We start from the raw sequence: 54384 nt of genomic DNA on the forward strand, positions 1-54384 counted from the left end.
AGATATTGAGATGCGGTTTGCGCCATCGTTTTTCTCGGCTCATTTTACGTTAGGAAAAGTGCTTAAAAGCCCAAAATTCGATAGTCGATTTTTCGCGAAAAAAAATTGCGACTCAAACGATAAATTTTTTTAATTTTTTTTAATTTTTAGCCATAACTCGCAAACTATTTGTCCTATAGATTTCAAATTTGGCCAGTAGATAGATTTTAAGCTCCTCTTTCGACTGATGTATAATTCAGTGCTATTAAACGTCATTTTCATTTTGAAAACATTGATTGAAAATCACCCTAAAATGATGTTTTCAAAACAGTTTTTTTCCAATACCTCATTTATTTATTAAGCAAACTCAACAAACTTGGGTCTCATTTTACGCAGAATTTCACGCTGAATCCAAAAATATGATCATTTTTTAAAATTTGTCAATAAATAACCGAGTTATGGCCGTTTGAAATTTTGGGTTGTCGCCAGAGGGTCAAATTTTCGAAGGTTCGAAACAATTCATGCTCGATATCTCGGAAACTATTCCAGATATTGGAATGCGGTTTGCGGCATCGTTTTTCTCGCGATTTTTTACATAAGAAATCGTTTTCAGATTTTCCAATAGTCGAAATTTGCAAATTTTCGCGAAAATTCATGATTAAAACTATACCAAATTTCTCATATCGATATCTCGCTTATTTTTTAGAGTAAACTTGAGTTATTATATATCAGTGAACGCAGAATTTTACGCAGATTCCAAATCTGGGATTTAAATTCAGATACGACAACAAATAACTGAGTTATGGCCGATCAAAGTTTCGGATAGTTGATTTTCATTTTTTCTCATTTTTCCCAATTTTCAAAGTTAAATATCTCGGAAACTATTAGAGATATTGAGATGCGGTTTGCGCCATCGTTTTTCTCGGCTCATTTTACGTTAGGAAAAGTGCTTAAAAGCCCAAAATTCGATAGTCGATTTTTCGCGAAAAAAAATTGCGACTCAAACGATAAATTTTTTTAATTTTTTTTAATTTTTAGCCATAACTCGCAAACTATTTGTCCTATAGATTTCAAATTTGGCCAGTAGATAGATTTTAAGCTCCTCTTTCGACTGATGTATAATTCAGTGCTATTAAACGTCATTTTCATTTTGAAAACATTGATTGAAAATCACCCTAAAATGATGTTTTCAAAACAGTTTTTTTCCAATACCTCATTTATTTATTAAGCAAACTCAACAAACTTGGGTCTCATTTTACGCAGAATTTCACGCTGAATCCAAAAATATGATCATTTTTTAAAATTTGTCAATAAATAACCGAGTTATGGCCGTTTGAAATTTTGGGTTGTCGCCAGAGGGTCAAATTTTCGAAGGTTCGAAACAATTCATGCTCGATATCTCGGAAACTATTCCAGATATTGGAATGCGGTTTGCGGCATCGTTTTTCTCGCGATTTTTTACATAAGAAATCGTTTTCAGATTTTCCAATAGTCGAAATTTGCAAATTTTCGCGAAAATTCATGATTAAAACTATACCTACCAAATTTCTCATATCGATATCTCGCTTATTTTTTAGAGTAAACTTGAGTTATTATATATCAGTGAACGCAGAATTTTACGCAGATTCCAAATCTGGGATTTAAATTCAGATACGACTGCAAATAACTGAATTATTCGATTGTTATCCCACTTGTTTACAGGTGGTCGTTGGGTGGTCGTTTTTCATATTTTTTTCTAAGTCCTGACTTTGGAATTGGAACCTACCACCTAGTGCGTTTAATTGAGGAGAAAAAAAGAAGCTTAACTTCAGTTTTTGGTCGGGCGGAAATTCGATTTTTTTTGTGACCTTGAACATTTTAAAATTAACAATTTTATTAAAATCATGTACTCTTTGGTTAGAGAAAAAAAAACTCGTTACATTTCGATAATTTTTTTTTAATAAAATTTTACCCTTTATGCATCCAAGTTGCATTTTACCTCAAACTGTAATGAAAAAAAATATTTTTTTTTTCCGTTTTAATTGAAATGTTCAGTCTTTTGTCCTCACCAACTTTCAAGTTTCTATCTCAAAAAATATAAAAAGGGTAGTTTTTTAGAAATTAACATTTTGCACATCAAACGTCGCAGATTGAGTTTTAGATTCTAAATTTACATAAATAGTTTGGTATTTTATTAATAGTTTAGATTTTATTAAAGATTGAAAAAAAAATTGTTCATTTTGAAGGGTCATGTCATGTAAATGTAAATGTTTTTAGATGAATCGATAGATCTTTTTAAGGCGCAACTTTTTCGTCATAGATGCAAAATACGACAAACCTACCGTTTCGGAGATATTTGCGGTAAAAATTTATTATGAAAAGTGCTTTACCTCCAACGTCCTGCGCTGGCGCTTAGTACTGCAAAGCTAAGACATACGTCGAATCTCAGAGCTATCTTCAGACACCACATTTTCATTTTTTCTCATTTTTCCCAATTTTCAAAGGTTAATATCTCGGAAACTATTAGAGATATTGAGATGCGGTTTGCGCCATCGTTTTTCTCGGCTCATTTTACGTTAGGAAAAGTGCTTAAAAGCCCAAAATTCGAGTCGATTTTTCGCGAAAAAAAATTGCGACTCAAACGATGAAAATTTTTCATTTTTTTTAATTTTTAGCCATAACTCGCAAACTATTTGTCCTATAGATCTCAAATTTTGCCAGTAGATAGATTTCGAGCTCCTCTTTCGACTGATGTGTAATTCAATACTATTAAACGTCGTTTTCATTTAGAAAATATTGATTGAATATCACCCTAAAAAGATGTTTTTAAAACAGTTTCTGGCCAATACCTCGTTTATTTATTAAGCAAACTCAACGAATTTCAGTCTCATTTTACGCAGAATTTTACGCTGAATTCGAAAACATCATAATTTTTTAATTTTTGTTAACAAATAACCGAGTTATGGCCTAGCAGTGTTTACAGGAAAGCTTTTTATTGATAATGGAACTTTTATCAATTGATTATAAAGTGAAAATAATTGCAGATGAACTTGAATTTCATAGATTAAAAGTAGGATTGTTTGAATTAAATCAATAATAACTTGTGAGACGAATTTCCAGTGACTGTCAACTGTCAGATTAACGTCACTGCAGGACTACAGACAGGACGCGATCGCCACCCTCTAAAATTCCAATGTAAACAGAGAACTCCTTTAAATTAGTTTATAATTAGTTTCAAAGTGAGTAAACACGGTAATGTTGCGTTTTCGCCCCCTGAAAGTGACAGTTGACATTTTCGACAGCGGTTCGGCTAGAGACGGCACACACTGTTGCCAAATCGTTTGAATTTTAGATTTTAAGGATATAACTGTATAATGGGTTGCCTAAAAATTATTTCTTTAGCAAGAACGGAGTGTGACTTCATGCCTAATAATGTAATAATTAAATGATATTTTCTACGAAACCTTTGTTATTCCCCCTGGTCTTATAATAATTAAAAGTTGGAGATGCTGAAAAGATTATGTGAATATGTGCATTTAGGATTTAGGAGAAACGCACCTGACGCATAATATTCATTTCACTGAAACCATCAGGTACTTTTGCATAAATAGAAAATGAGAAGAAAATGTTAACTGTTAATGAAATAATAAAAAAATATTGAAATGCAAATAAGCTCACTTTAAAAATTTGTTTCATTATATTTGATTAACAGGGATAAGAATAAATAACACTGCGGAACAAGATTTTGGAATTCTAAAAACTGTTGTGTAGTCTCCTCAAGTTTATGTTTTATGTTAACCGCAAGTTATGCCTTTTCAAAAATACCATCTTTTTAATTTAATTTTTAAATTAAGTAGTTTATGACTTTATGGGCTGTTTTACAGAAAATATAAATCTTTAATTTTTTATTAAATACTTATCATCACGTTAAAGTGACATGTGATTATTTTTCCGCCAATCATATGTCATCAATCGTCAAATTAGTTGCAAGATTAATTTAATTTCATAAAATTATTGTGTAAATTGGCCATACAAATGTTAAACGTTTTGTTTTTAAAACGAAAGTGATTACACCGCTCAAACATAATTAACTTAAAATTACTATAAAATTTCGCACCAAAGTTGGCGGTAAGTAATGTTTCATTTTTTGAAAACAAACAAGAATGACAACATTTTGGGAACAGGAAGAGGGACCGAAATTAAGAATTCAGATTGCTCTCACGAACAGCGGGATTCCTAACGTTATTTCTGCGAAAGCACGACAAGAACAACAAGCGGGAAATTTACAGTTAGTTTACCCTTTAAAATAGACACTTTGAGTGATTCTTGCAGAACGGTACAGCGACAATTTTACGCTTTATAAAAAAGGGTGCCAACAGACACAAACTTCAATAACGCATATGTCCAAATCCTCAAGTTTGGGACACATTGAAGAGTTTCAAGAATCCCAATTAGCAACGCCCTATTTATACCAAATGTCCCATCACGCGGTCTTTAAGAAAGGACCAGGGGGTCCACAAATCACTATTCAAATACCATGGAAACTACTTATCCTAGCAATGAAGTCGTCGGAAAGCTCAGCTAATAATTGGCTTTCTAAAACACTCATGCAAAAATTAAATTACTCAAGATATTCCAAAGAAAATAAATATCTATACAGCAAGCAGAACATGAAAAAATGAAAAACATTTTTCAAAAATATGTTCAAATTCAGACGTGATGTAGTAAAAGGACCCAGGGCGCTATTCTACATAGGTACTTTCATTTCTTCAGAACTAAACTTTGTTGACTAGTATTATTATTTATTAGAACCAAAAAACTGTGTTCATCCAAAAGATACAACCTCAAAAGTAAATAAATTACACTGATCAACACAATTTTTGTCACACGATTTCTGTAATGAGATTTATCGATTATATATTCATCTCACCTCAAAACAAAAACATTCATTTCATTTCTGTCACCCTGTTGTTTTGTGACAGTCACATATAAATGATCCGGCATCACTTATGGTCATTCTTACAATCATCTTTAACTTCAAAAATAAAAATTTGCAATTTTGAATACGTTCATGGTTGATCAAGCTTTACAATCTGAGGCAAAAAATTGTTTTTCATGACGGTTCGTTTGCCTAAGAATTCCTTTTTAGTCCTTTTTACCGGAAATACTTGCAAATTCAATTTCTCACAATTAGTTTTTATTTTAAGTCTAATGCAAATTGGGTTTAAAATTTGAGAAAATAACGCTGTTTTATCAAGTTAGTTTTCAAAATTGTGATGGAACAGTTGCAAACGTTTACACAAAATTTTCATAAGTCACTTCATTAATAATTATGAAATTTAATTTTGCTTAACGCTAGCGTGTTTCACATCGTTAATTAACATTGAAAAGGCGTCTAAGTAAGACTTTTGTTACAATCTAAAGTGAACTAAAGAATAGTTGACATTTGTGACATAAGATGTTGACAGTTTGGTATAAACGTAGTTTCGTAGTTTCCAAATTTGATGAATTTGAAAATAAACTTGATAAAACATAATTTCTTCCTCAGACTTTAAACACAATTATATAATAATAATATTTTTAGACATTTGCGAACTTGTGGACTAAACTTTTTTGTGAAAAAAATATCTCGAATTTATTTTATTTAAATAAAATTTTATAAATACATTGCACTGTCCCGCAAAAATAACGCCAAAATCGACTTACTCATTTTAATTTTTATTGACGATTTGCGCCAACTTAACAGGACTTTAATTTGAAAGAGTGTTTATAGGATAATCCAAAAATGCAAATTAAACTGATGCAACAGCATTTTGCAATCCTTTTAGTTTCATTTCCTGATTTAAGACAAATGTGAAAAAAAATTGCCAAGTAAGAAGTCAGAAATTTAATTGGCTGTAAGCTACGAAGAATACTGATTTATTATCAGTATTCGAGGAGGTAAAACACCATCAAGGCTAACTGTAAAACTTGAGGTAAAAATCACAGCGATCCACACTTTTGTTTTTGTAATTCTTGCAAGAAGTGTAAATTTTTAAAAGAGTTTTGATTTTAAATTGTCCAAATTGCTTTAATAAACTTGTATCAGGAACCAGATTAAGAAAAAGAACATATTTACAAAAAAAAATAAATTTTCAAATTTTGCGTTAATTTTTCCGGCGCTGTGTATAAATGATTTTGCACCAATACTTTTTAAAACTATTTCTACTTATAATTAAGGTTGTATATGCGTAAAGGGGTAGAATCCTCCCCCACTCTAGAGAAACTTCATATTATACTTTTGAAATGTTCACTCTCTGATCTTGTTACTCTATTTTGTTCCTTGCATTAGATCGCATCCTAAAATTTTTGAGTTTATTTTAGTTTTTTGTAATAGTTATATAATGTTTTGCAGTTAGTTTTTAATAGTGTTAGTTTTTTTCTTGGTAGTAGTGTTTTCGAATAGTTTTTATAGCGATAGTGTTAATATTAGAATAGTTTTAGAAATCTAGTGTATTTTAATTTTAGTTATTACATCTATTTACCTTTAATATATTTAGTGCACTTTTCTTATTATTATTTTCTTCTTTCCTATTACTTACTTTTCTCTTATTATTTCCTTTTATTATCTCTCTTTTTTGTTGGATTTTTTTAAACAAAGTTAAAATGGCTGGTAAGTTATTTGATTATATATTTGACTACATTTATTTTATTTTCGACATTTTTTAGCTGGAAGAAGATTTGCTCCACAGAATATTGTGGATCCAGCAGAATTTTTAACGGAGGACCAAATTTTAAGGGAAGATCCCGATTTTGGTACGTTTGCGTTTGAAGGGAATTTGGAGGCCATCCAGTGGCTTGCACGGAGAAGGCTTTTAAAAAACACCTCCATATGTCCAACATGCCTAATCCAAATGTCATTTGTACAAAAACAAAAGACCAAAGATGGCTTCCAGTGGAAATGCAGACGATGTGGCAAATCCGGAAGCATCAGAGCTGACTCTTTTTTTTCTTATAGTCATTTATCTTTCGTACAAATTTTAAAAATGTTGTACGGTTGGTCACAAGACTATTTGCAAAAGCAAATTGCTCATGAGGCGAGGATCGGAAGAGGGGCCACACATTCGCGGGTGGATTGGTGCAATTTCTTCCGGGAAATTTGTGAACAGCACCTGGAAGAAAACCCGGAAGAAATTGGAGGATTAACAGAGGAAGGATTTTCTAAGGTAAATAGATATAATACTTATGCACATAGTACAAAAGTTTCATAATTATACAATAATCTCACATATTCCGTTTACAGGTCGTTGAAATAGACGAATCCAAATTTTTTCATCGTAAATACCACCGAGGCCAGTGGCGGGAAGGGCACTGGGTTTTCGGTGGTATAGAAAGGGGCAGTGGAAAGTGTTTTTTGGTGGAGGTGCCGGATAGGACTAGGAATACACTTCTAGCAATCATACAAAGGTTAATTACTACTTTAATAGAAGTAATAATAATATAATTGGTGTTAATACAAGCACATATTTAAAAAAAATATTAACCTAAAGGAGTGTCAATGAAAGCAAATTGTTTTTTATATTAATCGGACAAACTTTTTTTAAATTTTTTTTTAATATCAATAATATGTACCCACTTAGTTTTCAATTTGGATGTACTAGACACAAGTATTCACTTCCATTCTATTTGTAATAGCTAAATACGTATTTTATTTTGTTTTATTATAACGTATTACATATTACCAAAAACATATATTTTCAAAATTATTTTTCTTTCCCAGAATGGTCCTACCCGGCACCATCATCGTCACCGACGGCTGGAGGCCATATGCCACCATCGAAAGAGATCTTGGGAATATTTATGAACACCAGGTTATCATTCATGACGAAAACTTCGTAGACCCTTACAACCGGGAAATTCATACCCAAAATGTTGAAAATATGTGGATGCGTGCCAAACGCAAATTGCGGCGGCAATTTGGTACATCCCAGGTCCTTTTTACATCATATTTACATGAATTTATGTGGCGGAATAAATTTAGAGGCCAAAATATTTTTGGCCGTTTTATATTGTCTGTCAAAGATGCATATCCTCTAAATTAAATAAAATTTTTGAAGTGTTCTTATTTTTCAATTACCGATTTTACATTTAGACCTTTTCTACCATTTTCTTTTTGTCTGAAAATCATTTATAAAACGTTTTTTTTAAGGAAATTAAAAAACATCTCGATTTACAATTTGCAATTTGATTGTAAGCAAATTTCCTTAGTAATAGAACAATAAAGTATTATTTATTAATATCTCTAAGCTGTAGTCAAAGCAACATAATTTGAAATTGCAATACAATTTGTGGTACCGAAATGTTTTACGCTTGAGTTCTTATGATTGCAAAAAATGTGAAATTTTCACTTCCAAAATCTATTTCCATCTCCATCAACCGTTTCTACAACTTTGTTTATTTCGGCTAAAATAAGCAATAACAGCCTTCCAATTAGGCAACCCATTATAACCGCGATCCTCGTCCAAACAATTTGGCAACCATGGGAATGGTTCGGACTAAATCGCTGTTGCTCTACACATGCGCATTTCTCGGGGGGCGAAAACGCAACATTACCGTAAACACTATTAAACATGTTTAAACATTTATCTGTTTATTTTTAAACAAATTGTTGCCGAAGTTGTGCGAGCGCGGCCGACTGTGATAACTGCATAAAACAAATGCCGCTGTCCCGATTGCCGCATTGTCAAATCAGAAGTGAAAAAATTTCGGGCGGTGTTGGTCTTTTGTTCTGATAACCCCCACGATGTCTTTTCTCAAGGAGCCCGAATTGGTAGCAAAAGTGCAAAATTATTTTGGGGTTAGAACCATTCAAGAGCCCCCCAACAAAGACAAGCCCTACGTGATCACAAACAAATTCTGGTACTACTTGTTCGTCTTCGGGACTGCACTAGGAGACGAAGCCTTCTATTCCTCGTTTATCCCGTTTTGGTTCTGGAACATCGATGGGGCTGTGGGGCGCCGCGTTGTTCTCATTTGGACCATCGTTATGTATATTGGTAAGATTGATTTTAGTACCAACAGTGTGGTAACTGTGTTTCGCAGGTCAGGCGATTAAAGACATTTTGCGGTGGCCCCGCCCTGGGCCCCCTGTTGTTCGTCTACAGAATAAATGGTCGTTGGAGTACGGAATGCCCTCCACACATGCCATGGTGGCTGTGGCGTTTCCATTCTCCTTCTTATTGTGTACAGTCAGCCGGTACCAATACAACATTCCTTTGGGGCTGGTCATTGCGGTTTTATGGTGTTCTGTTATTTGCGTCAGTCGACTTTATCTGGGCATGCACTCAGTTCTGGTAATTATGTAATCACCTGATGATACTTGGAGAATCCATGAATCATTTTATTGCGGGAATTGATCGATAAGATCAATCAAATTCCTGCAATTCAAAAATTGGAACCAACCAGAAATGTGTTTATCTTGCGCTTATCAACTTTATATTACAATGGTTAGTTCATACTTATAATCAGCGTTATGGCTACTTAAAGTAAAGATAAACACGACTTCGGGATTTTACTGAAAGGAAGTAATTTCGTTGTAAAATTTAATTACCAAAACAAATACTGTGTGTATGACATAATTGGGGTCCTAATTGCACAAAGGGACATGACCACTACAGTAGTTGATTCTTAAATCTTGTAATTTATGACAGGCATCGGGAAAAATGATCAGCCGACTATCTCTGTCATAAATAATAAAATTTAGGAATCAAGTACTGTGGTGGTTTCGTCCCTTTGAGCAGTTAGGACCCCCATTAGGTCATAAACACGGCTACAGTAAATATTTTACAACTTTTCCAGGACATCGTCGTGGGCATCCTCCTCGCCGTGGCCATAATGACGCCCTTGGTCCCCATCGTCGACTACTTGGACAACTACTTCCTTACAGCCCCCACGTCTCCAGTTCTCCTTTTAGTAGCGTCAATCCTAATGATTGTTTACTACCCCAACAGCGGAAAGTGGACACCCACCAGGTACCCCCCATTTTCTCGACTCCCCAAACTAACCCACCCGTTTTTCCAGAGGTGATACCGCGATGATCCTCTCAGTCTGCGTGGGAATCCACATCGGCGCCTGGCTCAACTACCAACTCGGGATAATGACTTCTTCGGAGTTGACACCGCCTTACGCTATAATGTGGCCTTCATATACCATGCTCGGTTGTACGATTTTACGGACAATAATCGGTTTCGCCCTTGTCCTACTCACGAGAGCGATATCGAAAAGTGCGTCGTACAGTTTCATCTGCGCGCTCCTGCGACAGGACGCCGATGTTTTGAAGAAGTCTGTCAACTCGTTGAGCAACAAGCATAAGACTATTGTGGATTTGGGTTGTAAATACATCACGTGTGGTATGATCGGGTTCAACGCGCTTTATTTAATACCGCAATTGTTCAGGTATTTGAAAATCGAGAGACCCACGTTTTTTACGGAGATTTGATAGTGGATAGTTCGTTTTAGACGTGTATTTATTAATATTTAATCTGCTTATCATTGAGGGTTTATCGAGTGTTCATCTAAATTTGTTAGTTTAATTCAGACGCTGTCGGGATATATATGTAGTTACATAATCGTTTTCCCATTTCGTCATCGAATATTTCACAGATTTCCAACACATATAGAGGGGAAATTTATTTGAACACACGATATCGTTTCCGAGATTCTTCCGTAGCTGTAGTCTGTTGGGAATCTCACTGCTTTTGAGATCAAGTCGTTGGACAATCCACGCATCACCACATATCATCCCCGGGGCAAATATCCTTGGATATTCAATGAAATATCCAAACCCGGGCTTTATGCTCAAATCATACAATAAGTAGCGCGTTAAGCTTGTGATAACGAATTAACAACAATGCTAGTAGTACAAGTCATTTTTATATTTATAATCGATCTAGTTCTCTGAATTCAGCCGCCCACCAGCGGCATTGTTACTGTTAAAACCTGAAACAACAAATAAACGTTGATAATTCTTCGTACACGACTCACCTTTGTTGTCTTATCAAACGCTGACGTGCAGGAAGTTTGCCGGATAACGAAAGGTACAAAAATATCCAAGAGATAGTGTTTGGATGCTGACTCCACCACGATTCGATCTTCACCGATGTCCAAGAGGAGTTCTTTTGCGGAGATCTGAAAAGTTAATTAGAGTGGCGACTTTGCAGTTTTCTACGTCTTACGATGTCTGGAAATTGAAACTCTCCTATTAAACAATTGGGTTGTGCTTTCCTCCGAAACAATCGATACTCTGGAACTCTATTTTGCACCTCGCTGCTGGAAATCGTCTGAATTAACGGCTTCTGACTCCTAATTTCCTCCACCAACAACTCCGACCTCATTTTCTCATCAATTTCCCTCTGTTGGATCCTATGAACCTGCAACGTCCCGAACGCCTTTTTGTTCTTCAAAATGATTTTCTCATCGTGACAGATAACCCCGTGCTTTTCCCGCAACCCCTCCAACACTATCGTTATAAAAAAACTTTTAAACAACTCGCTCTGTTCGATTTTCTTGAGGAACGTGGGATGGATCGCGACGTCGGAGACTCGCGCTTCCTCTCCTTTATTGTCTTTTTCGGTACGGATGTCGCCGATGCTCATAGGGACACGATAATCGCATATTACGTCGGTGTTGAGGATTTCGGCGAGTTCTTTTTCCGTGATGTCCTTCGGGGGTGGAATGGAGTCGGTGTGGCAGATGTTGATGAAGAATTTCGTGTCCGCGCCGACTTCGCGGGTTTTGAGGCAGAAACCTTCAAAAAATAAGAGCGAATTTGATCGGTTTAGAGGTTTTAAGGCTTCAAACACTTGTTTAGGGTTTCTGTCACGCAATATTGCCAGTCAAAGTTCTTTCTTTCGCTAGTTTACAAGGTTTTTATAAATAGAGAAGAATCGCAGACAAAACGTTGTACGATACACGTGCAAAAAATCTCTGAATCACACCCGTGGCCTGTTTTAAACTAACCACTTATGCAAGAAAGACTGTTTTACCTTTTATCTTAAATAACTACACTTGATTATTGATTATTTCGTACAAGTTTTTTTCCAATTCGGCAATAAAAACGCTTAATTAAAGATAGGAGTTGATAATTTTTCCTCTCCATCGCAACAAAAAGACACAAAAGTGATATTATTTTATCACCAAACGCCTCGCTTCGCTCGGACTTCAAACTGGCATCTGCGACTGTTATGCCCTACTTTACATCCTTGGTACGTCAATAACTGACTAGATTCTCACTACAATAGCGCTGTAGTAGTGTTTACAATATTTTGAGGTCAACATCTATCATAGTGATAAAAACCACAATTTGTCCTCTTTCCAAAATTGTGGTAACGGTTCTATGCTTACAATTAAGTAATTTTCATCACGAAGCGGATGGATCTTTCAAGGACGATAATTTTCGACATCATCACCGTTACAGAAACGTAACTCACAACCGTGTCATTAATTATTTAGGCTCGGAATTTTGAAAGACTGAAAGACAGTTTTTCGGATCGATGCGAGTCTTGGCGACAATAAATCAATAGAAAAATGGGACATCAAACTAAAATTGTTTGAGTAATACATAGAAATTAAACTCCGACCACCTTGAACTGCAATGTAATTGTTATGATTATCAGTGAATCGGCTGCATCACCTTAAACTTCAAAACAACACATTTATGGGTTAATCGATCGCTATTTGATACGTTATCAACCCAACATTACAAGGCAGTTTGTACGTCACTGCTTGGAAAAACAGTTCGTTGGATAAACAGCCCCCTGTCAATTCTAGGCATGTAAATAACGCATTGGCGGCGTCCTTGGGCGCTGTTTTCCATTCATCGAATTTTTGAGCTGCATCTGTCGCAAGTTGCGTAATTCTTTATTGTTGTCAGTAACTGATAAAGCTCGTTTAAATAATTACAAGTATTTATAGTATTAATTGCACAACGTGGACTAAAGCCTTCATAAAGTAATTTGTTGATAGAGAAAGAATCGAGCAGATAGGATCAGTCAAGTGGTGACTCGCGGAAAGCGCGGTCGAAATTTCAATCTGCGGTTCGGAAAGTGAACAAGTGCAAACAGGTAATTTAAAACTACAATTCCGTTGCCCCCTTTCTATTTATTCTGACCTAGTTCTGTGGTAACTGAAGTCTCTTTTTCCAACTTTCACGTTACACCCAAAAAACGTTCATTAAATTTGTTTATAATCGAGGCGACCTTGAGGCACAGTTATGCAATTTATTTTTAATATAAAGGTGAAAGAAAGGATGTACATCTTCACGTCCCAAAGACCGGTGAAACAACATTCCTCGTGTTTTTTTAACGTTTTTCTTTGATTTCTTATCGTGCTGGGAGCGCCGCGTTTTCCGATATCAAGAGAACAATTAGAGGTAATTATCCAGTGATGTAAATCCGGATTCATCATCATTTTATTCATGGCCAGCGCAAAGAAGTCTTCGCAAAAAAACTATCTTCAGATTGTGTAATCGCGGTGACATGGAAAAACCTGATATTAACACAGATGGTACTCTTTCGTTATGTTTATCAATTTAATTGATTGTTTAGCCCATCAATAATTGATTAATTAACCTTGTTTGACCACCGTGACTCATGGGAGCTCTTATCACCACAAAATGTGGAGTTTGGGTGGTGATATCTTACCAGGAAACGGCTTCACTAACTTGGAGGGGTACTGTTCCCCGGGAGGTTGGAACATGCGGTTGAACTCCTCCTCCTGGGGGTCCCTCTGCAAAAAAACTCACATAACCTCAAAATGATAAAATCAGGTAAAACGTACCGCAAAAGACAAGTTCTTTTCCACGATCGTGGGGTCCACGTCTAGAAACACACCTTTCTTTGAATTACGCGAAGTCATTTTCGATTATCATCAAAACAAACTAAACAATAATATAACAGGCTGTCAAGTGTCAATTGCTGTTAACTGTCAAGTGTCAAATCTTTTGACAGTTGACAAAAAAATTAAGATCGCCCTGAAATTACTGATCGCCGAAAGTTTTTTTTTTACGAAATATCGATAAGATTTCCTTTGGGGAGTATTGAAATCCCGGGGGGCACTTTTCTGATTTTTTAAATTTTTTTCAGTTTTTCAACATCGCAGTGCGCAGTCGCAGTTCCCGGTAAAAAATGGCGGCGAGCACGATGGATAAATTCTGCGGCTCCGAATTTTGGGTAAGTTTGCCTTTTTTACTGGTTGTCTCCCCTTGGAATGATGTTTTTTACCCTTATTTCCACCCCTTGGGTCTGTTTTTATGGAAATTGCGGCCTGGGTGTTACACAAATAAAACAAGGTTACAGAGCGCCGGGGCTAACAGTATATTTGGTTTGGTTCCAAATCGTTGGTTTTTCTTCCCGAATATGTCCCTATTTTTGTACTTTTGTTTCGTTGCAGAACTCGACGCTGTCATGGCACACGGAAGATCCAGATGTAACCAAATGTTTTGAAAAGACAGTGCTGATTTGGATCCCTTGTGTTTTTTTGTGGACTTTTTCGAGTTTAGAAGTTTACTACATTTTACATAGTAAAAAACGCGATATACCGTGGAACTGGGTGAACGTATCAAAATTAGTAGGAACTGCAGTTTTGTTTGTGCTAACAGTTACTGACTTAGTGACTTCAATTAAATCAGGTTCTAGTACTTCAAGTGAGAGTGAGATTTACAATGTGGATATTTATACGCCTCTTATCAAGTTGTTATCTTTTGTAAGTATACCCTCGAATTGTTTAAATACAATTTTTATCTCTGCAAAGTCATGCAGATATGAAGATTTAAATTCTTCTGGTCACTTTTCACTCCTGTAACTATTTCAGGCTTTATCGTCGGTCCTGCTAGTGTATAATCGCAAATATGGCCTGTGTACTTCAGGATTACAGTTCCTGTTCTGGTTCCTTATGGCGCTGTGTGGGGCTTTCCAGTTCCGAACTGAAATTCGGGGCAACCGGGAAGACCTCCCGGAGTCCCAATACAGCTACATCAGTTACTTAATTTATTACCCGGTGGTTCTGGTGATGCTGTTCTTGAACTGCTTCGCCGACAGACCGCCGAGGCACAGCGAGTACCCGAAACTACAAGTGAGTGTTTTCGTCCAACTTCCCCCTTATTTCCTTGTTGTTTCGTTAAACTTTCCCTGATTTCCTTGAAATTTTGATCAACTTCCCCTTATTTCCTTGTTATTTTGTTAAACTTCCCCTGAATTCCTTGTGATTGCGTTCAAACTCTACTTATTTTCTTGTGATTTCGTCCAACTTCCCCTTATTTCTTTGTAATTTCGTCTAGTTTTTGTCCAACTACTATTTCTTTGCCATTTTATAAAACTTCCTCTGATTTCCTTGTGATTTCGTCCAACTTCTCCTTATTTGCTTGTGATTTCGTCCAACTTCTCCTTATTTCCTTGTGTTTTTGTCTAACTTCCCCCTTATTTTCTTGTTATTTCGTGAAACTTCCCTTGAATTCCTTGTAATTTTGTCTAGTTTTTGTCCAACTTCCTCTTATTATTGTGTCATTTCATAAACCTTCCCTTGATTTCCTTGAGATTTCGACCAACTTCCCCTTATATGCTTGTTATTTGGTAAAACTTCTCCTGATTTCCTATTGATTGCCCCCAATGTCTTAATGATTTTCCCTGATTTTCTATTGATTTCCCTGATTTCCAAACGACTTCTCCTGATTTCCTAAGACTGAACCTCTGATCTCTCAGAGAGGTTAACCCCTCGAATAAACGAATCTAATCTCTGATTTTAGAACCCGTGCCCTGAAGAAAACAGTAGTTTCCTCTCCCGTCTTCTTTTTTCATGGTTCGATCCGTTGGCGTTGCGAGGCTTCAGGAGACCTTTGGTGGACTCGGATCTCTGGGATATGAAACACGAAGATTCCGCCAGAGAGGTGGTGCCCATGTTCGAGAAGCACTGGCGCCGGGTGTTGCAGAAGTGCGAGAGGTATTTCGCTTGGCTTTGAATGCGCTTTTCTTAACACGCTGCCTCACCGCTTCCTTAACACACTTTCACCTCTGTCACGTGTTGTCCAACCCCCATTTTTACCTTTACAGGAACTCCCCTACCCAACAAACTCGCGCGTCTTATAAGTTAGACTCAGCACGTGTGGATATTGTCAACAGCTCCAGCAAGAAGAAGCAGGCGTCCATCTTACCGGCTCTCGTCAAAGCTTTCGGACCCACGTTCGTTTTCGGTGCCTTATTGAAGCTCATACAGGATTTACTCACCTTCGTGAGCCCGCAGATTTTGAAGTAAGTTGAAGAGTGGTCAAGTGTCAATTCTCTTGATTGTCTTGTAGTTTATTGATCAAGTTCGTGCGTGAGAACGAGGAGCAATGGAAAGGCTTCTTCTACGCTGGACTTCTCTTCGCCACCGCGACCATCCAGACCATCGTCCTCTCGCAGTACTTCAACCGCATGTTTCTCGTCGGAATGCGCATTCGCACAGCTCTCGTTTCGGCGATCTACAAAAAGTCACTCAGGGTGTCGAACAAAGCGCGCAAGGAGAGCACAGTCGGCGAAATCGTCAACTTGATGTCCGTCGACGCACAAAAATTTATCGATCTGATGGCCTACATCAACATGATTTGGTCCGCGCCACTACAAATCATCTTATCTTTATACTTCTTGTGGGACATTTTGGGTCCTTCGGTTTTAGCCGGATTAGCCGTCATGATCATCTTAATTCCAGTCAATGGATACATTGCGAACAAAGTCAAAGTTTTGCAGATCAAACAGATGAAGAACAAGGATGAGCGTGTGAAACTTATGAACGAAGTACTTAGTGGGATTAAAGTACTTAAGTTGTACGCCTGGGAGCCGAGTTTCGAGAAGCAGATTTTGAAAATTCGAGCCAAGGAGATACAGGTTTTGAAGGAAGCGGCGTACATGAATGCTGGGACGTCGTTTATATGGTCGTGTGCTCCGTTTTTGGTGAGTTTTCGGGGTTGATGGTTCAGTAACTGTGTTAAAAACGAGATGGACAGTTCCATTCGGGTTTTGTTTGATTTTTAATAAGTTCCTTGTATAGGTGTGTATACTCACCTTCGCAGTTTTCGTCTACAGCAGCAGTGACAACGTTTTGACCCCCGGAGTGGCTTTCGTATCGTTGTCTTTATTTAGCATAATGCGACTGCCAATGTCTTTGCTACCGATGTTGATAGTGTACTGTGTCGAGGTACTTACTGAAGTCGGCACCAAATGCCGTGTTTATGACTCATTTCCTTGTAATTTCTTCTAGTTTTTGTCCAAATTCTCCTTATTTCTTTGTCATTTCATAAAACCTCCCCTGATTTCCCTGAGATTTCGTCCAGCTTCCCCTTATTTGCTTGTGATTTCGTCCAACTTTCCCCTTATTTCCTTGTTATCGGGTGATCACTTTTACCGATGCCTGTCATAAATTACAAGATTTAAGAATCAACTACTATAGTGGTCTTGTCCCTTTGTGCAGTTAGAACCCCAATTGCGTCATAAACATGGTATTTGGTGGCGGCTACAGTACTATTGATTACACCTTGTAACATTTCAAAGCGTTTTAACATGGAGGTGTACTGGAACCATTAATCTAAAAATAATGTAACGATGTGGTGAAAGCCTGTTTGATTTATTTTTCATATGCATGCCCTAGGTATCACTAGTATCTTTCGGTACATATGTCCTGGTGGACGAAAATAACGTTCTTGATGCGAATAAGGCCTTTGTCTCTCTTTCTCTCTTCAATATACTAAGGTTTCCGCTGAGCATGTTGCCAATGATGATTTCAAACATGGTCCAAGTAAGCTATACATTTTATCACAATCGTAGCGAGGTTTACACGACGCCTCTAATTAACGCTCATTTTGTGTTATTAAAGTATCGTTAAGTTACCACACCTGCATCATCTCACGAGCGTGTGAACCTACTCTACATCGCTTTTTCCTTCAATTTCCTCTCACTCGATTATCACTACTTGTCGTCATTATTTCCACACTTCTTTAGGCGATGGTGTCAATCCAAAGAATCAACAAGTTTATGAACGCCGAAGAACTAGACCCCACGAGTGTCACTCATGACCCCGCTGAAAGTAAGCAACTCTCTACTTTACGTACAGTCAATAAAACTGTCTTTTTAGCCGCACCGCTGGTCATCGAAAACGGCGCGTTCAGTTGGGGCGACGATCCCGTTCTCAAAAACATTAATTTACGTCTGGAAAAGAACTCGCTAACTTCAGTGGTCGGTTCGGTGGGCTCCGGGAAAAGCAGTCTCGTCTCGGCTTTCTTAGGCGAGATGGACAAAACCGCCGGACGCGTCAACACCATTGGTTCGATAGCCTACGTGGCGCAACAAGCGTGGATCCAAAACGCGAGTCTCCGCGACAACATCCTCTTTGGAAAGTCGTACGACAAGACTCTATACGATAAAGTCGTCGCTGCTTGTGCCCTCAATCCGGACTTTGCCATGTTGCCGGGAGGTGACCAAACCGAAATTGGGGAAAAAGGCATTAATTTGTCAGGAGGGCAAAAACAGAGGGTTAGTTTAGCCCGAGCGGTGTATGCCGACTCGGATATTTACTTCCTGGATGATCCGTTGAGTGCCGTTGATAGCCACGTTGGCAAACATATTTTTGATCACGTTATCGGTCCGGAGGGGCTATTGAAGGGAAAAACGAGGATTTTGGTCACGCACGGCATCACTTACTTACCCCAAACTGATAAGATTGTGGTGTTGAAAGACGGGGAGATCTCAGAGTGCGGGACTTACCAACAGTTGTTAGACACCAAAGGAGCGTTTTCTGAGTTCTTGTTGCAACACATCAACGAAGTGGAGGAGGACGAAGGTGAGTTTCTTTGGATTCTTTCTAAATTTTCGAGTTTTTTCGTTTAGAACTCGACGTGTTGAAGACCCAACTCAGCGGCACCGCGGTGTCTGAAGAAATCAACAAGAAACTCTCACGCCACAGATCGCGAGTTTCGGAGTCACAGTCAGAGACAGGTTCCGACCAAGTGAGTCTGTCGCTCCAAAGACAGAAATCTGTTGAAAGCACGGATCGAAGCATCCGCCACCGGTCGAGTTCCGTCGAGGAATCGAAGAAGCTCCCGTTGAAAACCGACAAACTTATCGAAATCGAAAAGACAGAAACTGGGAGTGTTAAATGGGGTGTTTACAAGCATTACTTGAAGTCGATAGGATTGTTTTTGACCGTCGCCACGATTTTCTTGAATATGTTGTTCCAGGGGTTCAGCATCGGTTCGAATGTTTGGTTGAGTATGTGAGAAAAGTCGGTTTTGTTTGGAATTGAACGCTTTTTTTTAGGTGTTTGGTCGAATGATACGAAGATCACTGTTAATAACGTGACGGATACTGGGAAAAGAGATTTTTATCTCGGGATTTACGGTGCCTTAGGTTTAGGTCAAGGTGAGTTTAGGTTTCGGTGGAGAAGTAGAATCCCTTGATTAGACTTGCTGCTTTTTAATTTTTAGTTGCTGTAACGGCATGAATACGGTGGAGTCTATTTTATTTAGTTTAAATGAAATGGACTTCATGTCTGTGCATTTTTCTATGATTTCTGAATTAGCATTTTCTTATGTAAAACATCAGTTAACACTCTTGGTCATATTAACGCCTTGTAGGTATAACAACATTTGTAACGGCTCTGACGTATGCGTTAGGATTTATCCAGGCATCGATAAAAACCCATGAAACTTTATTGCATCATAGTTTTCATTGGCCACTAACAATGTTTGACACGACACCTCTAGGTCGCATCTTAAACAGGTTTTCCAATGATATTAACATTTTGGATAACGTGTTACCAATGACTCTTCAGTCCGCTATTAACGTATTGTTTACGGTAATAACAAAATCCATTTTAGCTTCGCTAAATCGTGTCCACGTTCCACTGTTAGCTTTAATTCGCTTCCTGCTTTTTGTGCTTTTTCGCACTTTTTTTTCATTTTGACATAATGTGATCTTGTGAGTTTTGTGATCGGTTTTCAGCTGTTGCCGTATTATTATCGGCGTTGACGTTGTACATCGGAGCGTTAAACGGAGCTCGAATACTCCACCACATGCTGCTGTCAAACATCTTTCGAGTTCCTTGTACGACATTTTTTGACGTGACTCCAGTTGGCCGCATTCTAAATCGATTTTCTAAAGATGTCGATACTTTGGACAACATATTGCCGATGACTCTCAGAGGATGGATCACTTGTTTCTTTTCGGTTTGTGACTTTTTTTAATACTGGGTGTCGTCAAAGCAGTTATATTGCGAGGCCAACATTTTCGCAGACAAAAACGAGACTTTCACACGTTTTTCTCGCTTCGTTCTTCAGTTGTTTTTGTTTTGAGCCCGTTAGATGCTTGAGACCCTTTGTGTTGCTTGTTTCTATGTAATAACAATTTTTCTAGCCATATCGATCTGTTCGTCGGAATTAAATCTGACGATTGCGTCTCTGAACGCCGCCTCTGAAATTCATAAAGGTCTCCTGCTTAATATTTTTCGACAGCCGATGAGCTTTTTCGAACTCGTTCCCATCGGCAGAATTCTCAGTCGGTTTTCGAAAGATCTCAGCGGGCTTGACGAGGAACTGCCTTTCAATTGTTACGAGGTCATTGAGAGTAGTTGTATCGTAAGTGTTTCCTTGCGCTCAACAGCAGTTATATTTAAATGGGATACGACCAGTTCGGCCCCGACGGTTTGTCCCTCACCAATTCGTCCCGGGCTCTTTCGTCCCTAATGCAATTTGTCCCCAGTTTCATTCATCCCGGTGTGATCTTTGATAACAATTGAAGAATGTGATTTACATAATTTTACTTAAAATTGATATCTGCAACACAAGGTAGAATGACTACAATTGTTGCTAGACCCTATGCAGATAATAAATTACGAAAAACCGATTACATCTTTATTACATGTGACCGCAAATACGTGCAGTTAATGCTTTTTTCAGAGACAAATTTTCAAGGGGACGAATTGACCGGGGCCAAACTGTCCGCAAATCTATTTAAATACCAATTTTACTTCTTTTTTTTTTCAGTTAACCCCGACTTTTTTTGTACAAAGCACGCTTTTAACACTTCTTGCTGTTGCTATAATTGCTTACAGTAGGCAATAAGCTTCGAGGTCTGCGCCGAGAGTTCCCCGACTAACTTCACTCCGATTGAACTAAAATTGAAATTTCAGCTTTCGTTGCAATGTTTGAGGATCTGGCGCCTCGGTTAGGTTGTTGCTCTGCCTCCATACTGTTGCACGAGTCATTAGTGAGGGGCGTTTTGCGAGCTCCGCTGTTGTTCTTTGATACCACACCTCTTGGACGTATTTTGGGCCGATTTTCTCGAGACGTCGAAGTCATGGATAGTGTTTTACCTTGGGGCATAAGCGATGGAGTTTATTGCCTGTTTGAGGTATTATTCAAATTTGCACAGCACCACCACCAGGGAAACCTCTCTCACCCTTTTCCTTTTTATTTTTGTTTTTGTCTGAGGGAAAATGTTGTGCAATGTACAATTTAAATATAACTGCTTCGCTTCACGCTGCAAACCTTCAATCCGAACACCATCATAATCTTTTAAAAATTTTAGGTTTTGGGCACTCTTGTCGTTATCAGTTACACGACGCCAATTTTCGTCAGCGTTATCGTACCTATCGGAATTTTGTACTATTTCATTCAGAGATTCTACGTGGCGACCTCTCGACAGTTGAAACGTTTAGAATCAGTGTCGCGCTCCCCCATTTACTCCCACTTTGGAGAGACCATCACTGGCGTACAAGCAATCCGAGCGTTTCGAGAACAAGACCGCTTCATCAGAGAATCTGAAAACAAAGTCGACGTGAATCAAGTGTGCTACTACCCGAGCATCATCTCAAACAGATGGCTTGCCGTGCGGTTGGAAATGATGGGCAACTTGATTATTTTCTTCGCGGCTCTGTTTGCTGTCCTTGGGAAAGACCAAGACGCGGGATTGGTTGGGTTGTCCGTGACGTACTCGTTGCAGGTAAGAGCGACCAATCGTGACTCGTGGGCGGGGCTATCCCCTCCTTCACCAAACGAGTATATAAGCACAGTTCGGGACATTTTCGGTTGTAGATCACTCAAACTCTCAACTGGTTGGTTCGTATGACCTCCGACGTGGAAACCAACATCGTCGCCGTCGAAAGAATCAAAGAATACGGCGAAGCCCCCCAGGAAGCCGCTTGGGAAGTGCCCAATAAAGCCCCATCGACGGCCTGGCCAGAGAATGGAACCGTCGAATTTAATAAATATGCAGTTAGATATCGACCAGGGCTGGACTTGGTGCTTAAAGGCGTCAATTTTAGTGTGAGAGGGGGAGAAAAAGTCGGAATTGTAGGGAGGACGGGCGCTGGCAAGTCCAGTCTCACCTTAGCCTTGTTTAGGTGAGTCCCTTTCATTAATTAACGATTTTCTAAAAACGAAATCGCAGGATTATCGAGGCTGCCGAAGGAGAAATCCTCATCGACGGCGTGAACATCGCCGGCTTAGGCTTGCATACTCTGCGGTCTCGTCTCACCATCATCCCCCAAGACGCCGTCTTGTTCTCGGGGTCTTTAAGGATGAACTTAGATCCCTTCGACAAACACACCGATGATGAAGTGTGGAGGGCGCTGGAACACGCCCACTTAAAATCCTTCGTCAAAGGTAGAAACTCCTTTTTTATTAGCTCAATTTTGACAAAATTCTTGTAGGTTTGACGGCGGGGTTGCATCACGAAGTCAACGAAGGTGGCGAGAACTTGTCCGTGGGTCAACGTCAACTCATTTGTTTAAGTCGCGCCTTGTTGCGGAAAACAAAAGTGTTGATTTTGGACGAAGCCACCGCCGCTGTGGACTTGGAGACCGACGATCTGATCCAGAGGACCATCAGAACGGAGTTCAAAGATTGTACGGTTCTTACAATAGCGCATAGGTTAAATACGATAATGGACTCGGATAGAGTCATTGTCTTAGATCAAGGTAAAATAGTGGAGTTCGACTCCCCGGCCAATCTGCTTAAGCAACAGTCAATATTTTACAATATGTGCAAAGATGCAGGGTTAGCTTAAGTTTAAAGTTTCTGTAAATAGAATTTTCGTTTTTTGTTGTCAGTTTTGTATTGTCAATGTGTTCAAAAGTAGGACAGGTTTACAGATTGTTTAATGTTCATTGCACTGTGAATTATTAGTTTTTACAGTTGGTACTTTGCGTTTAATGGTTTGAAAACAGAATTTTGTATTTTTGTACTTAGTTTATTTTATTATTATTACCCTTGCCTTATAAAGTGAATTTACATTTTTCTGAAAATTGTGATCTTATTATAAAATAGGAACAAAACTTTTTGCAATCATGCAAATTGTGAAGCTGTAGATTGTTACGTGTAGTGTCACTTATTCTATGGTACTCATACAGTATTTTTGTCGTTGCGTTATTGAAATTGATCAGAGTTTTATTGTTCACTATTTTTAATCTTATTAATTGTACTGTAACTTTTTATAATTATAAGTACTGTTCTTAACAATTTCTTTTATTTATAAATCGTACATTATGTAACAAGTTGTCAGAGTAGTTTATAAACGTGTTACATACTATACATTTTCTACGACCTCGAATGCGAAACTTCAGTGGCGCCATCTTTTGCCTATGGCGAAAAGCGCCACTTGAGTCACAGGTGATGCGATGTGTTTAAAATATTATCGCCATTTTAAATATGGGGTAGAAAACGGAGGTTTTTAATAAAATACAAAGTTTATTTATCAGCATTTAGTTCCTTGGAGGATTTCTGCAGTTGATCAATCACCTGCTCTAACATTTCAAGATCAACTTCAAAATTCACAGAATTTCTCTCCATTTTATCATCGCCTCCGTTTTTCAAACAATGCAGATCAACTTGAGCCAGCGACTCTCTCACAGACGCCAATTTAGAATTCCCCAAAACCCATTTCAATTTCCAATCGATATTTTCCACCAAGTTATAGCCGGCGTTGACCAATTTCTCCTTCGCGAGCGCTTGAAAAATATCATCTTTCCTAATTTCGAAACATTTCCTTATTTCCTCTTCGATGTTACCCCCAACATTGATGTGAAAATCCGAATTCTCGCTGATAACACTTTGCCGCCAAATTTTTTGAATGTTGCGTTTGACAGTATTAAAATCCTCAATCGTCCACTCGATGTCGCTGTTGTAGTTATTGAAGTTCGCTTGTTTTATTCCAACGAGATCGTCGACGCAGTCGTGCAAAAACTAAAATTTTAATTTCGTTAATTTCTACGTTTTTCGGAGCGAATTTTATTCATTACTTGTTGTAAAACTGGAGAATTCGCTATTTTTAGTAAGGAATCGACGGAGTCGGCCATAATCATCCGCGCGCACTGTTTTACCGACCGGGACTGTCATTCTCTGACGCTTGACAGCGTGTTATGGAACGGCGTCTTCTCAAAAATTAGTTTCAGGCTACAATGGCAGAGTATCTGGCTTCAATTTTCGGTACCGAAAAAGACAAGTAAGTCGTTGTAATGTTACTTCTTTAGTTAACCTCTATTTGTAGAGTAAACTGTTCGTTTTACTTCAAAATCGGAGCCTGCCGACATGGAGACCGATGTTCCAGAATCCACAACAAACCGACGTTTTCCCAAACCTGTCTCCTACAAAACCTTTACGTAAATCCGCAAAACTCCGCAAAATCTGCCGACGGCAGTCACTGTAAGTACCCCCGTTAATTCCGAGCCCCCTTAACTTTCACTTTTCAGTGGTGGCCAACGTCTCCGACGAGGAGATGCAGGAGCATTACGACAACTTCTTTGAAGACGTCTTCGTGGAGTGTGAGGACAAATACGGGGAAATCGAGGAGATGAACGTGTGCGACAACTTGGGGGACCACCTCGTTGGAAATGTTTATATTAAAGTAATTCTAACGTTCGTTTGTTTCCTCTAATTGTTTGTACAGTTTAGACGCGAAGAAGACGCCGAGAGGGCTGTGAATGATTTGAATAACCGTTGGTTCGGGGGGCGACCAGTTTACGCCGAATTGAGCCCCGTGACCGACTTCAGGGAGGCTTGCTGTCGCCAGTACGAAATGGGGGAGTGCACCCGCTCTGGATTTTGCAACTTCATGCATTTGAAGCCGATTTCACGCGAGTTGCGGAGGTGAGTTGTTTTCGACCAATGAGCAGCCACTGTCGGAACATGTGACGGTGGGGGCTGGAATCATCCATTACGCCACGAGGGCGATAAATGTCGTTTTTTCACCCGACAAGAATTTTCCAATAACGAAACTAAAAAATTGAAGGTTTCAGAGTTCTTGAAGATGATAACTGCATTTCATGGCGCGATTTGATTTGATCATTTTCTGAGAAAATAGAGCCAGGATTAGTGGCCATCACGGAAATGAAGCAGTTCTTAAAAGTTATAAAAACGATTTGATTAAGTCACATCAGCACTTCTCTGTAACGTCGAATGACAGTTACGATTGCGACAACTTCATATTTTACTCGTTCGCTTTTGAAGTTTATCGTTGGTTTGGCGCAGATCGTCTCCGTTTCGTTCATTAATTGGCTCATGGGCGCTTTAAGAAAAACTACGCCTAGTCTGAGTCTCGGTAAAAAGTGAGTAAAAAACAACGAAATACCACAACTAGCGCTGAAAGTTGTGGATTTTACGGGAGTGTGAAATACCCAATCAGCACGTGTTTTTCACAATGCTATTCCGATGACACCCCTGCGTGCGGTTAATTTAATTTTTGGTAACGTAAGATGTCCGAAACTACAGAACTAAATTATTAAAGGTCATCGCTTGTAGGAAAAGCGCGCTCCTGACACTATTTCTAATATTCATGAGGATTATAGAAGTTGCTTCGCTCGTTCTATAAACTTCCATATTCATATGGGAGACGCTGACTTCGCGAAGTAATTAACTTTTTTTTTCCTTGAAAAAGGTTAAATACGATTCAAATAAGTGTGACGTTGGCAATTTGGGCCAAAGTGCAAAACCCGGAAAGCCAATAAATAGGTGTGATATGACTTTTAAAGCCCATTGTGCCCTGTTTACGACGCATTAACATTTCATCATAGCGGCGCGCATATTTATTGATGCCCACATTAAGATATTACTATTGATACTCAATATAATGAACGTGTTGTCATTCATGAAATGTTCAATTAAATTAAAAGGATGTTGACAGTTTTGATATTAAAGTGAAGGTAATTCATCATCCATTCTCATCAATTAATTCGTTATTAGAAAAGCTCTGGTAATTGTTTCAGATATTTGTATTCGCGAAGGAAATCCGGCCGCAGGCGCTCCAGATCACGCTCTCCAAGAAGACGTTCCCGTTCGAGGGAAAGAAAGTCGCGTTCACCACGCCATCGCTCTGGGCGAAGTGGCAGATATTGAATCAATCATTTTTGATGTATTCCGTGGATAATCTATTCATTATTTGTCAGTAGGATTAAGGCTTCATTTTCTATTTTTAAGTTGACATAAATCACTTGTAGGATGTTATAATGGAATATAAATTTTCATTTCAAAGCGTTGTTGTGAAACATGGCGCCCTTATTGCACTGTCCGATTTTTCCCGTTCCTTTGATCCTTTCAGTTTTTATCACGGGTTGACGTAAATACGAATGTCTAATTAGATGTTGCTAGAAAAACTAAAAGCACGGTGGATGTAATTAACGAGGTTTCTTCAAAGCGAGCTTGTCTATGTTTTCTTTGCTGTCGCTAAACTCATACTGCAACTACATAACATTGTTGGGAAATTAATAAACTCCGTGGGTTGTAAGGTTTTCATATTTTATATTACGCTCCATCAGGTCCGGACTCAGATAATCTTGAACAATGATTTTTTATTTTCCTTTACTTTTCATTGTATTGCTCATAACTCAGTTATTTGAGGACCGATCTTAACGACTCTTACCTTTCTGGATTCTACGTGAAATTCTGCGTAAAATACTTTAATTTTGTTTCATAAATAAGCGAGATATCGCCCGTGTCTGAATTAGAGACCAAAAAGTTCCATACAGAAAAAATCAAAATTCAAAATTTCGGCTCAAAAACGCGTTTTTAGTGATTTTCAAATCGATCCCGGGCGCCATCTCGACTTTTATTTTACAAATATGTTCGAGTCCTGACCAGTTGGAGCAAATCGGGCTTTGCATTCAGAATCAGGAGAAAAAATTCTAGAGATGACTCGGACTGACTAATATTTTCTCCTCGAATTTGTCGACTTCCAAGAGCTTTATTTATAAATTGCATAAAAATGCAAACAAGGTGCAGTTTACAAAGGATTACGCTTCCTCACTGCATTTCCTCGTCCAGAGAATCGTAAAAATCCTCTTCGTAATCCAGCCGAGCGAATGTATTTTGTAAAATTATTATCTCGAGCCTTCTTACCCTTGTAAACGTGCATTGTTACACAAATAATGGAAGTTTTATTTAGGGAAAAAATGGGGAAATGTTTCGGGCGAACGCAACTTTCCAGTGCGCAAATTAAACAGTATGTGAGACGTCGCTTATTTTTAGTTACTTTCCGGAATAAAGCTCTGATGGATTTATCTTTTCCGAAAGTTTGGTACGGGGCGAATCCATTTCTTTATTTACTTGAAATTGTCGGTTTCAATGTAGTTAATTTTAAATTGCCTTTCTTTTGAAACTACTAACAACGATCGGGAAACAAGGGAAAGTTTCCCGACTCGACAGTCTATTATTTCCAGTTGATAATACGAGTAAACTCGGGATAATTTATAAAATAAAGTGTCACTGTTTGTGCTTTGAAATGATAAGAATTCCAGGTAAATTTATGTGGAGCTTGATTATTATTATCTCGAAATGTTGCACAATTTATGATGTAAACTTGCCCAATTATATACAGGGCGAAAAATGTCAACGGCGAAATGTCGCCGTCTCTTAATTAAACCTCCCCTTTGTGCCCCTTCAGCATTTTATATTTTAATAATCACGGCACGCGACGAATTTTCCAATATCAAGGAATTTCCATTCATTTTCTTTACTTTCTCTCTCCGGTGTAAATATTTTTTCAGCGCCGAGATTCTTTTGTACGAAACGATCCAGCAATCTAACAAATAAAATTAGAAAGGGCGCCACCCAACGAGAAATTCCTCTCAGTCACTGATACCGTCATCGGCCGCAAAGTTTAGCTTCCTCCATTTTAAAGTTTCCCCGGAGCGTGTCTGATTCCGGGAAGGGAGACGTGTTTGCGTAGGGCGACTGTCTGTTTCTATTGTATGAAGCGCAAACTTTGCTTCCCCTTTGAGTTCTCACACATCGCTTAACATAAGTTGGATTTATTTCGAATTATTTGCTTTTTACTCGCACGGTACTGACCAATATGGGGGGGAAATGTAACAAACGGCGGCTCATATGGGGAGGGACAGCGAAATGGGTAATGTTGCGACGTTTTATCGCAATCAAATTACTACACCAGAGATACTGGAGGGAAATTAGCACCCTACAGATGGGGCGGGTTATACCGCATGATCCATAAAATTTTTCATCGCGAGGTGCTGGGAAAGCGAAATGTGAGACATATGGCGTTGTGTCAACTATGGAATTGTTTATTGTGCGAAATTACAACATTACATCTTAGCAGACTCAACACAATCTAAGAAACATTCTAAGAGAATGCACAATTCTCGAGTAAAATCCTTTTCGAACCTTCAAAATTTTGGCCCTCTAATTCAGTTATTTGTTGACGGACAAGAAAAATTATGGTAGTTTTGGATTCAGCGGGAAATTCTCTGTAAAATGAGCCCATGTAGCTCAAATTTCTTTAACAAATAAACGAGATATCGAACGAAATAGATTTTCAAGGGGTGTTTTTAGGGACGCTGCTTCAGGGCGACAACGACGTTTAGTACCTTTGAGGTATACATCGATCGAAAAAGCAGCTTGAGATCTATGAACTGGTCAAATCTCATATAGATAGGGCAAGTAGTTTACGAGGGGCGATTAAATAGCGAAAAATTGTAAATTTTTCAGCGATTGAGTCGCAAAATTTTTTTGCCCAAAAAAATGGCCACCGAATTTTCGATTCTAAAGTAAAATGACCCGAGAAAATCGGTGGTGAAAACCGTTTCTCAAAATCTTTCATAGTTTCGTAGATATTGGGCTTTCAAAATTTTCCAACTCAAAATTCAATATCCGAAACTTTGATCGCTCATAACTCAGTTTCTGGGCCGATTTTAACGAATCTCACCTTTTTGGTAATGCACAATTTTGAGAAAATTAATTTAAAACACAAGAAAACTGTTGAAATTATACAGGGTGATTTTTTTAAAGCTTTTATTAACTTTTATTGCCTTTCAATTTCAGTTAGTTTTTCAATTTTGATAATTTTTTTTAAATATTTTTTTGTAAAAGTAGAACATATTACACATTTCTGATTCAAGAAAATTAATATCTTCCAAATTATGAAAAAAAAAATATGTTCCAATTTAAAATAAGAAAGTTGAGTATCGACCAAAAGATACCAAAACATTTAGAAAAATTTTAAAATCATCAGTTTATGGTAAATTAAAAACCATTTAATTTGTTTTTAAAATTTTTGAAATCGGTTTATAAATAAAAATGCTACAACGCCTGCCGTTTTTAAAAAATCACCCTGTAGAAAACTATAAAAAAGAGAATATACAGAAAATTGGTCAATGAACAAAAGGCGATTATTTACGAAAGAGTTTCTTGTCACGTATTTTTCATTTGGATGTAAATTGGTTCGTTTGCCGCAGAGAAATGTTATATTACAAAACTACTTAACCAGATTCAGTTAAAATACAGTTTATTGTGTGTTTTTGCCTATTTGAATGTTGTATGCTTCATTTTTATGCTTGCACAAAGAAAATCTATTGTAAAGTTTTTACCTCAGGAAACAGACAGCATAAACCAAGGCATTGTATAAAATAATTTTAAGAAAGATATAAACTACGAGAACCGTCATTTTGTGTTTTATCTTCCCCTGCACTTAGATGCAAGCCAATTCTTTTCTGTGGTAGAAACAGTAAAAATTTAAAATTCAAAGTATCGTCCTCATGAAATTACGAATCTAAAATCACAAGGTGCTCCGAGCGAATTTTTTCCATAGTCTCATGCTCAATTGAATTTGAGAAGGTTCTCGATTTGTCCTTCTCGCCATAAATCGTCTGCAACAGCTGTCACAACCACCGCATACATTTTTCGTTTGTTTTCGATATTTTAATCTGTCCCGGAGCACGGAAAGTCGGCCGCTTATCTTTAGCAAAGTGACAGCGAACGCCCGGATTACGGTGTAATAAAATTAATCACATTTCGAGGTAAAATCGTGAGGCGGTGGCGGCCATCTCATCCGATTTACAATTTGCGCAAATGAACCTTTTTGTGTCGGTCGTATTTTGCGGGGAATTCGTATAAGTAATAAATAATAAGGACGAAATGGAGACGAAAATGGTGGCGAAGGCCCTCGCGCTTGATTTCACTCCCCTTAAACTAGGGAGTTTTATTACGCTTTTAAAGGCTTTCATCATATAAATATTGTCTTATAAAAGCCCCTCGTGAGCGGACGCCCTCACTATTGTTACCTAGACGTACGTTCTGGAAACGATTTATCAGCCAACTCCTTGGATTTATTGACCGCTTCACTTTCAACTTGTTTATATTTGGCCTTCTTGAGCTTAATTTATTATGTACGAATGCTTTACACCGTTTTTCTCTTGTTCTTTTAATTGAAGTTGTAAAGCAATTTGTTTCCAGAAGCTTAATTTTGTTTATTCAGTTAACGAGCTTTTTAAATTGCCACGATCTGAGCGCCATTCCGAGCTTCATTGGGTGACACCGGAATTGTCTTTGGCGGAGACGGTTTTTCCTTCCGATTCCATTTTAATTCACCTGCTTCAATTACACCGAATACGCTCGCAAATTCCATTTCTTCCTAATCGTATTTTAACTAGACTCATTTATTATTTCTCCAGCTCTGTATGGATGTTATATTGTCACGTGAGTGCAAATTTTCGTTTTTCTGCAATCTCGTGTTTGCACGTTCTTACGATCAACAAGTGTAACAGCCAAGTTCCTCCTAATTGGAAATGCTCCGCCACTCGGAAACAAATTTTGAAAAAAAAAACTGAAACATCTTGAAGGCTTTTTTTATATTCTGTTTACTCTCAATTGCCTGTTTCAATCTCAAATATCTGTGGAGCAGTCAAAATTTTTATTATAGGTTGTAATTTGAGTAATTTTAACGTCACAGCAATCAAATTTGTGAAAACTGCTAATTTGGAATTATCTATTAACTGCGCAAAATTTAGAAAACTTTTAGTTTTTATTATTTAGATAATTTCAAAAACTGATTTTTTTAAGAATTGAACTTTGGTAATTTTAACGCTTTGGCAATTGAATTTTGGAAGATTACTGTTTGGACTTACTTGCTAACTGTGCCAAATTTCAAAATTATCAAACACAAACGACAGATTTTGGAGATTTTAATTTTTTGAATGGACGTGAAACTGATGCCAAAATTATGTATTATTGGTAGTAAATTTGGTAATTTTAAGGCCACAATAATCAAATTTTAAGAAATTACCAATTTGAACATACTTAGGTATTAAAAAATAAAATTAAAAAAATTGAACATAAAGGACAGATATTGTAAATTTTTTTAATGAATCGAAAACTACGAAACTTTGGTTATTTTAACGTCATAGAAATCAAATTTTGGAAGATGACTAATTTGGACTTACTTACTAACTGTGCTAAATTTCAAAATTTTAAAACAAAAACGACTGATTTTAGAAATTTTTATTTATTGAATGATTCGAAAACAGCGAAAATTTTCCATTATGAGTTTTAACTTTGGTAATTTTAAAGCCACTACTAATTTGGATTTACTTGCGTTCTGTGCCAAATTTTAAAATTATCAAGCAGAAAAAACGGATTTTAGAAATTTTAATTTTTTGGATGTATTGAAAACTGCGAAAATTTTGTATTATGAGTTGGAACTTTGGTAATTTTAACGCCACAGCAACCAATTTTGCAGAGGTTACTAATGTGGACTTAGTTATTACCCCTGCCAAATTTTAAAATTATAGAGCGAGAGCAGAGAAGTTTTTGGATGAACTGAAAATAGAGATTTTTTTTAATAAGAGTTGTGCTCCGGTAATTTTAACGCCCCAGCAATAAAATTTAAGAAGGTTACAAATTTGGACTTCAAAATTATCGAACAGAAAGAATCGATTTTAGAAATTTTAATGTTTTGGATGAACCTGAAACCTCGTATTCAGAATAAGCAGGCAATTCTACTTTCGAAATGTCTTTCCCCTGCTCCCGTATAAATTTCGTCCAAAATTTGTCGACCAGTGTGTAATTTGATAAGGTACTCGTTCGCGTATAAATCTGTCGGATTTATGGGTGCCATTTTAATGCAGTGTTTGGGGGAAAAACGATCGGCGCTTTGTGGACATTGTTGAAAATTTCGGTGCGTATTAATGATCTCGTTTTGTACGCAAGAAAATTTACAGGAATCTGCAGAACAAACGAGGTAATAATGTACCCAAAAAAGGGTCATTTCCCTGGAAGCGCGTAGGTTGAACGTATAAAATTTAAGACAATGTCTGTTTGTGGGCTAAAAAATATAACACGCGCAATTTAAACAGTAATTAGTGGAAGAATGTACACGGACAAAAAGAGCTCGCATATTCCGTGTACTTTGATGAAATTACCAAGTTTCCTTCATAAATAATTCAGGCTGATGTAATATCATTAGTTTGTTAGAAAGCTTTTCTGTATCACTATTGTGTGTCTGAGTTTTTTTATTTGATTTAACTCACGCTCATTAGAGCCGAACTTAACTCTTTGTATTAGTAGAAAACACTAATACGATTCCTGTTGAAAAGATTAATCGAGTTATATCCGGTCAACCGGAAATTTAGTTCAACTTTATAAATCGCATTACTTTTAATTAGATTTACCACCACATACACCACAACGCTAATTTTGTTCTAATGATCCTGACCGAAGAGTAAAGCCTATACATGTCTGCTCTACTTGATTATAATGTAACACTCTGTAATTTTGTCGTATTTATTAAACACGAAAGAAATCAACTCGATGGTTTGTCCAGCACGCGAGCGTTGATTAAAAATTCATTATTTGCTTCTGTTTATTCTTTTTTTAACATCCATTTCGTATTCTATCACACTATAATTTTCAGCTGTGTTTCCATCGTTTGTAATCTTTCACTTCATAAAAGTTTCACTAAAAACTAGGTCATTTGGCAGTAAATTGCGAAAGCCCTGTTAGCGGGATTAGCGGTCATTAGATTCCTAAATTTATAGCGCATTTTCTACACACGACATGCGTTAATCTCTATTGTACATTACTAAACAAAAAAAGTAAAGAATGGGAATTTTAACGAGATAACGATAAAGGTGAAGGTGAGCGCCGTTTAAAAAAAACATTTTACGGAAAATTGCCCCGGCGCATCCACCATTTTCTACCTATGTTTTGTTACCCTATAACTAGTAATTTTAACGCCAAATTATTCATATTTTGGGAAGTTAATAATTTAGAGTTGTTTATTAACTGTGCCAAATTTCAAAATTATAAAACAGAAGCAAACGAATTTAGAAATTTTCATTCTATGTATAAATCAAAAACTGCGACTTTTTTTATTTAGGGTGTAAGTCTGGTAATTTTAATGCCCAAGCAATGAAATTTGAAGAGGTTACTAATTTGGACTTAGTTACTAATTGTGCTAAATTTCAAAATTATGGAGCAAAAACACCAGATTTTAGAAATTTTCAATTTTTGGATGAACCGATAATAGAGATTTTTTTTATTAAGGGTTGTAACTCTGGTAATTTTAATCTCCCAGCAATCAAATTTGGAGAGGTTACTAATTTAGATTTAGTTACTGCATGTGCCAACTTTCAAATTTGTAGAGCAAAAGTAGCAGATTTTAGAAATTTTCGTTCTTTAGATAAACCAAAAATAGCAATTTTTTTTGTATTACGAATTGTAACTTTGGTAATTTTAATGTCACAGTAATCAAATTTAGTAAGGTTATGAATTTGGACATAGTTCCTCTTTGTGCCTAATTTCAAAATTATATAATTTTAATTTTTTGGTTGAACCGATAATAGAGTTTTTTTTATCAAGGGTTGTAATTCTGGTAATTTTAATGCTCCAGCAATCAAATTTGGAGAGGCTACTAATTTAGACTAAGTTACTGTCCGCGCCAACTTTCAAAATTATAAAGCTAAAGCAACAGATTTTAGAAATTTTCCTTTTTTAGATAAACCGAAAATAGCAAATTTTTTGTATTACTGGTTGTAACTCTGGTAATTTTAATGCACCACCAATCAAATTTGGAGGAGTTAGATATAATCTGGGCCAAATTCCAAAATTTATAGAGCAAGAGGAACTGATTTTAGAAATTTTTATTTTTTGGATGAATCGAAAACAAAGATTTTTTTATTAAGGGTTGTAGCTCTGGTAATTTTAACGTTTCAACAATCAAATTTGAGGAGACTACTAGTTTGGATTTAGTCACTAACTGTGCCAAATTTCAAAATCATAGAGCAGAAGCAACAGTTAAGGGAGTCATCTTTAAAAAATTATCCTGGCGCATCCACCATTTTTCAATGACCACTTTTTTTCCGAATTGTCGTTTCGCTTCTGATCCATTTGCTTGAAATTGGATAATCCCAACAAGCGCTAGTTTGTTTCCATGAGAGCGCCGGTTTTCCCACGAAAATTGCATTAGGCGATTAGTATTTTTAAATTTGCGTCGATTTATTTTTTAACAACTTAATTACTTTGATGTCACCGGGTAAATCCCAGCACTTCCGGTTCAACAGCTCCGCCTATTCAGTTTAAAATTTCCCGATTAAAAAAATGAATAGAATCGGGAATCTCGATTGACGTATCCCGACGCATCCAGCAAAACGTAAAAATTAAATTTTCACCACAATGCATTCTTGCCATTATTACCATTGATTCGATCGCGTGATTCCATTTGCGTCGTTATTCAACGTGAAATCTTCTATCGACATTTTCGATTTGAATAATTTTTAATAATGGGCGTGTGTTTGTCTACCCCTTGATAGCCCCCCTGACTTATTTGTCACGGACGCTGCAAACGCCAAACATTATCTGGAGCCCGCAGAGTTTAATATGGTAATGTGCCCCTTCGTCCCGCTAATGTGTATTTATGATCTTATCTAGCATTCGTAGTATTGTGGATTGCAATCAGGATTATTGCCGCTAATATGTAGATTATAGCCGAATTTGCATTTCCTTTGTTCTGGGGGCAGATGCTTCCAGTTTATTATTAGACGGGAAATTAGGATTTATGCTGGGTATTATGATTTCGCGTGTGGGGCGTAGGCTAATCCCCAAGATCGGACCTTCGATTGCTGCTAAGACGCCGCCTCCGCCGCCGCTCTTCCCCATTTATCAGGATGTGGGAAAAGACGCTTGCTGACAACTGATAATTTTAATTGACCATATTTTACCACAATTGTTGCGGGGTGGGTTTGATGGAGGTGAGTCCCATCTGTTGGTCCTGACACCTGACAGCAAATTAATCAACTAATTTTCTTACCTCTCCGACCTAATCGCATTTATTCAAATCTTTTATTTAAACCACCACCGCGCCATTCGGATAATGCACCCTCTGACAGCGTGCGATATGATGATCATTTTCTCGCATCCATCCGACGCAGATTTTAAAAATTACATCATTCGAGGTTTGCGGCTTCAAACTGTTTTTTTAATTTTCCTTTGTATTAACGCTTCGGGCTTTCCAGATTTCAAATGGACTCATAAATTTAAACTTTCATTATTCTGGGTAATCAAAAACGTGTTTATATAAACATTCTTGCGTTTTTATCATTCATTATTATTTTATTAAGGAAGTTTTTTATCGGACTGCTTGCTAACGGCTTGGAATTTATGGCGCCACAACACGGTTAGTTTAATTACACGCTGCACTATTCATTTTTTGCGCGGTAATTAATCGCGGTCTTGGCAAAAATGACGGAAATGAAAATTAAACACGCGTTTTGGAAGAGACAAGCAAATGGAGGATTTCAACTTTGTTGGAGGAAAATAAATGAAATGAACAAAATTTATTTTGGTTAATTAATTAGGCATCAACTCAAACATTAATTTCATGTAAACGAAAGTTAGTGTATTTAAATTAAATCAAAATGTTTTACTACACTTTAATGTAATTTCGAACGAACCGGAACGACTCGCGGAAATTAATCAGAAAATTTTAGTGCTCCAAAAAGTCGATTTTTTCACCAAATGTGCGAATAAACACGTCCACCGGACATTTTGATTTAGACACTTACCTCCATTTGTCACCGGCTTATAACACATACATGGCATTACAAAGTTCATTTTCGTGCTGTCATTGAAATGCTCCGTCGTTTGCATATAAACCCGATTTATCAAGTACAAGATAACTGGAGGGTTTTGCAAATACAGATGTATTTCATCAAGCGAAGGGTCAGTTTGCCGCAATTACGATTATTCCCAGTGAAGAAATCGGTTCTGCATAAAATTCGCAGACTTTTGGTAAATCATAACAGAGGATTTGGCAGAGGTTGCGAAAATTCAAAGACGCCGCCGCCAGCTCAAGACCTAAACAAGCAAAGGGCGGTAATTAGAATCACTGGTGGCTAGACAGATTAAGTTAACTTATTGCAGTACACTTGTAAAGGTCCTTTCTGAATTACTACAGCTACGGTTTCATAATAATATTATGTTACGGGAGGTACGAACAATGGCGACGGTGGCGGCGGCGGGTTATGCCGAGCATACCAAAAATGCAGCAAATATTGCAATGTACAGGGCGATCCAAAAGACTGTGGTAAACTAAAAGGGCAAAATTTTTTTCAGGCTTGTAAATCTAGTAATTTTAACGCCACAGCGTTCAAATTTTGAGAGATTACTAATTTGACCTTAGTTACCAACTGTGCCAAATTTCAAAATTATAGAGCAGAAGCAACAGATTTTAGAAATTTTTATTTTTTGGATGAATCGAAAATAGAGATTTTTTTAAATTAAGGGTTGTAACTCTAGTAATTTTAACGCACCAGCAATCAAATTTGGGAAGGTTACTAGCTTTGCTTTAGTTACTAAATGTGCCAAATTTCAAAATTGTATAGCAAAGGCAATTGAAGTTAGAAAATTTTCATTTTTTGTATGAATTGAAAATAGCGATTTTTTTATTAAAGGTTGTAACTCTCGTAATTTTAACGCCCCAGCAATTAAATTTGGGGAAGTTACTAGTTTAGATTTAGTTACTAACAGTGCCAAATTTCAAAATTATAGGGCGGAAGCAAACGATTTTAGAAATTTTCATTTTTTGGATAAATCAAAAACTGCGACTTTTTTTATTTAGAGTCTAATAAGTCTGGTAATTTAAATGCCACATAATTCAAATTTAAGGAGTTTCCTAATTTAGATTTAGATACTGTCTGTGCTGAATTTCAAAATTATAGAGCAAAAGCAACTGATTTTTATTCTAAAAACGTGTCAAAATTCTTTTTAAAAAGCACATAATCTTCGATGTCCAATAATTACCAATCATTTTTCCTGTTTTTAAAATGGCTTTCCTTCTCTTCGCTTTCGATTTTCTTTTTAGTAGATTTTTCTCTGGTAAACTGCTTAATTCTAGTTAATTTTTTTGTAATAAAACCTTTATCTGCGGCTATGAATCAATTTACATTTAAAAGCGACGAAAAAAATCGTGACAAGAAATTCTCTGATAAATAATTCTCAACAAAGCACCTTTTGTCCCTTATTGGAAATAACTTTTTAAATTCATAACGCTTTTATCGAAAGAACACTGAAATCTTTATCAACTCTCAAAGAATGTATCGCAACGAAATGTTGTCTTATCGTGACAATGCACTTAGAGAGCTTTTTAATTCCTTTATCCTCGTTCCGAATTCGATGCATAGAAGTAATTGAAAAATTTCATCTCCGTTCTCAGAGGTCTTGTTGCGCTTTTTCGGATGTGCCACGTCTGGGATTTTAGGTTAATTGATTTCAAACAATGAAGGAGTGGAAATTATGTTTGAAAGTTTGTAGTGGAGCTCGCGATATAATTGATAGTGACGAATAGAATAAAAATTACCGTCGAATTACTCAAGTTAATAGACTAAAAGCTGAGCTTTAGGACGAATTTCCCGTCACTTTCTCTTGAAAGGAAGACTAATCGTTCATTTCACAGCGAGAAATATAGTTAACAACTTAAATCCAGATTATTACAAGACGGATTAGAGAGTGGAGATAATTTGTTGTGTTCTAATTAGAACTGAGAATTTAGGGACTTTTTGCTATATATCACCGAAATAACATGTTTACTCTCGCGAGCGTCTTTATTTCCTGTTATTATATCTAGTTTCTCCCATCGTCTGTTTTTCATTGTCACTTTTATTGGTTTAACAATAATTATGAGTTTCGCAAGAAACTTTCCGCCCTTAGATCCTAATTTACGATCAGGTCAAAACTGTTTGTTCATCCGCTTTCTCCAACTAACAGCCTTAATTTCGCAAATCTGAAAATAACAAATTAACAGCTTCGTTTAATTTGTGTTTATCTTTTTATCACAACTTGGGGTGATCAATCATCCGATGTTAATTAGAAAATCGCGCGTCCATCGAAACATCCCCCCTAAAAACTGACTGTACTTTCCTCCCCTTACTAGCTTACGTCTAGTTTTAATCAAAGCAAGCGATAAAACACCCTCAGCTGACACGTCAAATGAAAAAGCATTACTTTTGAGCTTACTTAATGGTGATGACCTTTACCCCCGGATTCCAATTTTGGTCAGTCGGCGGTGCGTGAAATAACATGGTGCCGTATTGTTAATCCGGATTCTTTCGTTATAATTCAAAATTTTACAGGCTCTGCCACCCTAATTTCATGCGGCGAATAAAATAAATAAGACTACACAACGAGGAAAGAGGCGCCTTCAGGGGTTATCCAATCACTTCAGCGGCTTCGTTTTATTTCCTTTCTTCACTCTATTAAACGCGGATTCATTTACTCGGTTATTGTTTGTTGCCTGTCTGCGGGTCTGTTTGCGATTTTCATCATGTTTTTTACATGTTGGTAGCTCCGTCTGTCAAGGTTGACATTTCAGAAAAGTCACAAAGCGTGGAAAATATATGTAATACGCTTTTTAAATTTCTATGATATTTATTTGATTTTGTTCTTTAACTGCGTATTTGGAATGCGAATATTTTATTCGAGTTTGTGACCCCTCTCGACATTCATGTTTCAAATTGACAATTATTTGAATATTTCAAATTCTTTATCGATTTTGTTTAGAGCCTTTTCGCTGCTTTTCGATTAGCTAAGTTGTCTTTATTTCTCGGAATTTCCAGTTTCACATTTATGGAATACCAAATTTGTGATAAATTTTCAAATCTTTTAACTAATCGTTTAGTTATCTCCGATTTTCAGATTTTCTAAACTTTGACATAGTTTTAGTCGTGCATTTTTCCAAAAAAGTCGAATTTTTGACTTTCGGAAAAACTAAGAACGTTTTCTTAACTAAAAAATCGCGAGAAAAACGATGGCGCAAACCGCATCTCAATATCTGAAACAGTTTCCGAAATATCGAGCACGAATTGTTTTGAACCTTCAAAAATTTGGCCCTCTGGCGACAACCCAAAAATTCAAACGGCCATAACTCAGTTATTTAGTAACAAAAATTAAAAAATTCATTCTTTCGAAATTTGAGTTATAGTTAAACACAAAATTTTCTCAGAATCGTTCAAAAATTGAAAAAAATCCATTTGTCCCTCGAATAGTTCAAAAACCCTAGACCCAGCAACGTCACGACTTCAAACACCGAACGTTTCCGAGACTCCCCGACAGTCTATGACGTTTGGATTTCCTACTGCGCATCTGCGCGTCCCTCGTGTTCAAATTTCCAATTTTTGCAAGTTTTTCTAAGTTTTCACCCTCAAATGAGTGTTATTTAGTGCCGTTTTTGTGATAAGAGTGAAGGTGTTGTGTGAAAACCCCAGTTTTATCAGTTTTACCACTTTAGGGTTCGAATTTTCACAAGTGTTTTGCGCGAAAGTTTTCCAGGTAAAACAGGAAAGTGGAAGTGTTTTATTACAGGTAAATCTCTTCCGGAGGTTCTGGAATTGAAGGATTCAGTTGGGAGTTGCAGATTTTGAAGAATTATCGTCAATTTCGGCACATAACGGAACACCATGTCTGGTCTAGTCGGTGCAGGTGTGACGTCATCACTGGGAGAAAGGGTAAGTGAACCTGATTTGCGTCTTACGTCTGACCTACTTAAAGTACTGTTATTCTTAAACGGGAATATTAAAGGAGCCGACATGTATTACTATTAATACTATTACTATTACTACTTTTTAGTAAGTTTAAAAAGTGGGGTTAGTTTAGACAACGTGAATGCTCTCCAGTTTTCAGTAGTACCAACCTCGAAATTTCGAGCGGCAAGTTAGAAATTTTACGTTTTTGATTCCTGAATCCTGAATCCTGAAAATGACTATTAGTAGTTATATCCTACCAAGAATTTCCATTTTTTCTTTTCATAACAAACCAAAATTGGAAAACATTTTCCAACGTTAAATGAGCCGAGAAAAAGAATGGCGCAAACCGCATTTCAATATCTCAAATAGATTCCGAGATATTTAACTTTAAAAATTATGAAAAATGAGGAAAAATGAAAATCAACTCTCCGAAACTTTGATCGGCCATACCTCAGTTATTTGTTGTCGAATCTGAATTAAAATCCCAAATTTGGAATCTGCGAAAAATTCTGCGTACACTGATGTAAATAACTTGAGTTTACTCGAAAAAATAAGCGAGATATCGATATCATAAGTTTGGCATAGTTTTAGTCATGAATTTTTGCGAAAATTTGCAAATTTCGACTATAGAAAAATCAAAGAACTATTTCTTAATTGTTGACAAAAATTAAAAATTCTTGCAGCTTTGGATTCATCGTGACATTCTGCGTAAAGTGAGTGTTGAGTTTGCTTAATAAATAAACGAGACATTGGGAAAAAACTGTTTTGAAGAGGTAAAGAGGTAAAGTGAGCAATCACGCTCCAAAAATAAGCGAGAAATCGACCGAAGAAAGTCGACAAAACATGTTGCCTCATTTTTTCCGACACAACAAAATGATAACGAATAAAATTTAAAACAAAATTCCTTGTTAACTAACGCTGTCGGCTTTAGCTGCTAAGCCCCAGATTATTTATGTATTTAATGAAGCTAATTCAGGAGTTGACGTCCATCACAGCGTTAACGTGACATCCCCTAACTCTGTGTTATTTTAATCCGGTCCTCCTCCCCTTCAAAGTGACTTAAAGATTTGACGTCCCACACAAAATTTTACTCCCTCACTATAAAAAGTAACAAATCGATGCGTGATTGGTTGCATAACTGTATTTTTTCCCAATTCGTGATTTCATTTCGTCGGAACTTTGTTATGAAAATAATTTTGAGGGCGCTTGGGCTTTCACCCTCGGCTCGTATATTTGATTGATGGCCGTTTAGAGGATTGTCTGATGGTGTTCGATTGGCACCCCTGATTCCCAGACGTCCCACAGGAATACCCCAATACTCAAAGGAGACATCTTCAATAAAAATCCACCCTTCCAATTCCGAACTTATTCATTTATCTTCAAGTGCAAGTACGTTCTCTCATGTTTGCTCCGATTGAATGGAATTTTTAATGTGAACGCAATTCTATTAAGACACTCTAACTTGATAAACCGGAGCTTGTTTAGTGCGAAAGAGATTGTCTTAAAAGGATTTTTCAGTACACCGATATCGTCTACACAAATCTCAGTTTTCCGATGAATTATTCATCAATGACCACAACTTAGATTGATTTATTTTTTACGTGTCTTGGGGAAATGAAGTGACTTCATTTTTTAATTTCGAATGAACTTTAGGTGCATTGATTTTGTAATTTGCACAACGAAACGGTAACAGTAACAGCAAAACAAACACGACTCTTTTGATACGAAATGTTCAATCGGCAAAGACAAATTTTATTCATAGGCCTCAAAGGGAACAAAGCTAAATTACAAAACAGCCGCAATTTCAAACAGTCAATTAAAAAATTAGAGGGGGATGCGCCAAATTTGTTATTTTCGAACTTTTCCGGGAAAAGCAGTTTTCCAGCAGTCAGTAATCTACTCGTTTTTAGGTTTTTAGAACAAAAATTAATATTTTAGAAAATTTCATTTTAGAACGAACCAAATATTTTTAACTATTTTCCATTAAAATTCGTATCTTTGTCAGTTTTTAAGTTAAGACTATGAAATTTGAGGATGTTACTAATTTTAAAGTGTTGATTAACTGTACCAAAGAACAAAATTTTAGAACAAGAAATAGAGATTTTAGAAATTTTCTTTTTAGAACGAACAAAATATTTTTAACTTTTTTTCATTAAAATTCGTATCTTAGTTAGTTTTTAAGTTAAGACTATAAAATTTGAGGAGGCTACTATTTTTAAAGTGTTGATTAACTGTACCAAAGAACAAAATTTTAGAACAAGAAAGGAGATTTTAGAAATTTTCACTTTGGAACAAATCAAATATTTTTAACTTTTTTTTCATAAAATTCGTATCTTTGTTAGTTTTTGAGTTAAAACTATGAAATTTGAAGAGGTGATTAATTTTAAAGTGTTGATTAATTGTGTCAAGGTACAAAATTTTAGAACAAGAAATAGAGATTTTAGAAATTTTCACTTTAGGACGAACAAAATATTTTTAACTTTTTTTCATTAAAATTCGTATCTTAGTTAGTTTTTAAGTTAAGACTATAAAATTTGAGGAGGCTACTATTTTTAAAGTGTTGATTAACTGTACCAAAGAACAAAATTTTAGAACAAGAAAGGAGATTTTAGAAATTTTCACTTTGGAACAAATCAAATATTTTTAACTTTTTTTTCATAAAATTCGTATCTTTGTTAGTTTTTGAGTTAAAACTATGAAATTTGAAGAGGTGATTAATTTTAAAGTGTTGATTAATTGTGTCAAGGTACAAAATTTTAGAACAAGAAATAGAGATTTTAGAAATTTTCACTTTAGGACGAACAAAATATTTTTAACTTTTTTTCATTAAAATTCGTATCTTAGTTAGTTTTTAAGTTAAGACTATAAAATTTGAGGAGGCTACTATTTTTAAAGTGTTGATTAACTGTACCAAAGAACAAAATTTTAGAACAAGAAAGGAGATTTTAGAAATTTTCACTTTGGAACAAATCAAATATTTTTAACTTTTTTTTCATAAAATTCGTATCTTTGTTAGTTTTTGAGTTAAAACTATGAAATTTGAAGAGGTGATTAATTTTAAAGTGTTGATTAATTGTGTCAAGGTACAAAATTTTAGAACAAGAAATAGAGATTTTAGAAATTTTCACTTTAGGACGAACAAAATATTTTTAACTTTTTTTCATTAAAATTCGTATCTTAGTTAGTTTTTAAGTTAAGACTATAAAATTTGAGGAGGCTACTATTTTTAAAGTGTTGATTAACTGTACCAAAGAACAAAATTTTAGAACAAGAAAGGAGATTTTAGAAATTTTCACTTTGGAACAAATCAAATATTTTTAACTTTTTTTTCATAAAATTCGTATCTTTGTTAGTTTTTGAGTTAAAACTATGAAATTTGAAGAGGTGATTAATTTTAAAGTGTTGATTAATTGTGTCAAGGTACAAAATTTTAGAACAAGAAATAGAGATTTTAGAAATTTTCACTTTAGGACGAACAAAATATTTTTAACTTTTTTTCATTAAAATTCGTATCTTAGTTAGTTTTTAAGTTAAGACTATAAAATTTGAGGAGGCTACTATTTTTAAAGTGTTGATTAACTGTACCAAAGAACAAAATTTTAGAACAAGAAAGGAGATTTTAGAAATTTTCACTTTGGAACAAATCAAATATTTTTAACTTTTTTTTCATAAAATTCGTATCTTTGTTAGTTTTTGAGTTAAAACTATGAAATTTGAAGAGGTGATTAATTTTAAAGTGTTGATTAATTGTGTCAAGGTACAAAATTTTAGAACAAGAAATAGAGATTTTAGAAATTTTCACTTTAGGACGAACAAAATATTTTTAACTTTTTTTCATTAAAATTCGTATCTTAGTAGTTTTTAAGTTAAGACTATAAAATTTGAGGAGGCTACTATTTTTAAAGTGTTGATTAACTGTACCAAAGAACAAAATTTTAGAACAAGAAATGGAGATTTTAGAAATTTTCACTTTGGAACAAATCAAATATTTTTAACTTTTTTTCCATAAAATTCGTATTTTTGTTAGTTTTTGAGTTAAAATTATGAAATTTGAAGAGGTGATTAATTTTAAAGTGTTGATTAACTGTGCCAAGGTACAAAATTTTAGAACAAGAAATAGAGATTTTAGAAATTTTTACTTTAGGACGAACAAAATATTTTTAACTTTTTTTCATTAAAATTCGTATCTTAGTTAGTTTTTAAGTTAAGATTATAAAATTTGAGGAGGCTACTATTTTTAAAGTGTTGATTAACTGTACCAAAGAACAAAATTTTAGAACAAGAAATGGAGATTTTAGAAATTTTCACTTTGGAACAAATCAAATATTTTTAACTTTTTTTTCATAAAATTCGTATCTTTGTTAGTTTTTGAGTTAAAACTATGAAATTTGAAGAGGTGATTAATTTTAAAGTGTTGATTAATTGTGTCAAGGTACAAAATTTTAGAACAAGAAATAGAGATTTTAGAAATTTTCACTTTAGGACGAACAAAATATTTTTAACTTTTTTTCATTAAAATTCGTATCTTAGTTAGTTTTTAAGTTAAGACTATTTGTAAATTTGAGGAGGCTACTATTTTTAAAGTGTTGATTAACTGTACCAAAGAACAAAATTTTAGAACAAGAAATGGAGATTTTAGAAATTTTCACTTTGGAACAAATCAAATATTTTTAACTTTTTTTCCATAAAATTCGTATTTTTGTTAGTTTTTGAGTTAAAATTATGAAATTTGAAGAGGTGATTAATTTTAAAGTGTTGATTAACTGTGCCAAGGTACAAAATTTTAGAACAAGAAATAGAGATTTTAGAAATTTTTACTTTAGGACGAACAAAATATTTTTAACTTTTTTTCATTAAAATTCGTATCTTAGTTAGTTTTTAAGTTAAGATTATAAAATTTGAGGAGGCTACTATTTTTAAAGTGTTGATTAACTGTACCAAAGAACAAAATTTTAGAACAAGAAATGGAGATTTTAGAAATTTTCACTTTGGAACAAATCAAATATTTTTAACTTTTTTTTCATAAAATTCGTATCTTTGTTAGTTTTTGAGTTAAAACTATGAAATTTGAAGAGGTGATTAATTTTAAAGTGTTGATTAATTGTGTCAAGGTACAAAATTTTAGAACAAGAAATAGAGATTTTAGAAATTTTCACTTTAGGACGAACAAAATATTTTTAACTTTTTTTCATTAAAATTCGTATCTTAGTTAGTTTTTAAGTTAAGACTATAAAATTTGAGGAGGCTACTATTTTTAAAGTGTTGATTAAGTGTACCAAAGAACAAAATTTTAGAACAAGAAATGGAGATTTTAGAAATTTTCACTTTGGAACAAATCAAATATTTTTAACTTTTTTTCCATAAAATTCGTATTTTTGTTAGTTTTTGAGTTAAAATTATGAAATTTGAAGAGGTGATTAATTTTAAAGTGTTGATTAACTGTGCCAAGGTACAAAATTTTAGAACAAGAAATAGAGATTTTAGAAATTTTTACTTTAGGACGAACAAAATATTTTTAACTTTTTTTCATTAAAATTCGTATCTTAGTTAGTTTTTAAATTAAGACTATAAAATTTGAGGAGGATACTATTTTTAAAGTGTTGATTAAATGTGCCAAAGCACAAAATTTTAGAAAAAAAACACAAATTTTAGAAAATTTTATTTAAAATCAAACCAAAAACATTTAACTTTTCATTATTAAAATTCATATTTTAGTTAGTTTATTAGTATGACAGTGAAATTTAGGAAAGTTACTACTTCTAAAGTGTTCATTAACTGTGCCAAAGTGCAAAATTTTAGAACAAGAATTAGAAATTTGACTGCTCAATATAATCCTGTGCAAAATTTCAATTTTGTCGTTAAAACTACAACGATCACATTACCAAAATAAGAAAAATTGCATTTTCAGACAATTTTTCAATAGTAGATTTAGTTTTAACAATTATGTCTAGTTGTAGTGAAATAGTACGTTGAAAATCCTCCCTCAATTAATAATATCCCCAACGCATCCACTTTATTTCATTTCACCTTTATTTTTACTCTGACAAATGGTTAGAAGATGTCGGAATAAGATGTTACAAAGTGTTTTTGCTCATTTTAAAGATTAATAGTGTTTTCCCTTTATGGTGACTTTTACACGAAATCCTCATTTGTCGCAAGGGCGGAGAATAATATCACCCAACAAATTTTTATGCTTTGCTTTACATCATGCCATGAACTGAATTCATAAATTTTTGATCGTTTATATTATCAACAAGCATCATTCTTCTCTTCCGGATGTAATAACCTTGAACATTTTTACATGACAATACAAAATATATTGCTCGGCGTCCCTCCAAAAAAATATTCAATCGTAAACAAGAAACAATATTCCCCGGTTTTAGTTAAAGTCCTCCCTAGTTCATGCACTTGATGATGACGTCATAAGCGGTGCAGGGTCCCGCAGGAATACAACCATCATTGCGAATCGATGGGATAAACCTGACAATTCCTTCCCGAAACCGAAAGAGCTGCTGAGTATTCAGTGCACAAGTGCTGTTTTACAGCGGCAATAAAACGTCCACGCGGGATACTTAATTTTAGCTCCATATCCACTAAAAGCAAAGTTCATGTGTTGTGTAGTTGTCATTTGAATTCAATTAGCAATCCGATTTTTGCTCCACTAAAAAATTCATATCTTGTTAAAGTTCGCGGGCGCTGCGAAAGCTCATTCGTACTAAGATAAAAGCGTTTAACATATTCGGGGTGGTTTAAAATGCAAACATTAAATTCACCCCAACACAGAGCGCCGTTCTCCTTATCAGCGGCATTTAAAACAAATTTATGCAAGCTTAAACAAGAATCCCCGTTTTTGTTACAATACAATAATTAGTCTCGGGCTCGACCTCCATTTTGTTTATAAAATTAGCTGGGGATTTTAAATTATAATCGCGCGAAAAAAGCGTAATTGTCGCCGTTTGAAAATTATAAATGCGACATGAATTATGGAAGAGAAAAGTTGCTCTGAAATGGGAGGTGTGTAATGTAATGAGGCTGTGAAATGCTATCAAAGGAGCATCAAAATTTGCCAATAATGTGCTCACACGTCGCTAACTACCGATTGTGTTGTGTAATATATCGGCGTAGATAGTAATTACCGCAAACAGACAAAAGCACACCTCACTATATATAATTGTAATTAATCAAAGAGGAAATTTTCAACTTTTGAGACATAAATAACGAGATTTTGCGGTTATTAAATATGGCGGAGGTGCTTCAACTTTATTGTCTATTATTTAGGATTATTGTTATGGGAGAAACCCGAGTGTTAAAAGGGGTAGACTTCATTTACCTACTAATAGTAAAGTGGAAACATTATTTGCTTTATTGTCATCGTGCTTTGAAGCTGTATTGTGTAGTTGGATTCTAGAGATTGAGAATTTAATATCTGCATCGCAAGCTGCTTTCTCTAACTCATATTACTTGGCACGGGATGAGACTAAGATTTATTAGTAAATGATGTCGAGAAAAAGAAAACTTTGCTTTCATCTGGATAATCAAAGACAGCGAAATTACTTGTTGTCTCGAATGGGACTAAGAAGATAAGAGCGCCGATAAAAAAACTTAAAAAGATGAGTTTTTAGTCGAGGCGGAACAGCAAGATTTTGCCTATAAAACACAAAATGCTATTAGAATAAGTTATTAGATTTGTTAATTGAAAATGCTAAAGGGAAATGTAAAAGAATCCAGAAGATCTACAGAAATCAGAGACGATCTAACGAACTGGATTTTCTAAAGATAATCGACAAAAAATTTTAAAAGAAAAACTTTGAGAATTGAGAATATTCAAATATAAAAAGAATTAAAAAAAATGGTGAATTCTAAGAGGATTTCTTGTTCATTCTGTTCATCGCTTTTGGATGAAATTGATTCGCATGCCAGAGCGAATTACTTTATTATAAAAATATTCAACTATTTACATTTAGTTACAACTGAAAATATCAATTATACAATTTACCAGGGGCGGATTTAAATATGTTTTAATTAAAAGACTATACCTGGAAAATTTAAAGTGGTTTTAAAAATCTTACGGTGGATTTAAAAATAGTAATTGTAAGATCTAAACAAAATCTAGAAAAATTGTAAAGAAAATTTGGCGAAAACTTACACATTTGACGAAAAATCTGAGTAATGTTAGAAGAATCTATCAAGTTTAGAGACTCAAATAAATCTTAGAATTCAAAGTCCACATAAAACCAAAGAGAATTTCCTTCTGGTTCTAGAATTTAGTAAATTGGCACATTTAGTAAACGTCTAATTTCATTGTTGTATGCCAAAATTCCAAGATTTATAAGATCCAATGAAAAATATCAAAAATTTTTGGTTCGTCCCAAAAATAAAAGTTTCTAAAATCTCTATTTCTTGTTCTAAAATTTGGTACTTTGGCACAGCTAATCAACACCTTAGAAATAGTAACCTCCTCAAATTTCATACTCTTAACTTAAAAACTAACAAAGATATGAATTTTAATGAATTTTTTTTAATTGGTATCGAAGTTGCTTTGTCTTGTGTCCATGGCAACAGAATTGTTTAAAATTTTTGTAAAACGTTTTGGTGCGTTGTGTAATGGAAGAAGCTTTATAGAAATAATAAAAGCAAAAGATGTTAAGAGCAGATGGAGTTACACCAAGAGCGTCAAACGAGAGAGAATACACAAATTTAAAGAGCGGAGTAACGAAAATTTGTACGTACCGCCCTTAATCCGCCCCTGAATAGTTTCCACACTGCAATGTACAAAATATTTGCCATCATTAAAATTACCGAAAATTGATATCCCCGCATCAGTTGTGTGATTCTATCACATTCCAAAGCAATCGATTGACAAAATAGTTAAAAGTCGGTTTCAACTAGCAAAGCGTCGAATTTTAAACACAGATTTACATAAAGTGCAGTCTCTGAAGTAAACCTTAATCCAGTCGTTGTCAATTTGAATCCCGCCTTAACGTCCAAGATAATCTTTCACGACTACCAAAACAGAAAATACAACATCCCAACATCCATCTTCCAAACTTGGTGTCAAAACTCCGAAAACCGCTGTTACTTTTCGTCGTGTAATTAGTGCGTCGTTATCTGAAAGGACATTTCCGGATCGGATGCAGGATTGCCTTGTTATCTCGACAGGACGAGTTAAAAGAGTGAGGGGTTGGTAAAACATAACAGAGCCTCATTTACATGTAACAATTGTTGAATCTGCTCTGTCGGTACAAAGACCTAATTATTTAGAAAAAGGAAGTTTTGTCGGATTTTACAACCACCAACTCTTGATTTAAATTTATTAGTGCCTCTGTAATATCGCTAAAGTGAATATGAATCATAATAAAAGGGGTGATGAGTGGACGAGAAAGGGGTCCGGAATTTAATTAAACTCCTTTTTTGGACGAGCATTTTCCCATTATTACTGATAATGTCTGCGTTTTTGTACACGAGCTTAATTGTCGGATTTTTTCAGAGACACTCAATTATTTATAGAGGAAGTCGTTTGATCGTTTCACTGTTGTGATAAGTTGGGAGAAATGCAAACAATCTCTTGAATGTTGCATAATGCAGCCGTTTTGTCAAGTGAAAGCTCAACTGATCAATAGTAATATACCTAAATAGCGTGAGCTTTATCGTCTTAATACCACCGTTCCGTCGATTACAATCCTTTGAATAAATTAAATGCAGTTGGGAATTATCAATGCGGGTGAAAATTTGATATGCACTAATTGCTACAAGCCGGAAAAAGATAAAAATACATAATCCATAAATGTGGAATTATTAAGGACATAAATTATTGGTTCGGACTCTGTTTACTCATTTTTTATTACTGTACAGAGCGTTCGAAAATATTGGAAACTTTTAATTTGTTCCAAGAATAACAATTTCTAAAAAATTTTCTTCTGGTTCTAAAATTTAGTAAACGTTGCGAGTGTAATCAAATCTTTAGATTTCATAGTTGTAATGTCAAAATTACAGAAGTTACGGAATCAAACCGAAAATATTGGAGTTTAAAAGTTTTGAAAATTTCGTTATGATTATTAGGTATATAGTCAATTGCAATAAATCATCTAAATTTCATTATTATATCAAAATTCCAAGATTCGTAACATCCAATAGAAATTATAGAACAGCTAAAATAAACGCTCTGTACCTCAAAGAAAAACAACTTCCTTTTTTATTTGCCGCTCAAAAGCATCGCCCCGTGCACAGTTTGCGGTTTTGATTTATTCAGTGAAATAGTTGCATGGCGCATCCACCATTTCGGTTTCGACTTTTTTATTGAATTCCGTGAAACTAAGGCAATTAATTGAAATCAAAACAGAGTCCACCTCCAGACCCTCATTATCCTTGTTTATTTTCCTGCAGTTTCGCTCTCATTCATTGCAATTTCCGAAAGTTGCATAAACATTTTTCATCGCCCTCGGCATAAATTGACGTACCTTCAAGTTGTCCGTTCATTGTTTTATTTATGTTTAGCGTAATTGTTCCTTTCCAATTTACATAAATTTGCATGGCCGTAAACCCATCGCTGCAAAGCGAACCATAATATTGTTAATCATAATTGAGTGAAACTTTTCCTCGATATTTATGCATAATTTCGCGTATTCGCAGAAGTCATCTTTTGATGTTTCGATGGAGTCGGTGCAGTGGAAACGACACCACATAATCTAAATGCAGTGAAGATGCAGTTTCCAACCAAACTTTGTTTTGTTTTGTCTGACATTGCACTGCGAACGTATATTGAAACCAGAAGCTGGAGAGATGAGTTAATGTTGCCAAATGTAAAGCATCTTACTCTGGTAAACTAGAATTCAATTACGTCTCTATAACTGCACTCTATAATTTCCACAAGCCAAGATTTCGAGCACTTACGGTTGAGTTTCGTACTTTTATTTCACCCACTGCAGAACAAATACTCGTTGTAATTATTTTAATTAAACTAAATATTTTCTTGAAGGGATTTCACTCGGTTGTTTTTAAAGTAATTAATGTTAATTCGGAGAGAACACGGCGCTTTTATCTTGCAGTGTTATGATGATTTATGAGATTTCGTTTGCTACTTAGAATTATCAATTTAATTTTAAAAGAATTAAAACTTCGTGCTTTTGAGTTCGGATTTTTTTACATTTTTAAGATCTCTCACGTTTTACAGATTCTACAGAAAAAGAACGTTTTCTTAACTAAAAAGTCGCGAGAAAAACGATTACAAAAAGGGTTTTTTATATTCGCTTTAATTCCGTAGATAAGCAAAATCGTTTTCGAACCTTCAAAAATTAGGCTCTCTGGCGATAACCCAAAAATTTAAACGCATTCAATTCCGTTATTTGTTGACGGACGAGAAAATAGTTCTGAAATTCTGTAATTTGGCACAGTCAATTGGAGTGTTATAGATACTAATTCTGCCAAATTTCAATGTTGTGTGATTAAAACTTGTAGAGTTACGAAATTCAACAGAAAAATTTGAATATTTTTGCCTCGTCCTTAAAATAAAAAAATCTTAAGTCTGTATTTCTAGCTCTAAAATTCTGTAATTTGGTACAGTTAATAAGAGTGTTGTAGATACTAATCCTGCCAAATTTCAATGTTGCGAGATTAAAACTTCCATAGTTATGAGATTTAATAGAAAATTTTGCAGATTTTTGGTTCGTCCTTAAAATAAAAAAATTCTAAAAACTGTATTTCTAGTTCTAAAATTCTGTAATTTGGCACAGTTAACTCGAGTGTTATAGATACTAATCCTGCCAAATTTCAATATTATAAGATTAAAACTTTGAGAGTTACGAGATTCGATAGAAAATATGGTGATGTTGAGTTCGTCTATGAAATAAAAAGTTCTAAAATCTGTATTTCTAGCTCTACAATTCTGTAATTTGGTACAGTTAATTAGAGTGTTGTAGATACTAAGCCTACTAAGTTTCAATGTTGTGAGATTAAAACTTTCAGAGTTACAAAATTCAACAGAAAATTTTGAAGATTTTTGGTTCGTCCTTAAAAAAAATTCTAAAATTTGTACTTCTCTAATTCCAGTTACATTTAATATTTCCGTCATTATATTCCTACAATTATTTTAATTAAACTAAATATTTCTTTTCAGGAATTCATTTCGATTGTTTTCAAACTAATTAATGTTCCAACACAGCTCTTTAATCTTCCTAACGTTATTAGATTTGCTATTTAAATATTATAAATCCAATTTTTCACAGCAAACCTGCAAAGAATGAATACTGTTCCTTGAATCTTTTGAAAAAGGCAGCGCAGTGCAATTAGAACTGAATTAAAAGGAAAAAGTTAATGACTCCATCAGCGCTGCTAAACTTATTTAAATTTCATACAACCCATTTCGTTAACGAGTTCTAATAGTTTTTATTTCCGAAATGCATTTTCTCATTTCAACCGGGCTATCAATAATCTCTGTTGTGACTTCAAAGAAGAACATAAATCGCGAAAAATTACTTAGAACGAATTAAAAATTTATTTATTCAAGGGTGATGTTATCGTGAGGGAGATTTGCGACCTGTCGGCTTTCTTTAAACTTGGGGAAATTAATGAAATTTAAAATGCCAGCAAGCGTGCAAACGTTTTGTTAATTTTTACGATTCATAAAAAATCGCAAAAGGAGAGTTTATAGACACGACACTAATTTATTATTTCTCTACTCTAGATATTCATCGGACTTTTTTTTTTTGGTTAATCTTAAAGACCGTTTCGCCACGCTTCCTGTCGCTGCACAAAGAAAATTGTAACGTCTCCTTCCTTCCGCCCGTTTAACCCGCTCTCTTTTTGATGCTCATACTTACAATAACAGTAATGCATCCGTGTTTGCACATACAAAGTAAAAAGAGACAAATCCGTTTATTGAAGCTTGACATCACCGAGCACACAAATTCGCCGATTTTCTTTGAAACGACATAGTCTTCAGCTAAGCTCTTTGAAATCTGGGTAAAAATCGCCGTATGTAAAAGTTATCGAAAACGTCGGTTTCCTCTGAACAATTTTAACGAGCTCTTTTGTGACATTGCAATTTTCTAAAATTAGAAATATTCGTTATCTTCCCCAAATAGTCGACAGAAAAGTGCACTTTTGTCGGAAATAGATTTAGAGCTTAAACAGGGAATTTAAATGCAGGGAATCAAAGGGAAATAATTCACGTTTTTCCATTGTGAGATTTCTAATTAGAAAATTGAAAATCCTACCTTCAAGATCCTGTTGATTTAACGGGAAGCTCTGCAAAAACGAAAAAAAAAATGAACAAGCTTAATTCTGGAATTAACGACTTTATTTCCCCCTGAACGTACGACAGTGACGCCGGTAAGAGTGACGTTGTGCGTCTGTTAATTGCAGGAACGTGTCAAACGTGATCTGCATACTCGTCTTGTTAGATAGACTAGCATCCGACAAACTAAGCTATTTAGAAATTCCGCCCCAACGGACGTCCAAGGGTATTTGATCATTACGTTTTAATAATTTCGACCTTCTGTGATTGAACTGTACAAATACGGGATTCCTGCAGATATAAAGATTCGGATCTCGTCGCAGGACGAGGTATTATCCTCCAAGAAAAAATAAGAACAAATCGTAATTTTATAACAACATAAATCCGATCCCGCCGGTTCTTGTTAGAGCAAAGGATCGTTACAATTATTGTAGAAACAGAGTATCGGTTTTATGTTTATGTTCGTTTCATTCGTATTCTTTTGATTTACTGCGATGCTTCGGTGATAAATGTTACGTGGGATGAAAAGAGTCTGCTTTTGAGGGTTTGATTGGGTTTTGAGGGACTTTGAAGAGAACGAACGGGGGCTATTTTTATCAACTGGGAAAAAACACGAGTCATGTCAACGGCGCTGAGAAAATTGTCAGGTTTCGAGGTTTATTTCAATTCGGTTTAAATTATGTTAACAGTTGCGAAGTTGAAATTATTTTGAAATGTCTGGATAGTCAGGAAGAGTCGAAGATACTTTATGATCGAGAGATGGCCAAAATTTTCTATTAGGTCTCGTAATTCTGGACGTTTTGACCTTACAACATTGAAATTTGGCGGAATTAGTACTTATAACACTCTTATTAACTGTGCCAAATTACAGAATTTTAGAACTAGAAATACAGATTTTAGAA

General features: G+C 35.5%; 5 protein-coding genes across 11 annotated transcripts; 3 read left to right on the forward strand and 2 right to left on the reverse strand.

Annotated features, from left to right (window-relative positions):
* Positions 1 to 8557: 8557 nt before the first annotated feature.
* Positions 8558 to 10975, forward strand: LOC148168991 (sphingosine-1-phosphate phosphatase 1-like). The gene is made up of 4 exons (XM_088045750.1): positions 8558 to 8993; positions 9040 to 9290; positions 9796 to 9968; positions 10018 to 10975. The coding sequence occupies exons 1-4, from the start codon at positions 8741 to 8743 to the stop codon at positions 10433 to 10435; spliced, it is 1095 nt and encodes a 364-aa protein (XP_087901876.1). The 5' UTR covers positions 8558 to 8740; the 3' UTR covers positions 10436 to 10975.
* Positions 10851 to 13939, reverse strand: Pih1D1 (PIH1 domain containing 1). The gene is made up of 5 exons (XM_088045751.1): positions 13774 to 13939; positions 13638 to 13722; positions 11172 to 11743; positions 10981 to 11124; positions 10851 to 10935 (listed from the first exon to the last, which is right to left on the reverse strand). The coding sequence occupies exons 1-5, from the start codon at positions 13849 to 13851 to the stop codon at positions 10900 to 10902; spliced, it is 915 nt and encodes a 304-aa protein (XP_087901877.1). The 5' UTR covers positions 13852 to 13939; the 3' UTR covers positions 10851 to 10899.
* On the forward strand, positions 12853 to 23476 carry MRP (Multidrug-Resistance like Protein 1). 7 transcript variants are annotated; one of them, XM_088045747.1, is made up of 17 exons: positions 12853 to 13058; positions 14079 to 14165; positions 14386 to 14697; positions 14806 to 15066; positions 15737 to 15930; positions 16041 to 16238; positions 16286 to 16919; positions 17614 to 17760; positions 17964 to 18048; positions 18097 to 18801; positions 18849 to 19229; positions 19278 to 19379; positions 20373 to 20593; positions 21546 to 21959; positions 22052 to 22359; positions 22407 to 22621; positions 22669 to 23476. In XM_088045747.1, exons 2-17 carry the CDS (start codon positions 14121 to 14123, stop codon positions 23022 to 23024), a joined length of 4578 nt encoding a protein of 1525 aa, XP_087901873.1. In that variant the 5' UTR covers positions 12853 to 13058; positions 14079 to 14120; the 3' UTR covers positions 23025 to 23476. The 7 variants fall into 7 exon arrangements, with proteins under 7 accessions (XP_087901873.1, XP_087901871.1, XP_087901872.1 ...); XM_088045745.1 differs by lacking the exon at positions 20373 to 20593 and adding an exon at positions 19595 to 19815 and having other exon boundaries at positions 12854 to 13058; XM_088045746.1 differs by lacking the exon at positions 20373 to 20593 and adding an exon at positions 21148 to 21368 and having other exon boundaries at positions 12854 to 13058.
* A 208-nt stretch (positions 23477 to 23684) lies between these two features.
* LOC148168994 (COMM domain-containing protein 8-like) lies at positions 23685 to 24340 on the reverse strand. Its single transcript, XM_088045753.1, has 2 exons — positions 24256 to 24340; positions 23685 to 24199 (listed from the first exon to the last, which is right to left on the reverse strand). Exons 1-2 carry the CDS (start codon positions 24316 to 24318, stop codon positions 23705 to 23707), a joined length of 558 nt encoding a protein of 185 aa, XP_087901879.1. The 5' UTR covers positions 24319 to 24340; the 3' UTR covers positions 23685 to 23704.
* On the forward strand, positions 24316 to 26482 carry U2af38 (U2 small nuclear riboprotein auxiliary factor 38). The gene is made up of 5 exons (XM_088045752.1): positions 24316 to 24458; positions 24504 to 24658; positions 24706 to 24860; positions 24903 to 25102; positions 26218 to 26482. Exons 1-5 carry the CDS (start codon positions 24415 to 24417, stop codon positions 26345 to 26347), a joined length of 684 nt encoding a protein of 227 aa, XP_087901878.1. The 5' UTR covers positions 24316 to 24414; the 3' UTR covers positions 26348 to 26482.
* The last annotated feature ends 27902 nt before the right edge of the window (positions 26483 to 54384 follow it).

This window comes from Gnatocerus cornutus, chromosome 9 (assembly GCF_029298725.1).
Source record: "Gnatocerus cornutus isolate USDA-ARS CGAHR chromosome 9, icGnaCorn1.1, whole genome shotgun sequence".
NCBI classification, from domain to species: Eukaryota; Metazoa; Arthropoda; class Insecta; order Coleoptera; family Tenebrionidae; genus Gnatocerus; species Gnatocerus cornutus.

Coding starts and splice junctions, on each gene's coding strand:
- LOC148168991 (XM_088045750.1), top strand. CDS start 8,741: ATGTCTTTTCTCAAGGAGCCCGAATTGGTAGCAAAAGTGCAAAATTAT. Junction 9,291..9,795: donor TGGGCATGCACTCAGTTCTG/GTAATTATGTAA, acceptor CAACTTTTCCAG/GACATCGTCGTGGGCATCCT. Junction 9,969..10,017: donor GGAAAGTGGACACCCACCAG/GTACCCCCCATT, acceptor CCGTTTTTCCAG/AGGTGATACCGCGATGATCC.
- Pih1D1 (XM_088045751.1), bottom strand. CDS start 13,851: ATGACTTCGCGTAATTCAAAGAAAGGTGTGTTTCTAGACGTGGACCCC. Junction 13,723..13,773: donor AAAAGAACTTGTCTTTTGCG/GTACGTTTTACC, acceptor GTTTTTTTGCAG/AGGGACCCCCAGGAGGAGGA. Junction 11,125..11,171: donor AGTTTCAATTTCCAGACATC/GTAAGACGTAGA, acceptor TTAACTTTTCAG/ATCTCCGCAAAAGAACTCCT.
- MRP (XM_088045742.1), top strand. CDS start 14,121: ATGGCGGCGAGCACGATGGATAAATTCTGCGGCTCCGAATTTTGG. Junction 17,761..17,963: donor TGATTTCAAACATGGTCCAA/GTAAGCTATACA, acceptor ACACTTCTTTAG/GCGATGGTGTCAATCCAAAG. Junction 22,622..22,668: donor CTTAAAATCCTTCGTCAAAG/GTAGAAACTCCT, acceptor AAATTCTTGTAG/GTTTGACGGCGGGGTTGCAT.
- LOC148168994 (XM_088045753.1), bottom strand. CDS start 24,318: ATGATTATGGCCGACTCCGTCGATTCCTTACTAAAAATAGCGAATTCT. Junction 24,200..24,255: donor ATTCTCCAGTTTTACAACAA/GTAATGAATAAA, acceptor TTAAAATTTTAG/TTTTTGCACGACTGCGTCGA.
- U2af38 (XM_088045752.1), top strand. CDS start 24,415: ATGGCAGAGTATCTGGCTTCAATTTTCGGTACCGAAAAAGACAA. Junction 24,459..24,503: donor TTCGGTACCGAAAAAGACAA/GTAAGTCGTTGT, acceptor CTCTATTTGTAG/AGTAAACTGTTCGTTTTACT. Junction 24,659..24,705: donor ATCTGCCGACGGCAGTCACT/GTAAGTACCCCC, acceptor TTCACTTTTCAG/TGGTGGCCAACGTCTCCGAC.